The following is a 67,977-nucleotide window of genomic DNA, read 5'->3' on the forward strand; positions in this document are numbered from 1 at the left end:
GAGTGGATTGTGTTACTTATCAACTTAAACTGCAGACTGGAGAAGCTAGTTCTGGATGTGACACAACTTCACAGAAGCTAACAGGCCATTTTAAGGATGTTAAGCTTATTCTTATCAGAGAATATTACACTTCAGATGAAAAAGAGGATTGACAATGCAGACCTGGAAGAAATATTTACTCCAGTTGAAAGATCAGTGCATAGAAAAGGGGCCTGCAGTATATATCATACCGTACCATACCATTCTACAGGGGGCCTCTGCCACCACGCCTGTAATAAACATGGGATAATTTACAAAGGGTGGCAAATGGAGGAAATGCTGTAACACGGTTCAAGACAGAACAAGAACGGTTTCTTGAGGAAGAAAATGGATAGCTTATGAATTTCAACCTGTGTAACATAACATGATGGTTGTTGCCCCCTAGTGGCAATCCTTTCTACTTTCCAACATGCTGTTTAATAATAATCTTCCCCTTCTATAATAGGTAATTTATATGCAGATCAAAGATTCCGGTCTTTTTAAGAAACAGAACAATGGAAAGCAGCAGTGCCAATGTAGTATTGTTTGATTGTATGATTCACAAAAATGCGAATATAAATAACAAATGCTGACAATACAAAATCTGTGTTATGAATCAATAGTTAAAGCCATTAAAAATTGTTGTTTTGAAACTTTCACACTGTTCTGTGTATAAATTACATGCATACAAATAATAATAATAATAATAATAATAATAATAATAATAATAATAATAATAATAATAATTATTATTATTATTATTATTATTATTATTATTATTATTATTATTATTATTATTATTATAAAACATATTTTCTGGCTGCAGTGAGACCACCGTGCTGATACACTACGTCAAGTAGACTAGATAGTGCTTATCCTCCTTCATGTATATTGCAGAATAAAATGTATTTCCATTCTACTTGAATCTTCTAACCTCCCAGCTCTAAAAAGGTAGCCTAATGGATCCGTGTTTTTTTTTTTTTTTTTTTTAACAAAAGGCAACAAAGCAGTGTTCTAGATTTTTAATTATTATCTACTGCAATACATGGCAAGACTTTCATCTTTACTCTCGCTGGAATTATAGTAAGTTACATTCTGCAATATTCTTGGAATTATCGTAAGGTTACATTCTGCAATATTCTATTGTGTCCAAATTACAGAATATATTCATGGGATTTAGAACAGTAAAAAGAACACCCGTATATTAGGCAAGCATAACACTTGGACACTGTATTCCAGTATTCGCCAATGCCGTTGATTATGAGGCAAGTTCCTTCTGTCCTGGTCACGTAAAAAGCCATACTGTGTTTATTTACAAAAAGTATACAGTCAGTAACTGAACTGAAAACAAACAGGTACAAGAAAAGTATTTTTGGGAATACTAACTTTGTGGAAATGTTTTTGTAGTGCTGTCTATAATACCATGTCATTGTCGTTTATACTGATAAAAACAATAGCAGGCAACTTGTGTGGCGTTTTAAGACAAAGCAGTCATACTGAAACGGATGGTTAATCTTTATCTCTGGAAAATAGAAACGTATTTCTTAGGTTTATCATTCAATCATGGACGGATGGAAAAGGTAATCCAGCCATCAGCATCCAGTTATTGTTTTCTGTACATAAAGAACATAAAGACTGCGGTGGCAGAATAGTGAAAATACACAAAAATTAGTGAAGGGTACACGTAATCACCCTTACACAGGAAACTTCTTATAGTACTGGAGATTAATGTTACACATTCTGCAATATGGATCTTTCCGAAGTGAAGGTTAAGAATAATGAAAATGAAAGAGCAGGGGTCTAGAGGCCAACAGCTTGATTGAATAGCGCTTGTGTTTCTCAACACAAAATCGTTTTACCTTTCCACTAAGGATAGCGAGGTCAGTAGCGACAGAGCATAATTTAATTGTGAGCCTACAATAAACAAACGTTTCCCAAATGAAACCAGATTTGAGATGAGACTTTTGACAGTACAGAGGATTAATCATGTTTAGAGATAGACTCATCTGCTAGAAATGTGAATCTTTTGAGGTTAACAGAAAAAAAAGGCTTCGTTGATCTGAATATGAAACATACCATCTTTTTTTAAAACGCATTGTTCACGCCGTGGGAGTAAAATCTAATCTTGACACCATTTGCATCTCGTATAGAAACCGAGCCACTGTCAAAGGAAGAGAAAGACAATTTTACTCGAGATGTACAGTATATGTATTTATTCTTTTATTTGACTTAATATATTAATCCCATGTCTATCAAAAAGAACCTCGGAGATACGGTGCTTTTTCTTTATTTTAGTTTTTAAGTAATTTGTACAAAATGGCTGTAATCACAAAATTAGAACTATCATTAACATGAAAAGGTACATCACCATGGCCTTGCTTACACTGAAGGCATGTTTAAAAATATAAGTATGGCATACAGACAATATGCACTTCAGTATATACATATTTAAATACAGAAATACGTACAGAAGCACTGACAGACAGGATAGACTCTTGTACCTATTGTACTGGCTTAAAGTTGCACAGACATTCATACACTTAGAGAGTATTCTTATTCCAAAACTTTCTTCAGTTTAATATTCCTGTTTTACTGGGGAGCCTGTTCCTCTTTAAATGAATGGGAACACCATCGGAGTTGTCAGGTTAACCCAATGACTGGGATCATGTGATGTTACAGACATAGCAACCTAGTGTTACAGATGTAACTAATCTTAATTAGAAAAGAAAACGTATCATATACACAATGCTCTTCAAACGCGTGAGCATATTTTTGGAGGAAAGTCATTTTGCCTTTTAGATTACTGTATGTTTCACATGGACTTTACCATCATGCTTGAAGCCCTAAATCAGAGTAATAATTCCTTGTTATGAGATCACAGTGTGGGAGTGCCAGGTGTTGAGAACACGCTGCAGCGGTGACAGCTGCATCAGCAGATTTGAATTTCCCAGCCAAGCTGGCAACAGGACTGTGTGCCAAGCGGAATTAAGGATTTCTCGACCATCAAACTTCATATCCTTGCAATAATATTTTATTTCCAATGACCTGCCTGTGCATTAAACTTTCTGCAGTTTGTTTGCAGATGGAGAAATAGGCATACAAATCACAGTCTCTCAAGGTCAGTCAGGCAGTAATCATTCTCTGTAGTACTTGTGGAGAACAGGAATGCGAATGCCTGTTATTGCTACCAGTTCAATACCTTTAACGTTGGGCTTTAGTTCTAGACCTGCTAGGCAATGGTTTTTAGTTTTTTTTAATCACCATGTTGTCAGTAATGGGACCTCTAATGGTTGTTTTAAGAGAGTGACTGAACTGTAATTGTAACTTGGCGTCCTCATAAACCCCTGGTTCCTCTTTGGGAGTACTTGTCGTTTTTTTAAGTAGAGGATTACCAATGGTATATGTTGGATCTGTGACGTTGTTCAGTATTATTTTATCACTGATGAAACGTTGTTTATGCCCTTTAAAACATTACACCAAAAATACCAACACATAATGGTTTTAGATCATCAAACTTCACTGGCAACTTTCCTGACACAAAATGACAAATACATTATGATACTGTACTGTTTTTCTTTTCTTTTTACTGAGAGTTAGGATTTTTATGAAAACGTATAATCTTGGGTTGGATTCCCTGATTACTCCCTATGGCAACGTGTCTGACAGATCTCTTTGCTAATTAGTGCCAGGTCTGATCAGTAGTGAACTTAAAGCAGACAGATTTGTGAGACAAACGTGAAGTTATTCCAAAAGAGTAGACATGCAATGTCCTTGGTGGTGGCATTGAACTGACAAATTTTGTTGGTAAATATGTATTATAACATATTTAGGTAGCACCACACTTCAATATTAGCTTGTAGGCAAACTCATATGCTGTTTTGAACTCCATAAAATTCAGTTATATTTCTATGTATATTTTATTTAACAAAGGTAGACTCCAAATTTTCCTTTTTTTTTTTTAAGGAGATCAGTTAGACGGAGGTAGGCCATGCCTGGATTACAAGTTTCTTGGTCAATCAGATGTAAATAAAATAATGTATATATCGGTAAGAAACATATTTTGTTATACATGTTCTTGATCCATAGGTTCAGGGTTTATAAAGCCATCCTAAACAGACATGCAGTCACGACCATGTTTGCTGTTTTTTTTTTAACTTTTACTTTTCATTAGAGCTGGACACAATGGACACAAGCTATTTAAGATCATTAGACCTACAAATTGCATTAAATCCTTCTGGATCTAAAAAAAAGTGATTAGTATCTTGAGTTCACTGTCACTACTGTCTGAAAGATTCACTACTTCATTAAGATTTTTGTAATTGCACGCACAATATGTGGTGTTGCAATGCGAAATTTATAATATAATTAAACCCAGCATCTAGTCCTTGGCTTATAGTTTGGGACAAGGTTAAGCACCAGTCTTTGGCTTTCAGAAGAAAAAAAAAAGTGGAGTTATTAATTATTTTATTTTGTATTTTCATGACAGGGAAATAATTAAATTACAGTACTTGTGTAACTTTCCTCACAGCTCATTTCCTCCTCCTTAATTGACATGCCTTTAGCTATATAGAATGTTGCCATATTAAAGGGGTCTATTACTATGAAAATGTCCAAAATTAATTCAGAAAATGGAGAAAGGTGGTGCATTGACAGTGACTTAACTTTTGAGCAGGTATAATATCAATATCAAAATGTGTGTATATATATTGTTGTCTATTGTGTATTGTATTTACAAATCTGTCCATTACATTGCGTTCTAATAAATATTTGAGGCATTTGTCTTGATCTTCTGAATCTGCTTATGAGATATGGTTCGAGATTTTGTTTTACTGCTTGGCTGCAGAAAAAAAAAAAAACTTTAAGGACAGTTGCAAAATAAACCCTACTTTATGCAACATCTCCATTGATAGGATGGGTAAGATTGATTTCAAGCCTGGCATGAATGCACCTCAATTTATCTGTGTGGCTTATCAAATCAGCTTTCAGACTCCTAGAGCTTATTGTCAAAGGCATGCTAGATTGATCTCCCTTGTAAGCATGGAGTCAGTCAGGCCGGTAATAATATTGAATTAGTCTTTTCATTTTCCAGGTTTCTGCCTGTAAACCAGGTGTAGTGTTAGAGTCTGTTAACAGCTGTGAAGTCTTATTAGTGACTGAGAGTGCATTGAAACCAAACCAGGACTAGATCTCATTTGAAGACAATAGCACCATAGACAATAGACAATAGTGAAGATCTGATCAAAATGATGACATGGATGACAAAACCAACAGAATAAAATTTGTACAATCTTTTATTCTCCTTTGACTCTCTAGTCCTTGAATTGACATTTGTAACTCATTGGAATGCTATTCATTATATATTAAGTTAAACAATTTTATTTATTTTCTTTCTTTAATAGAGTGCTAAATTGGCACTGGAAATTTAGTGATATGAGTCCCAAAATTGTCTGCTTATTAATAGAAGGTCAATTTGCTGTGAGAATACCCTGGGAACCTTTCTTTTTAAAAAAAAAAAAACCCTACCCCTTCCCCCTAAACACACAAATATATACACATTTATTAATCCTTCATTTAAAGCGTCACAAGCACACCATTCTGGTTTGTTTCGTTTCATTATTTTTGGTGTCCTTTGTGGTGTCAATAATTGATCCGGATGATTTTAGATGCCTCTTTTCTCTTTCATTTCTCAATGTCAATGTCGTGTGTGCTTGCTTGGCAGTCATTAAAGTCATTTCATTAATTCCTACCTATCATGTAGATCAGTCAGTATTTCCAGCCCAGTATAAAAACATTTAATCTAAATCAATATGACAGCATACTGCTTCAGAAATAACAAGAGCTACCATATAATAATATTACCAGGTGTAGTATCTTTACACACTGGACCTTATGTAAGCCTACTTGTGTAATACTATGGTCTTTATTTTAAAATCATTTGCCCATCCATTTTTGGATTTGAGAGCCATCTTTTAAACAGCGTAATATTTTATCTTATTTCATAATGCTAAACAACATACTGTAGACTGAAGTTCTTTAATGATGGTGCTCACATTAAAGAAGGCAAAACTGTACAAGTAATGTGGCAGTATACAGTATGCTATAGTGGTTTATTTTAAGGTTAAATAAATTCCATTGTAAATATTTCATTTTTGGCTGTCAGTTGTTGGCAAAATCTTCATCTTATAGACCCTTGTCCATTATATTAGTCGTAGAGCAGCCAGTGGAAGTGGATCTCGTATCCCAGCCCTGTCAGTGCAGTTTAAATAATCTAATGATGCAAAAAGCTTCCTGCTTTCCCTCACACCAGGCAGGAGGCCACCAACCCAGCGATGAGCTGGGGGAATCGACACCAATCTGCCACCAACCACATGGCTTTCTGTTGATCGGAGCTGGGGAGCTGGCAGCGACTCCATCCAGCCTCTGTTAGTTTAAGCTGATATGAAATGAGAAATAACTGTTCATTTTAATAAAGTTCTATGTGTTTGTCTCATTGCACACTAGAAGAAGTGCCCTAAATTCCAATGAAAAACATGGATCAAATTCAAGCTTCGTAAACCTTACAAAAATAGTTTTTGTCTCATTATGCAAACAGACTTTACAATCTGTTCATTCTGGATTGACAAGGTCTACTGTATGTACTTGGCCAATTTGGGTGTATAGTTTACAAGCGTGTGGTTGAGAATACAGATTTTTGCCACTGTAGCAAACTAAGGCATTTAAGTATTCTACCACCAAATCTTCTAAAGTTTATCTTTCCACACGTTGTATTAAAATAAAACATGTAATTTGTTTCTGAGCAATAGATGGCAGTATTGCACTTCCTATTACAATTCCTATTCAATTGCTATTCTTGCTGTATAAAGGTTTTAGCTAGTGGTGGGTATTGCATCATACAATCGGTGGCTCTCAGTATCCAGAGGTAAAGTGACCAGAAGATCTTACCAGTGATCATATAGATATGTTAAAGATATAGAAATAAACACACAAGCAGAAATGAAAATTGAGTCTTATATAGAAAAGATAAAACTATGCTTTCCTGACTATACCTGCTACAGTAGATGAAACATTATACTTCTCTATTATCTAATAAAAAGGTAACTGCATGTAGGCAATTCAAATCTAATGTGACAGTACTCATACAATGCTATACCATACTGCTCATGCTAGGTTAAATACAAACATGATGTAGTGCAGGGTTTCTCAATCCTGTTCCTGATACCGACTGTGTCTGCTGGGTTTTCATTCCAACCCAGTTCCCAGTTACTTAATGAAACCCTCAATTGAACTGATAATGTTCTTAGTTAGACATTTTTATTTGTTTTCAGCTCTTAACAGTTGCAGATTTCAAGTCTGCTATAACATTGTATCAGCAACTTGAACTCTGCAACTGTTTAAGAGCAGAAAACAATTAAAAAGGTCTAATTAAGCAAATTCAGTTCAATTAACGGTCTAGTTAAGTAACAGAGCTCAGTTGGAATGAAAACCAGCAGACACAGGGGGTCTCCAAGACCAGGATTGGGGAACCATGATGTAGTGTAATCACTGCACCATACAAACAACACAATAAGTTAAGACTGAAATAAAGTACAAATGCGTTATAACTAAAACACTGTAGGAAATGGTATCAGACCAGAAATTTATTAAAAAAAAAAACTATCAAGCACAATTTTTAATAGATCGTCAGCCAACACTGTGACAAATGTACATCTCTTTAATATATTGCCTTAGCAGCTTAAATCTAACATGAATCAATAGTGAAAAGCTAAATTCACTCTAGTCAGCAATTCATTTCCTGACTGCAAATTATGGCAAGGCCGCATCTTTTAATCTCATGAATAAGACTTGTTTGTGAAGAGACTTCAATATTCATTGACTTTTAAATTAGCTGTTGGTGCTTCAGTTCTATTCAGATCCCCTTGGCCACTTTGGAAATTTGAAGTGTTGTGGTAGACTAAAGCAATACAATGGTAATAACTGAATTTATTTTATATTTGTAACACCACCTGTTTTCATACGCTGTGATGTTACACAGCAAACGAAATCACTGGAGTGTATTCAAATTGACAAACTGACATTGATTATAACACCATTGAATGGGGCAATAGATGACCTAGATAGTAATGAACTGTGTGTATGTGGGTATGTACTGGGGGCCAACAAGACAACAGCTGGTCACCTAGACACACACTGACCACCAGTGGAACCAGCTGGAGAAGAAACCATGTCTTCGTGGCTGGATTTATTTAAAAGATAGCTCTGCAGAGAACACAGACTTCCTAAAATCAGTATCCTAAATATAAGCCTCAGAAAAGTGTGTCACTTGTTTAAATGTAAGTGTGGAGTAGCTTGCTTAGTACCCTACAACTTTCCACACACTCTAGCTAGTTGTATTGAATTGTGTCTTGTACAAGAGATCCTCCAATCTGCAGAGGGAAGCCATAGTTCAGAGATCACAATTAATATGTGTTCTGCCTTCTAATGAGAATATAAGTGCAGGTAATGGTGTTATGGGGATAATTGGAGTCACACTGCCTAACAACCCACTCTGCTCTACAAAGGGGCACATTTATTTATTTTTAACCAAGAAAAATAACTGTTTTATTCATTTTTAAAGGGGGTCCTGACAAGTTGGCAGCAGAAGTACATTCCTTCAGGCCAGAGAGCTAAAACAATCAACTCATATAGAATTACAACAAACAGTAACAGACAGTAAAGCGATCAGTTTCCATTAACATTTAATAACAAAATTCAGCTAGCAGACAAAGTAATGCCAAGACTCAAAAAAACAAAAAAAAAATCAAAAACACAGTCTGTGAAGTACCCTAAGACCTAAATGCGCGTATTGTCTCCTCCAAGCATGTTATAAAAAAAGAAAATCTGTCCTTTAAAAGGGACACTAGGCAGGGGTAGCTGAAAAAAAAAATGATAACAACATCCCTGCTGGATAAGAACCAGAAATCAGCATGGAAGCACTGCAAGACATGAAGGGTTATTGATCCAGCTGCAGAGAGGTGCTCTGCAAGAAACAACCTGTAAGCGCTTTGAGATGCAAAAATACAGCGTGCTGAGTGACATATTGATACAGAAATGGATGAGCGGCTGAAGGTACATCCTTTCCAGCTGGAGGACTTTTACCCGTTTAGAGAACTATTGGTACATTTTCTTTATATTTTCTCTGCAGCAAAACATGCTGTGTGTCTTAAGACCTACAGCTGTGAAATGTTCATGTAAGTAGAGAATTAATGTCAATATATTATATATGTTTTATATTATAGAACTGTAACCCTATTCACTATTTCACCATTGCAGACCTATACTTGAGAAAAATGAAATAAATCTCAAAAATACAGCCTAGAATAAATACACCACAGTAGGCAAGACCGAACCCTACTTATTAACATATAAGCATAAATGATTGATTATAGGAGGTTGTCTTATTGCAAAGAAAAAGTTACAAATTATACCGTTTATGCAAGTGTTTTTTTTTTTAAAGGAATAACAAACATATTATACTTTGATTAAAAAATATAATCTAATAAAATAATTTTTCAGTCTTGATTTCTTATAGAAATAGCTTCATAAACTGTCTTTGACCATGAAAAACTGAGCATTTTGCAAACTTCTGAAGCCATGTAATTACAAAAAACATTGACTCCAACATATGGATAAAACCTTTTTGTTCACTGAGAGAAAACGCTTTCGACTCCAAGTGCATACAATAAATATGATTAACTAAAAACATTTTTTTTAAACAACTTGATTTCACATCAAATTTTCATAGGAAACCCCATGTGCAAAACTCATTCCTTTGATTTATTGTGGCGATTTCTTCATCCACCAATGATAATTACTACATCAGAAATTAAATGAACCTCATTTACTATACTCTCATACCTCCCTGGAGAGTTGTGAAAAAGAATTAGAGCTGCACATTTGCCAATATGCCTAATCACTGTAATTGTTGCTTATAATTTAAACTTGACTGTTATGCGTTGAACATCAAATTTTAATTCACAGTTATTGTCGGCGCCAAGGTTTCGTTTCATAGTACAATGATTCAACAACAACACTAAAACAGAACAGCAAATAAAGGAAAATAAAGAAAAATATCAAGTGCATTCAAAGTTTATTTGCATATTGTATGTTTGTGTATGTTTTTTAATTAAGTTTGAACTAAAAATTAATCATTCTGAATAACTAGTGCTCATTGAAACACAAGTGTGCCAGGATTAACATATTCCTTTATATGTGCAATATCTCCTCAAACACGTGAGAAATAACTAGAAGGTATAATTTTACACGTCATTGATTATTTAAACATGAATTCATATGTTTTAGCTCCATAAATGTAGTGTAAGACTAGAATTATGGTTATGTATCAGTTCATATTTGGAGGTCTGCACTTCTTTTTGAACTATTGTGTTTGCCATAGATAGACCAAATGTGATAAAGAGGAAGGAAAGAAAGATGAGAGATACTCTTGACCTATCCTTTTGTATTGTGTAAACTACATTGTGTTCTGGTTAAGAAAATAAATAAAACCTTCATTATTGGACCTGTTGCATAGCCCGGAGTCATTACAAACACTACATTACAGTAGTAAGAATTCACAGAACAGACAAAAATATAAGTCCTTGAGGAATCTGAACACTTGTGCCAAGCAAAGAGCTGAAGGAAGATTTCTTGAACTAGTCGTTTTTTTTTCCAATTTCAAGCCTTTACTGAGATTAGCATTAGCATTAAGATGGTGTCTCTGCTGCACAAGGTTACTCTCAGGTCATCCTTGAAATGATTCCCTGCCTTTTAACGTTCTTTTTCAACATTTTAACCACTCAGGTTCCCAAACAAAACTGCCCATTTGGGAGTCATTTATTTACACATGTATGAACAAGTATGAACAATGACTTTTCTCTTGCGAAAGAAGTGTTTCATAACCAATATTATTACATTTCATATGAGCCAGTCAGAGTACCCCAATGGTAGAAGCCAATTAGCTTCAAACTGTTAAATGTTATATAAGCAAATACGCGGCTTATACTAAAAAGTACACTGCAAACAACCTTATCACATCGTATAACTTTAATTAAACAGAGTCACAATTATTCACTACAATAAAATTGAAAGTTTGTTTAGATCTTATTTGGAAATCCAGACAACAAAGTATTCAGATTGGTCAACGTTCGGCGTACCCTTGAAATCACGAATTTTGTAACCAGGTAATTTATACCTCTCTAGATTTATACAGCAAATAAGTTATAGCACATTCAACAGAGAAAAAGAGATGATTTCTAAATGTCATATAAAGTAGTTAATAGTTACTATTTCACAATCCTAAACCAACATAGTCAAACCAATCAGTGTGCATTTGTGCATATGATTGATTTGATGTTTCTCTTATTGTCAGTATTTCTCTTCACTCTGGGTCTAATGTTATTAGTGATCCGACTGCAAAATGTACCGGGATATATTTATCACAGAAAGGATATCTCTATAAGGAATTATTCACCCAACACAGGGTAAACCAGTGTGACCAGAGTCATGCAGTGCATGGCTACTGTGAATTAATTAAAACTGCAGCTTCGAGCATTATAGCCCCGTCGGTAACAATAGCCTTCCCTCAGGTCAATAATTTTCCAGTATAACCCTCCTCTCCAGTCCATATTTACTATATATATCTGTGCCGGTATGTCGAATAGATAAGCCAAGGCATGTATGGATAAACACCTGAAAAGTCTGTTAATAAGAAAAGGATGGGGTAAGGCTTTTACACACAACAAGGGCTCTCAGCACGATTGAAACATGCAATAGGAAATGTACAATATGGTTCACATAGAAATTGTCTTTGGCTACCATTTGAACGCCTGAAATGGAAATAGTATGTATGACCATTATGTTTCTAGATACATCTTTTCCATGTATACTATTTGTTCAACAGGTGTTAGGAGAAACTGACAGTAAAACTGTCAGACAACAGGCTTAGCCAATCACTGTCTACAGGATCATTCAAGTACCAGAGTAGTATTCCTGATATGTGGAGCATGTGCAACATTGACAGGGGATCAATAACAACTGGTGTTGAAGAGTTGTGATAAGATGTCAACTGCTAACCAGATGGATACTTTCTATTAAATAAATACTACTCTATTTATAGCATGGAAGTAAAATTACTGAAATACTGAAATAAAGTGATTTAAAATAAGGCTTTTAAATCTGTAACTAATTCCAAAATGCAAGCTATTGTACAACTAATATTTGGCTTTATTAGCTGTGAGCTCAAGTATGATGTGACAAGACACTTCAAAGCTTTAAACACAAAGCAATACCAGTGAAAAAGACTTTGCTGCACTAATGGTAACATACATGTTATAGTTGTTTCCATGTATTAAAATGTGTCACAGTGGAATGCATTTCCTTATTGTACTGACCATTGCATTATACAACCTCCAAAATAACCTTGATTTTAGCAGCATCTAGAAAAATAACGATTTCTTTCTTCAAAATTTCCTTAAGGATCCTTTCTTATTCTATTTTTGCTTAAGGATATCTCTGTCCTTGAACTGCATTATTGGCCAGCGCCGTCTCTTTCACACACTAGTGCACTGTGGACACAGGGGAGTTTTTTAATCCTATTCTGCTATTAGGATGCAGACCATCCAGTTGGGTTTCTCTGCTTCAGTCACATTAAATGAGATGAACTATCCCTATGACTTGCACAGCAAAATAACTTCCACTGTTAGCAAGTACAATTTTGCTAAAGGATTTGATTAAATAAAAATGGGAATTAAAGCCTGCTCAGAACAACTGACATCACCATTTATTTATTTTTTAAAGAACTGTTTGGTTTGCTTCATAAATCATGACTTGACCTACAAATTAGTGGTCAAAATCTGACGTTTTAGATCACCCACACACAGTAAACAAGAGCTCCTGCAGTACATGAATCTGATCTTTGCAGATGTATTGCAACATGTGTCATAAACAGATGGGGAAGAAGGGAATCTGCTGTACTGGTGCAGCATAAATGGGCATTCCCAGAGTGAAAGTGAAAATCATAGATGCTAAATATCTTCAATAATACTATTATACTTCAATAATAATAACATAATTAGTAATAGTTAACGAATAATGGTGCATTACTGAAATACAAACACTGCTTTCCAAGACCTCTACAGTATGTAATGAATTAATTGTGTCTAACAATGCAGTCATAAAATGTTATCGCTCATAACTATGTGGGATTAGGCATTGATCCGCTAGATGCAGCTCAGCTGCTCACCAAATATTTTGTAGGCTTACAACAGAGAAGTAAACATATTCTTCAGACTGATAATGTGTGGGACTAAAGAAGAGGTGGTTAGGAAATGCAAATGAAAGGTATTTAATAGATACTGGGAGATTAACTGTATTTTTGATTCTGTCATAGATCTGGGGTAACACATTAGTTTAAATGAAATGCAGGCTGTTTTTTTTTCTGTGTCAGACACACAGACATTGCGAAATATGTAATACCAACTTGACAAACCTAGAGTCGCTCGCTTTGAGTACAGTTTTGTTTTTTGCATGCTGACAAAACCACCCTCTCCCCCGGATTCTCCTGTCTGCTGTCCTTACACAGTGGGTCCGCACTCATTCAGCAGGGAGCAGTAATCAGAACAAATTCAACATCGCTGCCCTATTAATTCCCTCCTGCTGGTGGTATAGTTCCCTCTAGTGCAGTGCATGTGGTTCTCAGTGTGAATTAATCAATTCATTTTCATGGCATCTTGCCTTATGATCTTCCGTATGTCAATGCCTGCCATCATCAATCTCGCACTTGGCATTGGTCTTGGGACAGCTTCAGACAGGCAAAAGGAGCACATGTGGTTTATAACAAATTTGCACTATAATGATTAAGGTAGCCTTGTCTATATCTGACAGCCCAATGTGTCTGCTTACAGTCTTTTAATAAACTCTGTTTTTTTTTTTTTTTAAATCAACAAGCTATACTTTCTGTTTATGATTAAAGGAAGACCAGTGTTGTATATTAGTGATATGTCCATCAAGGAGTACCATACCTCAGTTGTAGTCAATTTCTGATCTATGTAAGCTAAAGCAAAATAATAGCCCATTTTTCCCCACAATAAACTTCACTTTTACATAATGGTTTGAAGCTAAATTAGGTGTGAAATTACTTGAGACAAAATAAAATCACCAGAGCAACATGATTGGAATCACTCTGAAGGCTCCAAATTTCAAATGGTATGAATAACCCTTTGTTTGCATGGGGTCCCACTGAGATACCATTAGAATCCCAGCAAAACCCTCGCAGAACCACCATTAGGCCACATCATAACCAGCAATGTCAACACAATCTATTTGGAAGAAGCACAGTATACAGCCCAAGCACGCTGGCACTGCGATTGATTACCAGTGGTTCATAACACAGTATTGTGATACCATTAGTGCTTCAAAAATGTAGCAGTATAGCGCTCTACTACCATTCGATCATACTCCCAGACCAATTCATAAACATTATTTCTGTTATTTTTAAAATGTTTAATAATAACTTGAACATTCAGACAGGAATACAGGTTCATATTTATACTTGCCTCCCATTGTGTATACCTATTCATGTCATCACAGGTGGGTTGCAATTAAAAGTGCTTTTTCTAACCCTCTGAAACAAAGGTCTCAAGTACCCCTGTAGGCATGTAATAACCTTTTACTCCTACCCTTTAAAAAATAAAAAAATACATCTGAATCACACCCAGCTGCTTGCTTTCCCATGGCATCCCACTTTCATGCTTTCTGTTCTTCAATCCAGTCATTACAGTCTCAGCTGTTTTAATTTATACCACACACGCGGGGGCACTGGAGGTAGATATGATGAAACACAGCAATGGTAGACGATTCTTTTTTTTTTATTTGTGCTACTCTAGTGAGATATTCTTTAACTATGGCAATTTTGCAAATATTTCCAAAAGATTAGGTGACACAGAGGGTTAATACAGTCTTTCACTACTGGAGATCTGGGTTTGAGTCTCACTTAGCTCACAGGTACTTTTCAGTTTTAGTGGTCTGCATAGTCGGTGTCATAATGGCACATGTCAGTAAATCAAGATTCTGAAGCTAAGTGGACAATAAAATATACAACAAAGTATCCTGTATGTTGTATAAATAAAACAACGACGTGTGTTTTTTTGTTTTGTTTTTTTTTTTTTTTTTAAATCCAGAGTTTTGTTTAAACAGGTTCCTATTGCACACAGAAGCTACTAAATCTGAGATGTGTTATTACTGTAGGTTTACATACAACACAAGTGGCATAACTTATTTTATTTGATGCACTATGTAGAAAATAACTAATGATAATTACAATCACATAAATAAATAAATAAAAACAGTGGACCCCAGTTTATTTAACACATTTGTACAGATAAATGCTGGTATTTGTAAACAGGTGATTCTTGATTCAACCCTGGAGATTGCAGAACTAGTTAACAGGGTTCTGCATTGTCCTTTGGGTCAGCCATCTCTCCCAGTTCATTTTAGCCTGTTTCTTGCAACTATTGAATAAGCTCTGTCCATGACAGGCTTGATTCCTAACAAAGTTAAGAAGCGGGCTAGCCAGCCTAGATCTGCTGCAGCTTACATTACATTAAACGCTGAGACTCCTCGATGGACCTAATGGGAAAAAAGAAAAAAAAAAGAAAATTACAAGATTAGATCATTTGTAGAAGCCAAGTGCAGTCTTTAGAACTTAGTAAATCATTCTAGTTCTATTTAGTATCTACTAATGCTATATATATATTAAGTTAATCCACAGCTTCTGAAGCTGGTGAATAAATTAAGTCCTATAAAAACCAAATTTTGAATGCACACATTTAAAAAATATTATACATTCAGCCACAACTTCACAACACTTAAAAATATAAGGCTAAGCTTACTGTACAAGAAAGCTTTACCAACAATGCAATCAGACAGTAAAAGGCTTCAATAATAATAATAAGGCTTAGTTGTGGATTAGATTCAGATCCAGTAATCTCTCAAGGCAATAGGATTTTTTCTTGGAAATTTTCTCAGCCAAACAACAATCCCAGTCAAACATTAACTACTGCACACTTACAAAGATAAAACGTAACAGCTGTTTGTGTGTAGCACGTAAAAGTAAAAACCCACTTGTATTATGTGGACTTTTATGTAGCATATTAACCTCATACAGAGAAATCTACAGGTCATATTTATAGGTTTATGTATCATCTACTAACCTGGCAGTAGTAGAAACTTCACATCGTTACATTATTCATATTTAAGATAAAGAGAAAAAGAAAAATGTATTTATGAGAAATGTTATAGTTTAGTACAGGAATAGATTTTAAATAATGTAAAATAATGTGATTATATCTGATAAGAAAAAGAGCTGTTTAATATAACATTCAACATTGTCACCAACTCTCATATTCGAGGCTGCATACAGAAATAGCTTATTCTGTAAAAAAGAGCTCTTTCTAACATTGAATGGTATGCACCATTATAAAACTGCTTCCATTTTTATATTTCTAGGACCATAAAATATGCTTTCTCTGCAAAATAACTGACGCTTATCAGAAGAACCCACACAGTCAGAGAGCAAATAAATATAGGATTAAATAGCAACTACATCCTTCGAAAGGGGAGTCAGACTATTATTTCATCACACACGTCACCCACAGAAAAGCTATCAGCACTCAAAGTCCTAACCTACCCACCACAGATCCTACCTGGGCTTTTCTCACCTTGAATCAATCAATCACATGCATTTCCTCCATTGCAGTCTCCATACTACATTCCATCATAGACCTGCTGGGAGGTATCTGCAAACTCTATTTTACTCTGCCGACACTGCTTCAGACATTGGAGAACACTGATTTCTTTCACAAAGATGGGGCATTCTCCGTCATACAAGACCTGGTAAAAAATGCAGAACAAAATGGTTATGGTACCAGAAAAACAGAAACTGCTGACCTATTGCTCTACTCACCTCAAGCATCCTCCCACTAACCCAGGGCAACCCCCCCCCCAAAAAAAACAATAACTAGAACACTGTCTTCCAGTTGGTATTCAGAGTACCTATGCCTTGATGTTGTGCCAATACTCACACTGCAGAGTAGTATACTGTAGACTCTCTGTAGAGTCTACGCTATCATGGTATTCCTATAATATTCTGCTTGAATTAATATGAATTTCCATTTCTTGCCCTTAACTGTTACGTATTATCTAATAAGGCATTCAGTCTAAACATATTCCATTAATACAATGTGTTTCACATTGGTGGAAAAAAAAAAGATTTTAGTGCACTTGTATCACAAGAATACTTAGATGAACTATAGATTGCCAGAAAACCGATTGAATTTTTTAAAAATAAAAATATTAACAAGGACTTGTGACAAATGATTTAAAGGGGAAAGACCTATGTTATTTTTTAACGACTATGGTCATAAAAAGGTCTCTTTTTTGTTGGCTGTTAGACTACTCTTCCTTGGCCCGGTTGTAATCTGGGGTCATTTTCAGCTTCCTATAGTTTCTATTATAACTATGATTTGAAAATAACAGATTTGTGTACTTGTATCAAGCGATGTTGGTTTATTTTAAATTAACAATGGATTTTTATTGGTAAACTAACATTTAAAAACTTAATTTCTGTAAGTTAAACAAACTGTATTTCCCTAATGCAAGGAACTCCTATATTACTGTGACTATCAGCGTGATAGAGCTTGTGAGTTATAGTATACTTGAATTGTTCTCTCTAAACTAAACTAATTTGCCACTCAGAGAATGAAAAAATAATAATTCAGCTTTCTCATAAAATAACATTGTTTCTGTCATTACAATATTGGATGATGGTGAAGGAATTTATGAATGGAAATTATACTAAAGCCAACAGGCAATATTAGACTGGATTCACGGAGAAAACTTTAATTTTTTCTTAATTATTTTTTACAATGTTGTTTCAAATGTTTTGGCAGACATTAGAAATTTAGTACTAATTAACATGCATGGTGTATACTGGATTACAGATTTGCTTAAATTAAGATTTACATTCACTTAAAAAGGTAATTAATTTCATTATGCAATTGGTGTATACATTCTAATTAGGAGCAACGGAGATGAAATCATGTGGAGGTTATAATTTATGGAAATTGTGAAGTAATTGCATAGTTCACAGCAATAATTACTATGTACTTAAAAGGAGGGCCGTGGAATTTAAAAAAGGATCTCATGGAGAAAAGTGTTCAGTCCATCATTAGTGAGTCCATGATCATTGTTTTAATGCTTTAAAGCTCTTCTAAAAGGGGGTGCAAACAGTATAAAAATGTTCACAATGCTTGTTCTGCACAGATTAACCGCTTCATCTATTTCTTGTAATCTTAGTCTCATTTTGGGTTAATAAAGTGGTGTGATTGCAGCACTGGAGTGAGTTTGAACTTTGAAATATCTGCTGCAGCTACCAGATGACAGTATAAAAACCAAGCCAAAAAGCACAAGATCAGAGCAGGAAGGGATGATGTTATTACTGCTAATAGAAGTTAGGATTAAAAAGTAATCTATTTAAGATTACTGTTTGACTAAATCACTTTACACTTTACTTTCCTGAAACATTTTTTAATAATGCCACAATTTTATCTAAAATGCAACTTAATTAAACATGAAAATATTGACTGCATATTATAAGATTTAGATTGTGAGTGATCTCACTGCAATAACACATTACAATAAAAAAGTGTATGCCATACATAATGAATTACAAATCTACAAGTTTCATTAAATAAAGTAATTAGAAAATGAATTCTGGAAATGTTGTACCTACCAATTGCCCATTTAAAAGATATATGTATTGTGCTGCAAAAACCTTTCTAAATAATTAATACAAATTATTTCAACATATTTCAGACAGAAAGTCCCCACCATTTTCTGGAAGTTTCAAATGGCTGAATACATTAAGTAAAAACTAGAACAAAAACATCATTATGTTCAAATTTAAAAAAAAGGGAAAGCATGTAAAACAGTTTGAGTAGGATCAAGCTCACAGCAGACAATGACTAACAGAAAGGTATCAGCTAGGCAAAGTCAGAGCTTTAAAGTTATACAATACCACAAGTATGCCATTTCTAATATGTCTTTAGTTAACCCCTATACATTAAAACAAGCTTTAAATGTTAAATATTTACTTTATATTAGATTATCCACCCACTGTCTGTTGCTTGTGCCTGTATCTCAGAATTAGGAGTTGTACTTTCAGGTTAAAATATACAGTGACATTTTGGAAGATGATTATGAGTCCAAGCTGAGCAATGAAACATTGATGAGTTTACTTCCCCCAGGGGCTGTATTAGGAAGATTAGCTCGTCCTTATGATATAAGGTTTCTGGGCTTTAATTAAAGCAGCAATGAGTTGGATCAACTTGGGTAATTATCAATGATGTCAGCAGACAATAAAATAAATAAATAAATAAATAAAAAGGCAAGGGACAAAAATATTACCTAAAAATATGCGTCATGGCAGATCAGATTATCATAAACATGGGCAGAGCTGACATTAATCCATTCTTAACCTTTCCTTAGCAGAAGATGGATGCAGCGTGCCTGGTCTGAACTTGTAACATCTATTTCATGGATTCAATTATAACATTAAAGGGCTATTAAAATAAACATTTAACAAAACTGATGTTAAAATAAAATAGAGTTGTTTTTGTTTAGAAAAATTAATGACGGTTATGCACAGTATACTTTAACACCTCTAGTGCTGCTTCTGTGCTTTCAGATAGAGCAGGGTTTCTTGTCATGAGCTTATTTTCTACTTGTGAGGTATTAATTCCTCTTGGAACCTTTGCATATATAGCAAATAGCATTTGTAAAAATATATATTTCTATTTTTATGGGTCCAATAAAAAAAAGTGCAAGTGTCTGCACCATAGAGTCTACACTGTTCAGTGTTTCATTCTCTGTTCAGATCTGATGCCCAGCTGCAAAATGCATTCAGTGATTGTTTTATACAACAGCTGAAGAGACAAGACTACAAGTCCCAGTGTGCTTTTGGGTGTTTAAGTGCAGCTGTTTTGTTTACCCGGATCTTGGTAAATGTAGTCCACTTCTGAAGGGAAAAAAAACTACACGTATCTCTAGCACTAAAATATCGTAATACAGAACAATACTATTGGCGGACGATTCAGCTCTGGGAACTGTGATTGGTGGAAGTTTAGTTTCCGGGAGTTAAATGTGAGTCAGTGACATTTCCGTTCCGCAGCGAGACGGAGGCGAGAGAATGGCTGCTGGAGGAGGTTAGCATTTCTGGTTGTTTGGTTTAGTTATTTTAAATGACATTAACGCAATCAAGCGTTCTCCCATTTTCATATCCAGTAAAGATTTTAGCATCTGTTGTGCGAAATCAAAATGTATGTCGAAAGGAGTTCGACCTAGTCTTTAAACCTAAAACGCGTTAAGTTGCTAGTTACTTTTTAGTAAACAAAGGTATATTTTGGACACTCAGTAATGTTTAGAACGGTATTGTAATTATTTAAACTAATCCTGTTTGTTGCTAGACTGTCGGAGAATACGTTGTGTCTGTTGACACGACCTGGCAGTAAAACTGGGTTCACACGTTGGTGTTCTGGCTGCAGTAGTACCAATTCATGTGCTATTTAAATGGTTGAGCTTTTCATTCATTTACATTATAGAAAACGGCAGACATCTTAAGTATCGGTGAGTATTTGGAACTGTCCAAAATACTGAACAAGGACGCATTCTCTTAAATGCTGTATTATATGCAGCTACAATTCTAAACTGCTGCTGTGGTCTAGCAGTGTTAGACCTTTGTTTGTTTTGCTGACTCCACAGCTTCTGGAGTTCCAGCTGTTTCTTTGTATGATCACGTTGCGTTGGTCTGGGCAGCTTAGTTTCTGGCATTCTTGACTCAACAAATGGTGACACGTTTTACAGTTGTCCGGCAGTGTATGTGTTGCATATCCACGTTTTGAGATATCATATTGTATCTCCCAGCGGAACAGCTTATTGTATATAATTAGCCAAGACTGTCAAAAACAAACAAACGAAAAAAAAGTGTATGTATATCTAGTCACAAGATACTTATGTTTACCAGCTTTAACCACAGGATTGTATTAATGGTTTTAATCGACCAGTAAACAGTATGAGGCCTCTACTCTCTAGCAGTACTGTTCTCGGATTACTTTTTTTTTTTCTGTTTGTATAGCACCCTTGAATGTAATCGTCTCTCAAAAGGTATGCATCTTTGAACCTGGTCTCTACTTTGATCGGTGAAAATATGGTGCTGCAAGAAGTACTATCTGTCTTGGCCAGATTTTGTTGGTGAGCTGGGATGATGAGATATTACCCTACATACATTTCACTCTACTGTCATTAATAATCCTATATCACACTTTCAAAGAATAGAAGGGATGTTATAAAGCTGTGAAATGCCTGTATTTATGGTAAGGTGGCCTGCATATAGCAGGTCACACTAATTTTAAAGACTGGCAAGAGGGTATGCACTTGCACTTTTAACTGTATTTCATGTTGCACGTTTAATTTTGCAGATATAGGTAAGCTTTTACAAGTACAAAATGGGATTCCTGCAAACACAAACTACAATGGGATGGACCCACTTCATGCTTGTAACATTCTCCAGCAGCTTAAATCAATGTATGAAGAGGAGCAGCTCACAGATATTGTGGTAGAAGTGGATCATGGAAAAACATTCTCTTGTCACAGAAATGTTCTTGCTGCAATTAGTCCTTATTTCAGGTATGGAATAATTATCAGTTAATACTAGGAAATGTGCTACACGGAACAGGAATCTCTTTGACTGGTTTCACAGAACTTGGGTTACCTTAAGTAAGGTTCTGCAAGATTGGTGCAAAGCGGGGTCTGTGAAACAGGCAGTAAAGTCTAAATTTAAGTAGAATATTAAACATGTAAGAATAATCATCCTTATACTTCCTGCTTAATTCCTGTTTTTGCACAACATGCAAGTTTGGAATTCCCCAGGAGACTGGTTGAATTAATTCTCTTGTAAATCTCACACTTTCAAATAATTCTTAATGATTGCTGGTTATTGAGTTTTAAACTGCTCTGCTTGCTTGTTCGTCTCTTTCTGTAACATACTTGAATAGCTCTAAGGTTTAAAGCACAGCCAAAGCTGTGGTTATGTTAGTGAGTAAATGTATGTGCTTATCTTTAGCCTTGGAAATGTAATATAAAGGGATGGCTGTAACTGTCATTACATAAATATTCCAGTTTAAGATCTATGTAAATGAAAACTGTAAACATCTCAAATTGCCTATACAGATAAGATCTCCAGTGGAGATATCAAGTTGTCGTACTGCTGCGGATCAGTTCAAAGCTCCTTGTCAAGCCATTCCATCAAATGTTTCCTGCAATTATTTTTTTCTAGGTCTATGTTCACTAGTGGCCTTACTGAAAGCACCCAGAAAGAAGTCAGGATTGTTGGAGTTGAGGCAGAATCGATGCATCTTGTTCTAGACTATGCATATACCTCCAAGGTCACACTGTCAGAGACAAATGTCCAGGCTCTGTTTACTGCAGCTAGCATCTTCCAAATACCACCCCTGCAGGATCAATGTGCCCAGTTCATGGTTAGTCGTTTGGATCCCCAGAATTGCACTGGGGTCTTTATGTTTGCGGATGCGTATGGTCATCAGGAACTCAAAGACAAGTCACGAGATTACATCCGAAAAAAATTCCTATGTGTTGTGAAAGAACAAGAGTTCCTTCACTTGACTAAAGAGCAGCTAGTCAGCATACTTAACAGTGATGACCTTAATGTTGAGAAGGAGGAACATGTATATGATAGCATTATCCACTGGCTTGAGAATGACCGAGAGAAAAGGGAGATGCACCTTTCAGAGGTGTTTGCCAAATGTATTCGCCTACCTCTATTGGAAGAGGCATTTCTAAAGAAAATTCCTCCCAGCTTTGCACAGGCTTTGTCAATGGACTGGATGGACAAAGGGAAGTCTAGAGGTACCAACGGCTGTACACAGAGGCTGGGGATGACTGCTTCTGAAATGGTAGTGTGTTTTGATGCAGCACATAAACACTCAGGAAAGAAACAAACAGTGCCTTGTTTAGATACCGTCACGGGGAAAGTGTTCAAGCTATGCAAACCACCGAATGACTTGAGAGAAGTTGGGATTTTGGTATCCTCTGAAAACGACATTTATATTGCAGGGGGTTACAGGCCAAGCAATAGCGAGGTCTCTATAGACCACAGAGCAGAGAGTGACTTCTGGATGTATGAACACTCGGGTAATCGGTGGTTGCATAAGAGTCCCCTGCTGCGAGCGCGAATTGGGTGCAAACTGATTCATTGCTGTGCTAAGCTTTATGCTCTCGGGGGACGTGTTTATGAAGGAGATGGTCGCAATGCACTCAAATCTGTGGAGTGCTATGATACTCGAGACAACTGTTGGACAGCTGTTAGCCCAATGCCGGTTGCAATGGAGTTTCACAGTGCTGTTGAATACAAGGATCATATCTATGTTTTACAAGGTAAGAGGTTCTTGAAAGTGTTTCTGTTTTTGTAATTTTATTTTTTTAATTTGTCAGTGTTGAAATTACGTGGTTGCATTGTGAAGTACCATGCAATAACCATACAAGGAGATATCATGGTATTAAAAATAAAATGTAAATCCTGTAAATTGTAAATCCTAGCATGTTGACATTTGTCAGTGTGGTATAATATTTTACAAAGTTTCAAATTTCTTCCTCAGTTTCTTATCTTGCTCTTTGTACAGGATATTATTGTATTACTGTTTTTTTTTTTTTTTCAAAAAGAACTGCATTGTTAACATTGGTTTCTGTAATGACTATTTACTGACAATATATGTATCAATATTTTATTTTGGAAAATCTGAAATGTCTTTCTTTTCTAATTTGTAGGGGAATACTTCTTTTGTTATGACCCACATAAAGACTACTGGGGTCACCTGCCTCCCATGACTGTGCCTCGAACCCAGGGACTTGCTGCTCTGTACAAGAATTCCATCTACTACATAGCAGGAATCTGTAGAAATCATCAGCGCACTTTCACAGTGGAAACGTATGACATTGAGCAGAACGTCTGGACTCGAAAGAAAGACCTGCCATTTGACCAGGCTGCTAGCCCTTATATTAAACTGATCATTCTTCATGACCAATTGCATTTGTTTGTGAGGGCTACCCAGGTCACTGTGGAGGAGCATGTTTTTCGAACCAGTCGAAAGAACTCCCTCTATCAGTACGATGAAGACTCGGATCAGTGGAGAAAAGTGTATGAAACTCCCGACAGGCTTTGGGATCTTGGCCGCCATTTTGAATGCATTGTTGCCAAACTCTATCCACAGTGTCTTCAGAAAGTTATTTGAAAAAGAGCTGTCAGTCAGGGTGTCTGGTGCTACAATTTGCTTGTCTCTGGTACTATCAGCATTTGCAGTATGGGAGAATGATTGTCTTAAACATTAAGGTGTTTATATGATGGGTGGTTTTTAAAGCTTGCACTACTAATTACTTTTGTTGATACTTAACATTTGTAAAACGATTCATAAGTGCAATTATTGTCTGTCTTCTGCATATTTTGAGCCATTTTATTAAGTAGCATTTTAGATGGTTGGTAGGTTAGAATTTTAAAATTAAATGAAACGAAATCTAATCTATTTAAATTATTCATACGGGTATGCACAGCATTTTGTTGACAGGTAGTTCTTTGACATTTTCTGAAGGTCAAAATGTGGTTTAAAAGCATCCAGAATATATTCAAATTGGTGGGCCTACACTTCATAGGATTATTTGTTGTACTGTTGTAGAGATTCTCCATTTTAATCGAGAGAATGTAATTTGTAAGGAAGGGTAGTTCAGTATAAATATTATTTTGATTTCATTACTTGTGTTATGGGGGATTTGATTAAAACATTACATGTAGAATGTAGAACTGCTGCAACGTTGGCTCAATTTGTTATTTATGTTTCGCCTGTAAATGTATCGCTACTCTTTGAATTTAAAGTGACATTGGGCAATTTTTTAGCTTTTTCTGTTCTACCACAATACACGTGTGTCATTAAAAAACATATATATAAACAGCTGGTGCTGAGCGCTATGTCGTTGAAAGAAATGTATTGATATAAAAGACTGAATTGCTTTGGCTGGATTTGTCTGGCGTTTTTAGTTTCATTCATTGATTGCTGAAAGGAGGGACCAAGCCCGATATTCCATCTTTCACATGTAAATACAACTCCAGAGCAGTTTCAACTGGACTCAACAGCGTGAATAACTTGAAAAAACAGACTCTTGAAAACGTTTGAACAGTAGAGAATGTAGAGGTGCCCTATGTCATTCTAAATTCCTGAAGAAACAAATGAGTTGGAGTAGCAATAATGCTGAATCATAAAATTGTTAATAGTACAAACTATTGCTGCAGCTTTTTTTTTTCAAGTGTGTTTTCTATAATTTAACAGTATTATCATTTTTTTCATTATTTATAGTCGGTTTGCTTAGACTGTATTCTGAACAACGTGTATTGTTTAGATTTTGTGGAGTTTAACATTTGTGGTTCATTTTATGCAAACATGTCACAAAGTCATCAGAGTGCCTACTGAGCCATAAACCAAGATTGAGACATACAATATACCTGGAGGTTCATTTGTTCAACCTGTAGCCCTCTAGAATACTGCTGGATATTTTAGAGCATTTACAGTACCAGAGAATGCCCCCTGCTGCATTAAACACTTATTTTTTGGGGTAATCCCAGGATCACTAAATATGTGTGTGTGTGTGTCTCTCTCTCTCTCTCTATAAAAAAAATATCAAGCTCCAGTTTATCAAGGCATTGTATAGCCTAGGTTGTTCAAATCAACCCCTTAGCCTTTTAATATGCACCTTCAACATCTTAATTGTTTCTGAAAACTAAGTCCTAGTCATTGTTAAGCTTCGTAGCTGCAAACTTTGAAGCACCACTCTGAATATATATATATTTTTAATGTATGTGTTCTAGAATAAGTTTAACGTATTTGCGTTTGTTTAAAATGTGTTATATTTTGGTGCTGCTTTTTTGACAATCTTCTATTTACAGAGACGAGACAAAGTGTATGTTTAGTGGTGTGTAGCTAGTTAATACTCATGTAGAATAGAGTTAGCTAATAAGTAATCTAGTAAATTATCATATGAAAGTACCTGCTGTGGTTACTTTTACAACCGTTTTGTTCAATATCTGTGTAATTTTACATTTGCACTACACATTCGTCATTTCAGAAAGTAAAATGAAGCTTTCCTCCCCCAAAAAAGAATGATACAACCATCTAGAAATACAATTAAGTCAGCTATTGGTCTGTATTGTACATAAGAACACAATAGCATTACTGTGACAGCTGTAGCATGCAGGTCTAACTTCTTACAAAAAGATGAAATCCCCCAACAAGGATAGTTTTTGTGTGTATGAAATGAACATCTAAAGCAGCTAATAATATTACATGTAAATACTAAGATATGAAAATAAAGTGAAGCAGAACTGCTTTCAGTTGTGGATTCTGCCATAGTTAACATGGCCAGCACTGTTTTAGCTGGGAGCTTTGTAGTCTGTTAAGCAGTGACTTGAAATGTGTGATTCTCAGGATTATAGCAATACACGGTACTGTATTTGTATAAATCTGTCTGATATACTGGAAAATGTTTGCTGTGCTTGCACATGGTTTGGGGTATCTACCAGTTTTACTTCTGCTTGAAGCATAGATGTGCTTTACTTGGCTTAAATGATTAAAAGAAGTGGAGCTTTGCTCTGTTAACATACTAAATATGATTGGCCATAAGGACAAAAATGTGTAGTCCAAATAAAATGTTAATTTTTTTTTTTTTCTTTACAATACTTTCAAGATCGATTTAATAGAGAATAATGAATAAAAGAATAAGTTTCTGTCAATTTTATTGGGTTTTCTGTAACATTTAAATCTCAGACTCTGAATATGATCACTAAGTTGAATTTCTTATAATACCGTGTGTTTGCATCCATTATCAGGTGTAGTGGCAGGGATTTATTTGGTTAAATGAAGTATTTTCTGTTTTCAAATGCTGTTAATGGCATCGCAAAGGAAATTACTATTCTGTGTAAGAAGTGTTCTTAGCAAATACTTATAAATAGATTTTGCTTTAAATTTGCATGTATCTTCAGAATGAATAAATAAATACAATTACAAACAGACACTGATTTTCTCAAACATTTGTGGGAATCCCCTTTTTAATTTCCATTGTGTGTGGAAAAGGCTAGTCATTTTCATAAAATTAAAGGTTAACAGAAATTCAGTCGAAAAGGGGACGCATGTATTTTCTTTCCCTCCTGTCTGCTGCTGTTGTCAGTCAATAAAATTAATTTTCTCAAGTTCTGTTCCATTGCCAAGTTTAACTTGTGTCTGAATGTATACCACAACTGCTTATTGTCATATGGGGTGAACCTCAACAGTATGTTGTCTAATTAATGTTTTAAATCTACATGTTTAATTTGGAACTTCCACTTCAGTTAATAGTGTATACTGACCTCCAATCCGACATGCCTGAACAAGTTCCCAGTGAAAATTGGTATCTAATAACATTTTAAAACACAGTAAAACTGTTTATGCAATTATAGCCTACACCAAAGTGGAGTCTGACTACCAGTTGGTGAATAGTCACTGTAGGGTCACTGTTATATTTTGGAGAAACTGATAAGCTAAGCATTATCTCCAAGTCAATTATCTACCATGCCACGTGGACTGTTAAAGGTCACTGAGAAGAATGTTGATGACCATGTTCTTTGCATAGATTTGATTATTTTGCTTTTCCAGAGTAAGATATTAGAATGCTTGAAATTTCAATATACTGCCTTACCATATAAAAAAGAAAGAAAGAAAGAAAAAAACATTGAAACATTCTCTTTTTTTCCCATAGAATTTCTGCACCTGACCAGAAGTAGTGGCAAAAGCCCGGTATAAACTATCCCCCAGCCAGGAGCGCACCCAGCAACGGCAGTGCTTTTAGGTGAGCCACAGGAGACATGACGCTATTTGTATGATACAATATGAAATACGTTATCTGTTTTAAATATGACACATTTAATTTATATACTCTTAATTATACTTGTTTTTATTCTACTCACTATAACAAAAAAACTCTGTTAACTGCGAATTCAATTGCGTTTCAGGCAGCAGGGTTATCCAGTTTCCTAACCTCTTATTAGCACTATAGTACTGTACTAGCAATATTACCACTATTATAGTTAGCTTATTTGGGCCATTGTATTTTAAATATTTGCATATCCTGAATTATTTGATCTTTCTCTGTCATTCACCGTCGTTGGAATTCTTACTGTTACCCTGCAACAACAGGGCATGATAGCTTGTGGGAAAAAAAAACCAAAAAAAAACCACGACATTCTCAACACAAGTAATGTTAATAAGAATTAGAATAAATTGCTTTTGGTTAAGGCAGTGATATCTACAGTTTATATCTACATTGTCGTTAATAAAAAAAGGGAGGGGCATTTGAAGGGAATGGGGAAACTGAGACCACGTGATCAAAAGTTAATAAACTGCGCGTTTGTCTATTTTCGGATGAATGGTGCTTACTCTCACAACAAAGTAACACGGACATTGAGCAACCTTTTCAGCGCAAGGAGGTAAGACTTTTATCCATCCAGTCATAGATCTTTATTATGGTTATCAACCAGTTTGCATTTTTAGTAAATAAGTTTCCACGTTTGTGTATTGGAATTTCAGGCTCCACGTGTCCTTTTCTTTGTAAAACGGGTTTAAGTCGCTACTTGGTCTGTTAAAAATGTATTTTATTTAAAAAAAAAAATAATGGGGGAATCCCATGCGAACTAAAAACAAAATAAAGCGTTTGTATTGCTGATTTGGTTAGTCTTAAATGTGATATTAGGACATTACGTGACAGGATACTTTTCTGTAACCGAGGTGCTTCTTCCACACCGAAACACCGTGAGTAATGTCACTTTGCAACGTCATTGTTGCAGGTAATTGTACTGGCAACTAGGGGACATTTAGAATGAGATACGCCGGCCCTATGTATATATTATATATATATATATATATATATATATATATATATATATATATATATATATATATATATATATATATAACACATACAAATGGGCTTGTCTTTGGTCAGAATGTCAGTACTTTATTTTGTATGCAGTTGCTTACGTAGACCATTAGCAGAATTGCTTTTTTTTATATCCAACACTATTACCACAAGTACTTTTACTATTTAACAATATTACATTGTTTGCTGAAATGCTTTAATTGGACTAATGTAAATTTATAAGGCCACAACCTGACTGCATGCATCTGAAAGCCCTTCAGGTTTAACTTTTAATAAACTGAATTAGATCAAAATTGAATTTGGAACTTTTTTTCTTCATTGAGGCATAAAGATTAATTTTAAATAAATAAATAATATCTCCTGTTAATTACGGGAAATCTTGAATACTTACACCCATATAGCTCACACTTAATCGTAAGCGTTTCCTTTCAATGCTAGTTTATTACTACTTATATTTTTCTATTACACTGTATTGTATAAATGTGATGTCAAACATAGCGTGTTAAAGAACGGTAGCTGTATGTATGGTAAATTCTTATGTGTTCTACTGACTCTCCAGGAATTTGAACACAGGTACCATGCCACCTCAACCAGCTACAAACCTGGGATATACCCCTCCTGATGGCGGATGGGGATGGGCAGTTGTTTTCGGTGCTTTCATTTCCATAGGATTCTCCTATGCTTTCCCTAAAGCTTTAACTATCTACTTCAAAGAAATCCAGGAGTACTTTTCCATTTCCTACAGTGAAATAGCCTGGCTATCTTCTATAATGTTGGCAGCAATGTATAGTGGAGGTAAGTTCAAAGGAGACAAAGAACAGTGTGAGACCACAGTAAACAGCTTTTCATATATATATATATATATATATATAATATATATATATATATATATATATATATATATATATAAACTTGAACACAGTGTGTTGAAGGTCGTTGGATTTAAAAAAAAAAAAAAAAAAAAAAAATCAGATATAAATACTGTCATTGGTAACATTGTGTGTTATTAATTGTTTCTCAAATTGGTGGCTATAGAATATGGGAACTTCTTTCTTGTAAAAAAACACCCAATTTAATTTACTTGCAGGCAATATGTATTAAACTTGTAATCTCACTGTGGAACAATTTCATTAATAGTTAGTGATTTGCAATTTGTGAACCAATCAGTTTACTGTCACAATCTACAACAACTAGACCTGTGTTACACTCCACACCTGTGTTAAATGCATGTTGAAAAGTTAGATTTAGTGAAGTTTTCTCTTGCAGGTTTGTGTGTTTCAATGCCTGACTGAATGAATGAGTTGAGTTAATGTGTCTGCAACCCAGTAAACATGTTTATCTATGGGCTGCACAAAATGGATCGCTGCCAAAAGCATGTGATAATGATTATTAAGTAAATATATTTAACTGCTGATTTCATGCAATCCGTCTTCCTTAATTCTAAGATCTGGTACCCCTGGTTTTATTTTGTGTTTTTTGGTGTGTTAATCGTGTAGGTGAGCTAGGCTGCCATATTGTGTTGCATGACCTGTTTAAGGTTTTTTGGATCTAGAGAAGGCACACTGAGTCATTGGCTATGTTAGCATAAAATCCATTACCAAAAGAAAAAAACAATGGACCATCCTGCTGACTTCACCCATACGGAAAGGAGCCCGGGGTTGTGGTTGCTGTACAGTAGTGCTTGTTTCACATTCCTCTCACCTTATTTGGCATCTTTTTGCTGGTTTTATGACTATATGTAATTAATATGTTTTATTTTATGGGTTGCTACTAGCCACAGTTCCTTGCAAGACAGCTCTGCATTACGCTTACGTGGAGCACAATCTAGGTAATGCGAGCATGCTGGGAAGATTTTGGGTCATATGCTTGCCTTTTATGTAAATATACACATTTCCATTGGCTTGCATTAAGTAACGAAGTTTCCAAAATTCCATGTTTAGGACTTTTGAATAACTGCTACATTTATGCAAATTCAGCCTTTCCACTCCTCTTGTTGGGCTTGTTTTTTGTTTAAGCACTTAGTATTTTTAACCTTTTAATGGAAACACAGCTACTTAGTAGTTGGTGCACAACTGATGTTTCTTAATACAGCTTAAAACCTTTCAGTGGTAGACTAATTTGCTCAAATGAACTCCTTATTACTGCCATAATAAAATACCCACAACAATGTAGAAGAAAATCTGTTTCAAGACCTGGGAATGGGTTAGGTAGGTCTGTGAAAATGTGAAGTCAAGATTTGCAAGGCAACTATAATCAGACATGTTTCAGGTTGCGCACTGTGACAGTGCAGTATTGAAAATACTGCTCCTCTGTTCTATACAAACTGGAGTTATGGTGTGTAGATAAGGAAATGTGGTTACAGAGATAAAGAACACATAAAACTAAGCACAACATATTATTGGTAACATTCAGTGTGCTAATCTTGTCTGATGTTTACATAACTTGATCAGCCTCAAGGTATAAGATATGCTTTGTCCAAGATGTATACAATATAGATTCTGTACTTTTTTTTTTTTTAAGGAGTCAATTTGTAATCTTTAAGTTTGCATGTTAGGTGTACGTTAGACTCCCACCTTTCATTGATGTGAATAGATAAAGGCAACTAAGGTAATCAGAAGCCCTAATTTAAGACCATCTGGTATGAATGTTCCATTGGTCAGCTACCACGACAAGATAAGTACAATATAGTGTATAATAAATTGCAGGGCATTATTACATGAACATACAAAGTTAACTAGTAATGCCAGATAGTCAGTCAGTTGTGATTGTAAATGTTAAAATATTACCTTTTGCATTTGTGAACTGTGGAAAAGTGGTTAACAGTGTGCAGGTGCAGATGATCAATAAGTAGACAACAATAATCCAGGTGCAATGGTGTTTAATTATTTGTAATAAACAATGTTGACAGGAAATACAGTGTTGCTCTGTTTTTAAATCCACGGTTGGTTCCCAAATAAAAAGTCCCGTTCTTGTTCACCCACACGTAACACACACCCACACAAGTCCACAGTGTGTGCTCTAGTGCTTGTGGTTAATATACAGTCCTTAGTGAAACAAAGTGCAGTGATGTTGATCAGGGTTTAGTGCTGGCCTTTGGCTACACCCCCGGATCGTGTTAGCGGTCTAATTAACAAAAAACAGTATTTAATAATGGCAAAACAAACACTCACTATTATCACAGCATAGTTTTCCTTTTAGTTAACAGTTTAACCATTCACAAATGAACAGATCACCTCACTACGTCCCCTTTTTATACCGTCAACCATGACCCCTTGGTTAACGAGCGCACCCCCTCCTCCAATCCACGGAGGCCACAACGTTAATCTTCTGGGTCAATGATTTAGTGTACCGTAACTCAGCCCCCTTTCTAGATGGCAAACTTCCGCCTAACCCTGGGAATGAACTGTCGGGCCATCTAGTCCACAGTACTGTGTTTCCTTTACTCAGCACCCTTACAGATCGGGAAGGAGATCTAACACCAAAAATCATTCGATTTCCATCACAGAACCTTTAACAACCTTTATCACATGAGTCTAGCCTGCCCTTTCTCACACCTGCATTTGCCACGTAACTCCTTCGCTTTGTGTAACAGGGATGGCTGGGCTTGAAACCCTAATCGAAATGCTCCAGCAGTGAAAGGAAGATTCATAATAAATGAGCAATATTGCTGCAGGCAATGAAAAAAATTTAAAAAAGGATGCATATTACTAGCCGTAGATATGAATTTTATTGCATTTGGATTAAGGTAATCTATAAAATGCTGGATATCCTGTGACTGTATTGGAGCAGTGATCTTTGTCTTGCATCACGCTGACATTAAGTGAAGACTGGTAGCCTTTAATAACTGGTTCATCGTGCTTACTCTCCGGGTAATTAAAGTGTTGGTGTGTTATAAACCAATTTCCTTCAGGCTTTTTTTGTATGTGGCCAATTACTTTAACTTGAACTATAAACTTTGCTATTTTAAATTCTACTTTTAGTATCTGACTTGCCTACAAAGATTGTATTCAACTTTTTTCATTTGAGAAAACCGAATAATAGTCATGTGATTTGGGTTTAAAGAACAGGATGAGTGTTACATTTCAGCCCTGCAGTATTGTATTCATTTGTCGTCCCTTGTTGTCATAAGATCCGAATTGTAGGTTTGAGCAGAATGCATTTAGAAGTGGCAGAATGAGGTGCATTTATAGAAAATTGCTTTCAGTTTCTGCTACTATTGATGGTGAAATCTTACACGCTGTGTACTTAAGTATTTGTAGCTTTGCATTTATTTATTTATTTTAGTTTTTTTTTACCTTCTCTGTATTGTGCTTTTCAAATGATTTGATGTGTACCTACTTCAAACCCACACAGTCCTAACATACTGTGTATGACACATCTTTTATATGATAATTCAATGCAGGAAAGCTAAAGGATTTATGCATCATACCACGTTAGTTGCTATAAATACATATTTAAGTATCATTCATACTTTTATCTAGCATATGTTATGTAACATCCATTTATTTTACTGTTTCGTTGTTCAGATCTGTAACTAAATTGGCTATTTAACTAGCTTGAAATATCATTGGATGAGAAGATTAAGAATTTGGAGAAATCTGTCAAACTGCTTCAAGGTCACAGTTTCATGAGTCTTTGCTGAAGTTGCCTTTTCAGTTAGCAGCAATAATGGAAGGAGGAATCTCTGTGAAATATTCTTGTGTACTTGCTTTGAGTCACAAAGCTTTATCATTTTGTTCTTGGCTCCATTTAGCAAAGTCACCTGACATTTAAAAGGATGGGAATAAAGCATCTGCAACTGATTCGAAACAAAAGAATTAGTACCGTAATGTTAAGGAAAGAAATAACTTGGGATTCATACCATTTTATTTTCCTATTCTCAAATATCTGTTATTTGGCCATGACTCAGGGAAATGGAATTTGAAATAAAGTATAAAAGCTGTTTTAAGATTGTTTATATACATATAGTAGCAAAGATCCACATTTGTAAGGGGTATGTTTTTAGTGGGTAGTGCAGAGATCAAATCTGTATTGGCACTTCTCTACTGACTTGTGTGAGGTTATCCACTTTGTTGATGTCGCAAAGCTTTGTGATTGACAAGGCCTCTGTAGAACAAGAAATCCCTGTTGACCACATGCGGCTTGAGACTTTTTTTTTTTTTTTACATAAAGGTTAATTTGCTAAAAATGTTAGTCACATAAATGTTGAGGCTGAAAAATGTGTCAGTCCAAGAAAAGGTTTGAACTACAAGCTTAAACTGAATAATGTTGTAGTGCTTTAATTCCTTAGTACTGTTCAATATTAAATAGGACTGTGACAAACAGTATTCAATCATTGTAATAACCTTACTGTAGATATATTTATGTTCTGGTCTTTTAAAGAAACGTAGTTATATTTGCAAACTCTCCAAGCATTGAGATTCAAATGTTAATATTGTATGATTTGGGTGCATTGTCTACAGTATGTTATGTGCTGTAGTAGCCCCAGTTTTGTAATTGTTTTATAATCTATCAGAAGACCTTGGAGGTCAGTGATACCCCGTGCATTAAAACCTACTTTATTAATAGTTTCATTTTTATAGGTTGAGCTGCACCACCACATCCTATAATTTCAAATCTTAAGGTATGAAAATATACATGCTGCAATGACAAGTGATTTTGCTGTTTTTACCTTAAAGAGCAAATCCGGGTTTGAAATAGATGAGGAGCGATTTTTTTTTTTTTTTTTTTTTTAATTCAGTTCATGATCACAGGTTTTGCCTGGTTCTTAGAACACAGTAGGCAGTGAGCAACCCTTGTTAAAGTCCCTTATTAAAATCAGTTTTTCTATTGTGAAGCTACTAAACAAGGCTTAGCATGCAGATTCAAACAGCTGCTTGATAACACCAGACAAACAGTTGTAAACGTAAGCCTTGCTATGCAGTTTTAAATAGATTTAATTTTAATCTGAATTTCAACAACCTCATATCAAGTGTGACTCCAGCTTTAAATGCCGCTTATAAAGATCAATCAATCACCTATTTCCGCATCGTTACTGAGCAACTACTGTACTGTGTGCTGAGAAACTGACACTGACAGCACCAGACGGGATGACAGGAACAAATTCTCACACGTACGCATGCGGTCTTCACTAAAGTCCCAATTTAAAGACAGTACGTTTCGCTGTAGCCCCCGAGATTAAATTGTTAGCTAGGTGGCTTTTTTTTTTTTTTTTTTTTTAAATTAGCATTGGGAGAAAACAGCTTCAGCACAGTACATTACAGTAGAATCTGCCAGAACTGATGGGCGCTGTATCTACTATAGATACTAATGAGAGCATAACAAACACAAAAGAAAAACAAGGGAAACACCGATCTTTTCAAGAAAGCTGTATACATGGATTTAATATTTTTAAACGCTGCAATAACAGTTCTGATTGTGAAGCATCCACACTATAATTTGACAGAACAGGTGATTTATTTGCACTATGTGGGACCCCCAAGTGTTTGAGCCCCGGAGCACTCACGGAATCTCCGCCAGTGCTCCTGTTATCAACAAACTGATTATCGCTCACCAGTACTGTATTGGTATAAGAAGTGTGTTTTTCAAAAAGTAATTTCAGCTACCAGTAACTTAAAGTATGCTGACGATAACACTGTGTAACAAATTATTATTATTATTTTGTTCTTGGGTAGTAAGTGTTATTTCCTAATTGCTTATGCCTCAAAAGTATAGAAAATGGCTATTATTCCCCACAAACTTTGCTTTTGTGACCAGGACAGGTAAATTTCAAAATATCACTATTTCCAATGAGAAAACGGGCGCTTTTGTGTCTTTTCGTTCACATAAAGTCAGAAAAAAACAACACATGAATCCAAATTAACATGTATTTATATTAAAGTAATACAAAAATGACTCAAAAGATTTAGAAGGGAGTAGTTTTTCGAGATTTACGATTATGCTGTAAATTTGTTGGTTTTTTTTACGTGAATGAAGACAAAAAAAACCAGTTTTCTCATTGGAAATAGTGATATTTTGAAATTTACCTGTGCTGGTCACAAAAGCAAAGTTTGTGGGGAATAATAGCCATTTTCTATACTTTTGAGGCAAGCAATTAGGAAATAACACTTACTACCCAGGAACAAAAATTGTGTTACATAGTGTAATGTAAACAACACCAAGCTACAGACAGCGAGTCCCAAACTTTAAATTTGTTGCTGTTTTATAGATAATAACTTTATTATGAATATATTGTGTTTTTGTTTTAAGCGTCATACTATCATAATGTTCATTATGGCAATTGTTTGTTTATTAGTTTTAAAATGTTAAAACTACCTTTGCTAATGACTTCTTCAGTCAGGGTCGTAACCTCGTGTAAATCTCCACATTTCTGTAAAATGACTTTACGCTTACTTAAAAATGCAACTTGTTTTAGTAAATTCAAACGATAAACTTTGCATTCCACACAGAGGGACAACACAAACATAAAACGTCATTAAGTTTTCTAAGCATTATTTGTGAATGCTTATTCACCACTGCTACACCCCTTAGAAAATTGACTTCCCTGCATTTTTAACGCAAGACTGAACATGAGAGTGTGTGTACATTTAAGTACTCGCCCAGAGGACTACTGAGTTACAGACATCAACTAGTCCTCATCAGATATAATTCACCGTAGGTGAGCATGAGTTTCTACCCCTGCATATTGCTCCTGGAATCGATTATAGTGATTCCATGTTGATGTCAGCAAGTTCTATCTTATGTAAGCTTCATATACTTCATTACAGAATTGCTTTTAACCTCCAGTATTGCAACATTATGTTCTTGTTCCAGTGACCCTTGTTATTGCATGAAGCTAGAGTGCAATTCATTTGAAGGCTGTCTCTTTCTAAGCAGTAAGGGCCTTGCTCAACTCCTCTGGTTTATCTTGCAGAACATCAAAAGCAGCAGCAGAGTTGTGATCAGCAGTTCAGTGACCTCTGTCTAGGTCAACATTTTTCTGATTTGGAATAGTCACTGCATTTTGAAAATAATCTCCTTAATGTAATATAATGGTTTAATATCTTTGAAACTCGCACTAGCCCTGCACGCAGTCCTTGGCTTTAGAACTACTTTCATTTAAGTATAATGTGTAAATAATCTTGAGCCAGGAATTGATGTTGGTATTCCTCCCTATAGCTCAATGAACAACTCATTTTAGTACAAACAATAGCAACAAAAAAAAGAAACTTTACAGTATAACCTAATTATATTAAAAAGAGTCAATTTTCTGATGGGATTCATAATGCAGAACAGAAAGCAATGTAATCCTAGGATAATCTTCTCCTGTTCAGCTTTTGTGCACTTGATGGTGACTCGCTGAAAGCAATCTCGAGACGGTCCCAAGAGTTTTTCAGTGTTTATGATCATCGCTGTGGAAAGCTCAGGCTCTTGCTTGATGAAAATATTGAACATAATAAAAGGTCTTGTGGTTATAGTATATACAGTTTGTCTTTTTACTGTGTGGTACTCCTTTCAAGGAAAAAAAAAAGTTGGCTGTTTACCAAAATGATGCTTAGTTATGATTTATTACTTGGATTTGATTGAATTTCATTTTAATAATGTATATCGTTATAAATGTGGGTGCCGTAGAGTTGATTGCTTAGATGGTAGGCAGTTCAGATATAAGTAATGACGTGTAAGTGCATAAAAGGTAACTTTTTTATTTTTTATTTTTTTGCAACACCCTTGGATTAAACTTCAGTGAGACTGTGAGCATCACTAGCTTTGCCTTTCTAACGTTCAAGAAGCCCAACGTTGTGAAATGGTTAAGAATCACTTTCCCCAAAAAACCTGGGGGAAATTTGGCAAATTTACAACCTTGCCATTATAAATATCAAATACACCTAGTGTGAACTTCTCAAAGTCAATAATTAACATGCAGCTTGCTATCCACCTATTAGGAAACTTAAATTTCCTAATATGTGGACTCTGACTTCATGCTGACATTTCGGCTGCTGTGGGAGCTTTTTAAAGCTGTTCATCTGAGTTGCACCTTTTAGAAAAATTGAGTAGTGTGTAGTATACAAAGTGTTGTGTTCCACAGATAACCACTCTGTCAAGCCCTGATTGCTCAAGCAGAGCCGTGTACTATAAACAATTAGAAATGATTTGGCTCATTAGTAAAACATGATTAATTCAAGAGAGTAATCCCTGACCCACTCAGCTTCTAAATTTACAATAATGAATGCATGTATTTGGTATGCTTACTGCCCTTGCACATGTGTAATTAATTGCTGTTACAGAACATGAATCCTAATTCTCAGGGGTAGATTAGGTAAGTATTCAGTCAGTTTTATCATATTATATATATACCTATATATATATAATATATATATATATATATATATATATATATAGATAGATAGATAGATAGATAGATAGATAGATAGATAGATACAACAAAGTGGGTTGGGTTGGTTTGGTGTGGGTGCTTTGGGTTGTGGTTTTTGGGGGGTGTACACAAAACCACCCAAACCCCCCCCCCCACCCCCCCCCCCCCACCCGATAGATAGATAGATAGATATATAATATAGATAGATAGATATAGATAGATATAGAATATTCACCCTTCACCCTTTTAATGGCCCAAAACAGCTGTTTATTTTTCATGTTGTGTAGCATTTTTTAGTTTTTTGTGCAATGTCCTTTTTCTCACTTTTTTTTTTTTATTACTTAGGCCCTGTTAGCAGTATACTTGTAAACCGCTATGGCAGCAGGCCTGTGGTCATCGCTGGCGGAATCATGTGTGCAGTTGCAATGGTATCTGCCTCTTTTGGCACAAACGTCATTCACTTGTATATCTGCACTGGACTCATTGGAGGTATGTATTCCTTGTCAATAGTACATGTTTTATGTATTGAATTTTTACATCTCGGTTTGAGCTGGTCTAAAATGACAATAAACCCAAAAATCTGAAGCATGAGCACTTTTTAAGAAGGTGGATTTGTGCTGCAAATCCTTTTCAGATTACTGGTCTATTAAACAAAATGGAATTCATTTCTAAACTGCCCACTGGAAACTTTTAATAAGTCAATATTGAAAGCTGTAGCATTTGGCACCGAATGCATTTTAATTAGAAATACTTTGATTTAATAGTCTTTGGATGCCCTTCTGCCTAAAGCACAGCCTATGTCCAACGTTCCAGGAATTTGTGGTGGGACTTGTTGAAATGACTGCACCTCAATTGACACTTTGACTTGAAATGTTGAAACTGACCTCTTGTTTATCTTCTTGCTGCTTATCTGGGGAAACAAGCAGCACCAAAACCCAGAAATCCCATTGATCAGCTCTGATAGTTCTGATTTCAGTTTGGGAAAAGGGTTAACTAAACTGGGTAGATGCCATGCAACTATGACTTCTATTTTGCCACCCCCCCCCCCCGGCCCGTACTGTAAACTTAGGCCCATGTCCCCTTTTGCATCAGGGAGGGCACACTTTAGTCCAACTTGAGTCCTCATGGGGAAAGGTAACAAACTGTAGAATCAGTTCTTTTGCAGTACAAACTGGCGCTGGACTCTAGGGAGGAGTTAAATTGCAAAATAACAACAAATAATTGGAACTTCTACCAGTCACCTCCTTATGGGAGTTGCTTGCCTTGTCTCCCAGCTCGGTGCTTCTCTGGTTGCAGGGGTCATGTTGTAGTGCACACTTACCTCAAGTAACCATGTCAGAGCTGGGTTATGCAGATTTTGAAAAGTTCCAAGGCTGATCTCCTCTGTTTGCAGTTGTTTTGGAGCAGGTTACTTTTTTCATTCTGTCTTGATCTACAATGGCAATCCTGCCAGTAGTATTTTAAAAGCAATGCTCCTTTGTTGCTATGAGTGAGGATTGTGTGTAATTGACCTACGGGGTTTTCATCAGGTTGCAGCTTAAGGTGTGGCATGACAAGGTTCCACTCTTTGTAGGGAGCCCAGAGCAACTTGCAAGACTAATTACCCAGTAAGGAGAATGTGTGAGGAATTAATTGGCACAGAATGCTAGCTGACATTTTGCCCAGATCTCGTTAAAGAGCCTTTATTTGAAAGTTAACTAAAGTTCATTTTATACTATGCTAGTTTAATGGGCTTACACCAAGGACAGGAGAAAAGTACTAGATAAAATCATGTTGCGTCAGTCATAACTACACCTTTTATCTGGCATGTTGTGCACCATCATCACTTACATTGTGAAGGTTTTATAAATCACAAAGTGCGTCCTGCAAACGATATCCTGTTTATTATTATTTAATAATATGCTTGGTGCATACATGATATATATACCCTTGCACTGACAGAAATGTTGCTCTAATTCAGGCGCTTACAATAATTAGATTTACAATCACATATCACTTTTGAAACCGATATACTTTAGTGTTATGCAACATATCATTAGAATATGTTTCCAAAGGTTTAAAATGACTTCATTTTCACTGTCTACCCATCTAGCGAAGTTATTTATGTGAAAGCTAAAAGATTAAACAAACAAACAAGATTATATTAGACTGGATTTGTGCCAGAGAAATTAAATGGTCAGATAACTAGGAGTCCTACATGATTGCTGTATTGGTTAAAATGAGAAACTTTTTTTAATCTAGTTTCTGGGTTCATAATTAAATTCCTCTGAAAGCTGAAAGGATTCAGAGCTGCTATTTTTAATGTCTATATGGAAGTGAAATGCATTTGATTGAACTTTTCTGTGTATTGAGTTTATTTCTGTACAAATCATACAAAGACATGTCTACAGCGTACTGCCAAGTAGATTTAAACACTGTTTTTGTTTTCTTATTTTAAAGGATTTGGCCTTGCCTTCAATCTCCAACCATCTCTGACCATTATTGGGAGATACTTTTTGAAAAGAAGACCAATAGCTAATGGCCTCGCCATGGCAGGAAGTCCAGTCTTCCTTTGTGCCCTGGCCCCCCTAAATCAATTCTTGTTTGACACTTTTGGCTGGAGAGGCAGCTTCTTCATTCTGGGTGCCATGTTGTTAAACTGTTGCGTGGCTGGTGCTCTCTTTAGGCCTATTGGAGCACCACCTAACCAAATCCAGAAAGAGACAGATAAAGAGCTTAACATGCCCTGCAAAGAGGACATTACCAAAGCAGGCACAACCGAAAAAGTTAATTCCCAAGTTGTAAGCTTGCTGACTGGGAAGGAGCAGCAAGAAAAGCAGGACTGCTGTCAGAAGATCAGTAAGTTTATAGATCTTTCACTTTTCAAACACAGGGGCTTCCTCATCTACCTTGTAGGAAACATCATCATGTTCTTTGGTTTCTTCGCACCCATTGTTTTCTTGGCACCATATGCCAAGCACCTTGGAATCGATGAATACTCAGCTGCATTCCTGCTCTCCATTCTCGCCATTGTTGACATGATTGCCAGACCTGGCACTGGCCTGATTGCTAACACTAAGTGGATAAGGCCAAGGATTCAGTATTTTTTCAGTTTTTCAGTTGCATTTAATGGTGTCTGTCACCTTCTTTGCCCTTTGGCAACAGGATATTCAGGACTGGTTGTATATGCAGTAATCTTTGGTTTGGCATTTGGCATGGTCTGTGCCTTGCTATTTGAGACTCTTATGGACCTTGTGGGAGCACAGCGCTTCTCCAGTGCTGTTGGTCTTGTAACCATCATTGAATGCTGCCCTGTTCTTCTAGGACCTCCACTTGGAGGTGAGTATCTAACATTTCAGCTCACGTCTTCATAAGATAAAAGCTTCTTATATGTTTACAATTGCTTAATAGACTGCCTTTGCATGAGATATATGGTTCACTGTATCGTTGACACTCACAAACAGCTAAACTGTATTGTTCAGTATTTGTTCAATGGTAGCTGTGCATTGAAAAGATAATTTAGTTGCTATGAACCCTGAACCTGTTTGGGGGGTGGGCTAGACTATAATTTCAATGGTGTTAGTGGTCATAGCAGAGTTAAAACACCTACCTTCAAAGCTGTAGATTATAGAGCGTTCTGCTAAAATTGGATTATCGTCGGTGAATGAGTTTACTCACAGAACGTGCCAGGAGAGAACCTGTAATTGGTCACGCTTATTTACTGTTCTGCCATGAGCGGTGAGCTCCTTGTTCTATTGAACAATCGCTGGAGAATTCTTCTGCTTTACAAATTTATGGAACATTTATAAGTGCTAACAACTCCTAAATGATGCCAAGGTCTCAAAACTACTTTGCTTTTTGCATGAGTTCAGTTGCACAGTGCTTGCAAATAGAGATACAGCCACATCTGGTCTCCTATTTCAAGAAAAATGTCTGTACCTGTTGTATTTTGCTAGAATTTTGTGTTGTATTGCATTAGTAGTTTGCTAGAATTGTGCGTTGTACTATATTAATCTGTGTGTGCAGACTTTTTTTTTATTTTAAAGGAAGTTCATACGAAACACGGATGGAACATGAAGAAAAAAAAGATTCAATGGTTTTGTAAAAACAATGCAGTATATTCATTCTGTATGTTTTATGGCTGTGAAAACAGGCTTTTGATTGATTTAGTAAAAATGAGGAAATGTTCAGAATTCAGGCAGGTGGTAATATCCAGGCTTTAAACACACCTCCTTTGGTATAAAATTCTCTAGCTAGGTCAGAAAACAGGTCATCTGATTGGTCGGCTATGGCCGTTTTAAGGTTCTGTATTCAGTGGGCATTTGTTGAAAAGGCTATTCTGTGTACTGTGAATGCTAGATGGTTACTGTCTTGAAAAACACTTGTTGAGTTTTGATGAAACTGATTATATACAATAGAGGCTTGGTGATGTACGCAATGTAGCGATTTACCTTTTACAGATAGTGTGCTGATGCACCCCTCCGCCTTGCTTTTAGTTTTAGTCTTAAGGGATTCCAACTTAGTAAAATGTTGTTCAATTAGAGCTTGGCCTGTAAGTTGTAGCTGTCTTTGCCTAACTTGTTGTCACATTATGGACAGTTGGACCATGTTACGAAGATAATAGCTTATTTCATGTTTTTCCTCTGGAAGATTTTCCCCACCATAAAAAATCAAATATGAAAAGTTTATCTTGTTCCTCCTTTTTTTTAATGAGGCAAAAGTGTATTGGCTGTCTGGCATTCTCTGTGACCTGCTGCAGAGTTCCCCATTTAATGAAGTAAATAAATGGTTCCCTACATGTTTGATTATTGTACCTTATTCTCGGGGGAGGGGGGGGGGCAGAAGCATTGCATTTACTTTTACAAGCCTACTCATTATAAGCTTCAAAGTGGTCTGACTGGTAAACCTTTAGGTCACCCTAATTAGTGGGGGAGATAGAATTGCTGTAGTTAGCCTTTGCTGGGTGTTTTTAATGAATTTCGTTCAGAGACTTCACTCATTAAAGATTCTTACCTGGATGATTATAAAGTTGTCGGAACATTAAAAGGCAGTGGTGATGCCAGATGGGCATAATTACAGGCCCAATCATGGACTATTTTTAATGGCAATTATATTCTCTAGTTAACACAAACGACAAATAGGATTAATCAAACCTTGGCCTTTGAGTCAGGGTGTTTTGAAACGTGATAATCTTTAACTCCCGTACCTTCCTTATTGGTAAGTACACCTCATTAAGCTTCACTTTTAATTAGTTTACCTAGCCCGTAACCTACGCTTGTTTTTGACTTTTACATAGAGTAGGAGAATAATTATGATTTGGAAGAAATTTACGGCTGGAATCTTCATTTTCACAGTATAATATGATGCACTGTTTACTTTATAATACGTACATAAATGTCAAGCTGTGATGTTTAACAAGGGGACTATTTTTTTTCAGCAAAAGTCCAAACAGATGGATTGGGTTGCTCTCTTTTTGAGAACCAAGAAAAAAATTAAATAGTAGACAGTAGATTTGAAAGACATGTAAGCTGCAGTCAGATCCTTTTTGGCTTGTAACTTTTTCAGTGATGTGTAACTGTGCCCTGGAAACAAGAAGACATCATCACTGTTCTAGTTCACACCAGAAAGACTAAATATGTATTCTCATTATTCAGCCAATTTGCAGTAAGGTTGTTTATAAAATCGGATGTACTGGTTTCTGACAGAACTGCAAGCTGTAGGTTAACATTATGTAATGATTTGAACAGTAAGGAGGACCAATTTCTTGTCATGATTGGTGAGAGGGCTTCCTTATCTGACATCTGCCTAATTTGTTACACATTGATCAGTGATCACAGATCAGTGTGATAGTAAATACAAGTAATCCCCTTGTTTATAGGCAGTGGTGCTAGTTTCTTTTACAGTTGACAAAGTACAAGATGTGTCTAAACTAAAGCCTTGTACTATCTGTATGTAATGCATTGTAATGAAGATGCAGATACACACTGAATGTATGTAACACATTGTAATGAAAATGCAGATCCATATTGAATGCAAGTCTATTGTCATATAACTGAGGGTCTATTTTGTTTTATTTTTCCAGGTGCACTTGTGGATGCTTTTGATGACTACAAGTACATGTACTATGTGTGTGGAGCTGTTATGCTGTTTGCTGGCCTTTTTCTTTTTATTATGAATTTTTATAACTACAGGATGTTGGAAAAGGAGGAGAAGCAAAGGCAAGACAAAGTGGTGGAGATGAAGAATGCAAAAGACTTGCCGAAAGCTGAAGGCGACAATATTCAGCACAAAGATGATGAGGAAAATGGAAGACCTTCCATTGAGGAGGGAGATATCGAGAAACATGAAACAAAACTGAGCCAAGCCTAAAATAAGAGGGACATGCCTAAGTATTGAAAGCAATACATCACTGCCTGAAACCAAATGTTCTGGGCAACCGTCTGCTGTCGAAGTGTCTTCTTACAATGAGACCAATATGGTAAACCACCTTTCAGGGGCCTTAATGGGACAGCAAGCTCCTGTTTATTTGTAGTGCATCCTAGAGATACGTCTGTGCAAAAGTATGAATTTGGGCAAGACAAATACAGTTTGTATCCGGTACACACAAATACCTTAGGGGCAATAAATTATAAATTTTTTATTAAATAAAAAAAAAAAAAAATTAATGCAGGCATGTTAACACTTTTTTAGTAAACAGTAAAAATGCCTGTTTAGCCCGTTTCACTCTGGCACTCCTACTTGGGTCTAGGTCGGCCAGGGTGTCCTCAGCTCACCGCGCACCAGCGACCCCTGAAGTCTGGCCGGGAGCCTGCGGGCTTGCCTGTTAGCTGCCCGGGAGCTGCGTTGTCCTCCCACGCTGTAGCTCCTGGGTGGTTGCATGGTGAATCCGCAGCGTGTAAAGAAGCGGTCGGCTGATGGCACACGTTTTGGAGGACAGCGTGTGCTCGTCTTCGCCGCTCCCGTGTCAGCGCAGGGGTGGTAGCAGTGAGCTGAGCCTAAAAATAATAATTGGCCATTTCAAATTGGGAGAAAAAAAAATAAAATAATTGGCAACGACTACATTTTTAGAAAATAAAAAATTGTGGGGCAATGGTTCAGACCAGAGAAGGATGGAAGAATGGAAGTGTCTGTAACAAGGTGCTGGGGCATTGATACACGCATTGTGTACTTGTGTCTGTCACCCAGCTGTACTCTGCTTTATCAAAAGCAGTGTGAAATCGCGTAGGTTCTGACCCGGGTAGAGCATGCCAGTGTGAAAGGGGCTTAAGGTTTTACCAAGTGGATTCATCAGAATGGTCCCAATAGAAAGTGGCTTTTATGGCAAAATCATGTAACCTAGGTGTCCAAAAGAATTACTTCAAAGATTACTTCTCTTGAAATTTTAAGATTGAAAGGATTTTAGATTTTTATTTAAGATTTCAAATTTTTTGGTATTTTTTAGGTATTGTTGAGGGTATATTCTTGTAACTTTGCAAATACAAAACAAGTACAAGTTTGTCAGATTTCACAACCATTTATTTTATTAAACTGGTGTGACTCAATAGTTAACTTTTAACTTTTTTGTCTGTCTAACTAAACCAATAATGTTAATAGGAGGCAGTACAGTCCAGTTCAAATTAGAGATTGCATTGACGGACCTTATTACTACAAGCCCTGTTTCCTGGCAGGTTCCAACCTGAGACCCAGCTGAACTTCATAGCAATGGGATAAAAGGAGTAACATTCATACTTGAAACAAACAATGATCCAAATAGCAGGTGTGTCTCCTAATGAGTTTCTGCAGAAGTACTTTGGTGATACATGAATTCCACCTGCTGTTAGTGCAGACCTGCTAGGTATCAAATATCAATGTGTTAGGGGAGTGGTCACTGGTAAAGATTTCATCAACATTCTATATTGAAAAGTTGTTGCAGTTAAGAGAACCCTCCTTCCTGTACTAATATTATGGAGAAGGATTTTTCCTTTGTTTAGATATTAATGCATGCATTTAGCATGTGCTCAGATTTTTAGAATAAAAAAGGCCAATTTTTATTAGGACTTATTGTTGAATAGCATCCTGTGTATCCAAAAAAATTAGTTTGCAACAAATGTACCAAACTCCTTATTTCAGATATGTTAAATACAGCTGAAATGGGTCTGACTGCGCAGGTTCACATGTTTTGGACATGCTACTGTTTGTATCATTGTTAGACAACTGAATGCTGTCCAAGTGTGCTTAACATTTGTATACTGGTTGTCTGGTTTTGAGTTGCTGTGAATGCATGGTATTTTGATGATGCCTTCAGCACACCACTTGTTCTGGTTGCAGGAATGTAGTGGGGTCATTTTGATTAAGTCCCATTGTCTGACTGGCACAGGTAAAGTAGTCAAGTACAGCAGTGAAGAATTAGTGAAGTGTCAACTGAGAGAAACGTGTATTAGTTAATCATTGCATATAGTTAAAAAAAACCAAAAAAAACGTTAACAAACAAAGCAATAGCAAGTAGCCTTGGGTTGAATGACATGTTGAAATTAAACTGGATCCAGACTGATTTACTTTCACCATATCATAACACAGACATTGTGTTCTCTTTAATAAAGCCAGGAGACTTTGAATAAAAATTAAAGTTTCTTTATTATTATTTAGGCTATTGTAAATACCCACGATATGATGTCACCCAATGCTGGTAATTTTAAAGATTATTACAGCACAAGACCCCAAGATAAAAAATATAAATACTGAGGAACTGTATGGCAGCTGGATCTTATTTGCCAATAAACAAATAAAGCAATGAGCTACCTTGTTTGACTCGTCCAAGTGAAATTAGTATTACCCTGACACGAATGTTTTAATTGCATGGAAATGGCCTGTAATCTAGTGCTGTCGGAAAATCTGGTATGGCACAGATGTGGAAAGGTTTTCACCGTCTGTATATTTATTGAAAGTATTCAATCTGATATTTGGTTTACAAGTACAAAAGGTCTGTCTTATTTCTAATGTCTTTATTTTAAATCTGCATTTGAAATTAATGAAAATGTAATCGCCAAAAATGGTATTACCTAATAAACCATGGCAGAGGCCTCTGAGAAGTTCTGGGGCCAGTGCTCGCAGCCCAGTATCTCCTTGGAGATTCTGCAAATTACCAACCAATAAATTCAATCACTTTATTCAAGGCAGCTGGGTCTGCCACAGGCTACCACATAGTAACGATTCCACTGCAATGCATATATCTAAGCAGGAAGCAGTTAATGGATGATTTTATCTTCATGTGTACAGTTTTGCTTTTTCAGATGATGCCTTGAGAGAGAATTACGAGAACAAGGTCTAGACACATTTGCATCTACTGGCTTCTGTTGTGATTAATTTTATTAATCTAATTTTGCAGAAAGATATAATAATTTTATTGCAACAACAACTTCAAAGCAGAGTTAATATTCCTGTTTTCCAACTCTGTATTGGAAATTACTACAATGATTTGTTGTAATTTGGCTTGATAAAGAGAGACACAGTTACTGTGTTGTTTAACTGTGAGATGAACATGTTTAGCCTGCCTCTGGATGATTACTGTTACATAGAGAGGATTGTCTGTATAGGTTTGGTTTAATTACAGTCAGTGAAGCACCAGTTGAGTTAGGGAAGTATAGTATTAGGAATATGATCTGAATTTCATGAAACTTTGCATGTAGACTAGTTAGAAGTTAATTAACATACTATAAATGTCATTTGTTATACTTCCATAAGCTCAATGTTATCGTGATTTTTGACTTGAGCCATTGTGCTTGAACCTGAGACAGTTTTTAGTTATTGAACTTGTATCTGACGTGTGTTCAGGGTCACTAATTGTCTCATTTGCATCTTTCTCAGGGATTTGTATACAATTTACATTTTTTGGTCAGTATAGAGTTTATTGCACTCTGGGTGGTTTCTTTACATACTTATGACACTGTGCTTTTTTCCTATTTTACCTGAGCCTTCTGGCAGCTGTTGGGTTGTGATTTACTTGAACTCGTTTCATTTCTGACCTTGTTCAGCCTCCCGGATCGACGGATACTGGGTCCCTTTGGCGTATACACACACCTTCTTGTCTTTCTAACATGTAATCTATTACTGCATACTTTTGTTTATGTATTCTCTGTTCACACAAACACTTGACATTGCTTTTTCAGCATTAAACCTCTGCTGTGTAAAAAAAAAAATAAGGTGCCAACTTCACTCTATTCAGCAGTCAAATATGCTGCCAGCTCAGTTTAAAACAAAAAAAAGCACTGCTAGGGGGATATATTAAAATACTATTTCATCAGTCATCCAGATTCCAGTTCCATCCCAGAACCAGGGGAGGTAATGAAAGTAATTTAACATACATCCATAATTAATTCACTACTCTTTCTATGCTGCTGGCAATTGGCCTACCTAGAAACATTCACAAAGCTGGTAGAGCACATTTATTATAAAGGAGCTGTTCTTTGGTGCAAAGCATAGTGTCGCAGTGATCTGAAAACCATGTTTACATATCTGGGTGGTGGCCTGAGCTTCAGTCTCTATCGGAAAAGAAAACTTAATGAGGGATCACCAATGGAGAAGGGGATGCAGGTGTTGGAGTAGAGCTGAATCTGGGGTCACTGGAGTGCAAACTCAGAGCTGAGGTTCTGGAGCAGCTCTGTTATTTCCTGCTTTTAATATTTAAAAAAAAAAAAAAAAATCCTCTCGAATCATGTACTGTGGTGTCTGCAGCCATAATTGCATAGTAAGAGGACAGTGAATGTAAGATTATTCACATGCACTCCAAAACATACTTAGGAGGCTAGAATTTAACAATAAAATAAGTTTGGTACAAGATTAAGGCAATTATGTTCTAAGAACTGTGTAAAACAATGAACACATTTTCAATCTCTTTAAATATATATGTTTAATATAGCAGTAATAATAAGAGTAACAAGCCCTAAAAGGATATATGTACATACACAATAACATGAAATTATTGCAGGTACAATTTTTTTTATTTATTTTTTATGTTAAACTACTACTTTAAGCCACAAGTTTAAACTACTTTAAGCCTTTTCATGGGCCTCCACATGCCCTTGATCATAATAGCTGTCCTTCCTCTAAAGGGGTAGCTTCCATGATAATCTTACTTTTCCCCTTTCTCAAGACACTTCTGCAACAATAAAAGGAAAGAGTTAATAGAGCTCACCTCACTCATGCAAAGTCAATAAATCAAGGTTATTTTCCTGCTTTGGTCACCAACGCCCAGGTGGTTTTTAGTAATGCTAAGGCATGTTGACAACTAAAGAGAAGTGCTAACTTTGCCTAGTTAGGAACAATTATCACTCATGCTGTTTCGTCACTAATAATGAATTCAAATTGGAGCTAGTACAGGGGTGTGAAAGTTTACTTCATAATGGAATGTCGAGAGAAACATTCATCTTTTACTGTTTCAGCACGAAGAAACTTTGCAACGAAAGGCAACCCTGCAAGAAGTGGAATTATTTCTGCTGCGTAGTTTCAGATGCCACAGCTCGTAGGGAAATAAAGTATTTTCTGTTGTGCTGAGCTATGGGTCATGAAGTTCATGCACTTTGGGTCTGACCGAAATGGCCTAACTATAAAGATTGCTGAAACCAGTTAAGATAAAAATAATGAAAGTGGAACCGTGATAGAATGGTCAAAATGAGTGCATAGCAGCAGCTGGCTTACCCAATTATAAGAGAACATGGTTTGAGCCTAGGTTAGACAGTCAATTTGGAACACATACATTGGAATTATGTCTTTGAGTTGCCATAACTGTCTATTATCTATGATCATGCAATGATGAAATGAGTCTGGTATTTACCTCATAGACATACTGTGTAATAGGTTTGGGTTTGATAATTATCCCTCCTCACTTCAGTGATATGAAACTCCAGAAGTGTAATCTCTGAAAAGGGAAGTTCATCTCCTATACAAAGTTAGACTACTTGACTGTTATAAGGAGCCAGGTGGCACATTGGGCTAATTTGCTAGAATGCTGTGCTATTCTCATTGGAGGACTGAGATCCTTTTTTATTTTTTCTCATAAATGTTCATTTACCTTAAATCCAATGAAAAAGCAACCCCCTGCCCCCTTCCGTTGTAGTGAGATGGTGCGTGTGCTAATTCCCTGGCATGCTGTGCTGTTCTCCTTTGGGGACTGGGTTCAAATCTTGCTGATTCCTGCCTTTATTTTCAATTCTTTATTAATTTCCCTTATGACACTGAAAAAGCACACACCTCTACAGGAAGGAGATGGTGCAGTGGGTTAATTCCCTGGCATGCTGTGCTGTTGTCCTTGGGTGACTGGGTTCAAATCTATCTGTTTCCTTCCTTTATTTTTCAAAGAATTGGTTCATTCACCTTATCACCAGTATGAAGGTGGTGTTTCCTGTGGGAGCTGGTGGCTTGGTGGGTTAATCCCATGGCTAGCTGTCCCTGAAGATGCTGGTTCAAATCCAGCCACTGGAGATGAGTTCCTAAGGTAAGTAATGATTGTTGGCTGTGTTTCAGCAGGTGGAGTGAGGGAGGAGTAAGAAGATGTAGGAGAGGATAGAAAGGGGGGGGTGCTGGCCCCCCCAGGACAGAGGAGAGTGGAAGGTAGGTGTGTTGCTGCCTGAGAGATGAGGAAGGTGGCATGTTGGTCTTTTTTTACTCATGAAAGTAAAACAGAAGAGTCTTCTCTAAAGTAAGAATTATTTCATTAAAAAAAAAGCATGCCACCTTCCTCATCTCTCAGGCATCAACACACCTGCCTTCCAGGCTCCTCTGTCCTGGGGGGCCAGCACCCCCCCCTTTCTATTCTCTCCTACATCTTCTTACTCCTCCCTCACTCCACCTGCAGAAACACAACCAACATTATTAGTTACAGCCAACAATCATTACTTATCTCAGAAACTCACCTCCAGGGGCTGGATTTGAACCAGTGTCTTCAGAGACAGATAGCCATGGGATTAACCCACCAAGCCACCAGCTCCCACAGGAAACATCACTTTCATACTGGTGATAAGGTGAATGAACCAATTCTTTGAAAAATAAAGGAAGGAAACAGATAGATTTGAACCCAGTCACTCAACAGCACAGCATAGCATGCCAGGAAATTAGCCCACCACACCATCTCACTTCTACAGAGGTGTGTGCTTTTTAAGTGTCTATAAGGCAAATGAATAATGCATTTGAAAATAAAGGCAGGAATCAGCAAGATTTGAACCCAGTCCACAAAGGAGAACAGCACAGCATACCAGGGAATTAGTCCATTGAGCCACCTAGCTCCTTGTGCCAGTCAAATAGCCTAACTTTGTATATGAGATTAATTTACCTTTTCACTGCGCACACACTTGAAAATGATGGCTCAGTGCACAATTGCAGAGTTTCATGTCACTGAAGAGAGGAGGGATTATCAAACCCAAACCTATTACACAGTAGGTCTATGAGGTAAATTCTACTAATTTTTCTTTCTCAAATAATTGTGTTGTTTCAGTATAATACACACTGTGATGTTCACAACTGTGTGATTGTGTTTTTATACTTGTATTGCAGTTCACTTGACTACAATGCAGGTAAAAAAAATAAATAAACAGCTTCACTATCTCCTGTTCATTTCTTGTCATATAGTTTGTATTTTCTAAATGAAAACTGACTGAATTGCCTGACCTCCAGGAGTCCTCCTTGAATAACAAACACCTGACCTCTTCCCAGACGCCCGTATTGAATGTCACTGAGCTAACGGTCAATACAGCTAATTTTTACAGATGAGATTATTTCATGTAATTGTGCCTTCTGTGGTAATGACCTTGCAACTTCTTTAAATTGGAGAAGGAAAATCTAGTTCGACACAGGCCCAGAAGATGTATTGCAATTCCATGGCAACTGCCTGCCGCAATAAGGTCGTAGCGGTGGTGCTTAATTAGTCTTGCATCGCTGTCCCATTGGAGTGGATTTTTATTACCTCAATATGTCATATCCACGCATCATGAACAGCCCTGGTGGAAAAAAAAAGTCCGCTGAGCTAAATCTTTTGGTGGTATCCGAGGGGTAGGGAGAAACAAAAGCATATTAATGAAAATGATCACCATAGCAGTGTAAAAATGGCATTTGCTTTTCTCTTAACACAACGATTAAATGCAGTGCCATGGCAAATAGAGTTAGCTACTCAGTTCTAGTTTAGTACGAGACTTACATATATGCAATACACTCTAATAATTCCAAATAACTGTATGGTGTAAAAGAATGATCTCTTAGAGAAAAAGTTATATACAAAATGAAAACTCCTTTTCAATTAGTATATATATATATATATATTATCTATATATATATTTATATATCTATATATATATATATATAGATATATAAAAGGAAATGTTCTTAATCTACTGAAACTTGATATCTCTAGATGACATTTTGTTGTTGTTGTTGCTTGATTTGGGACTGACAGCTATGTTAAAATTGGTTAAGGTAAAGGAAGGAAACCCTTATGTCTGGCTTGCTTGACAGACCCTGCTTAGCACTAGTTTTGGACGACCTTTCCTAAGGCAACATTAGCTACTAATCAGGGTCTGTAAAATCAGTCATCTCAATTGAATTGCAACAAAAGAGAGCTTGTCTAAAACGGCTAGATAGGAGCACAACGCAGAGTTTAAATCTGTTCATACAAATATGATCTGAAACTACACCTAGCGGCTGCCCAGACAACTCTGCTCCTCTTCTTATGTCACTTTAGTGTGAAAGGCTTCACAGACTATACCTTTAGCATGCTAATTGTGTCCAGCCTGGTAAAGCAAACCTGTGGGATCTCACAGCACGTTGCAACCTGCTGCTTCTTGTTCCAGCACCCTGCCCTATAAAATGATTTCAGAAAACTCAGAGCCAGTGTTTTATTTTTCCAAATTTCCTTTCATTGTTTTGCAACGTCCTTCTTTCACCATGCCACCTGGATGACCTCTACCTTAAACAATAATTCTGTTACTAAAGCCCCTTTGCAATGATTATTGTTTTGAATTGTACAGGTAGCTTATGTAAAAATACAGATGTTCTGTTGATTCGTCATTTCGGTTAGGCAAAATGTTTTAATACATGACACCAGACAAAGTATACCACACAATGTAAACAGAACAAGAAAAAGAAGACTTCTACGTTTTTTGTAAATATAAGTGTTATATCCCTGTATGAATTCTACAGTATGTGATGATTTAAAAGCAAATTAAGAACCCCCCCCCCCCCCCCCCCCCCCCCCCATTGAGTTGCCATTGTAATGTGCTAATTTTGCCACTAGAGATCAGTGTTGCTCTGTATTTGAGACAGTGGAAACAGCCTAACACGCTCAGGATCCCAATGGTCTAAATCTCACTGACCTCTTTGTTTAAATGTCTGATGAAATCATCCATGTTCAGTTTACTTAAGGTAATGGAAATGACTTTATTATAAGTAAAGTAAGATTGAGATTTGGGATATAGAACACAATGAACATATTATTAAAATTATAAATACAAATAATGCATAGTTTTATGTGCATATACAGTACTAGTATTCTGTCCATAGTGGAAACCATTCACAATTAACAAGCCTCATGAACATGTTGTCATTACAATTACCACCGGGTGGCACATGGACATGTCCTGTACTTTCCTCTAAATGGTAGATCCATTAAGTTACCATACTCAGAAGGCAGGTTTTAATTAGCATGTGCTGTGTCATCTGGAAAGTAAAGACCTAGGAAACTTAAAGACAAAAGCAGACAATAAACAAAAAGAAATATATTATTTAGCTTAACTTCGAAACAATTTTGGAGAGATTAAATACTTTTAAAAATGATTACTGATCAAGTTCATTGTAATTAGTTTGCAATATAAAGTAGATTTTAAACTATACAGGGACAGTTATTGTTTTCACTGCTATATCCTGCAGGAGACATGTAAAAAAAGTCTGTGCAAATTCTTGTTATCTTTGATTATGCTGGCTAATTAAATGGAAGGCAAATAATCTACTTGTCGTGTATACAACTACTAAACTGCATGGAGCCGTATTAACTGGACCTAGTCAGACAAAGAACCTGTTAATTTCAGTAACAGAATGATTAAAAACTAGGACTTATGAAGTACTTGTACTGACAGTTTCAGATCAATTCACTGCAGTTTCCTAATCCAATCTGGATTGAACCCTAGTATCTTGTCAGAGCCGGGGATGGTCCCATAAGAGCTGAATTGCAGTAGCAGATATGGAATTCACATTTTGAACTGCACTAGTGCTGACAAATGTGAAAATGGCTAGCGTGCCAAGATCTTGTTAAATGTTGAAAAGCCTTGTTCATTCTGGACATCCAGTTTGAGTATTTGCATGGCAGTGTTTAAAGAAGGGCCAGTCCAGCATTTTCCAAAGTATTGCTTGCCATTTTCTGTACTTTTTTTTTTACTATATAAAGGGATGTTATATTATCAAAGCCACATTGAAACATTGAAAAAGGCATTAAAAAAACAAAACAAAGCAAACAAATATATACTATATACAGCTAATTATTGATCAAGTTACAGTTTAGTTGTTTATAATAAGATATGTAATCAAATGTAATGTATTTTGTATATATGGATTGTTATTTAAAGTTGAATATTAATGTTAATAGTGATTCTGATTAAAGCCCAAAGTACTTTTTGTTCAATTTTCTGTCATTTTCAGGCCACATCCCCCAAGTGGCTGGTATTGCTGTGAGTGTGACGTGCATGCCACATAGCTGTGGTAAGGAGGCTTATTTTAGCTTGTCCTCACTGGCTTTAAAGGCATTTTAACTTGATGTAAATGATATCAATAAATATGTTTCTAAGTAGTTCTGTGGGACTTATTTTCCAGTGACAGCACTGAAACATAACTGTCACACATTTAACACAGTGGGCAAATATTCTGAAAAGTTTTACAAATAAACCAGTTTGACTTCAACAAGACTTTATAACAGTTCCATAAAGAGTTAATTATGTGCACAGGGTCCAGTTGGTCATCCTTCATGTTTTTAGAAATAATGTAAATGGGTCATCATCACATAAGGATGTGGATGTGTGTGGCTAAATACTGTTTTGCTCATATTTCTGACTGGCTTAACCTAGTAATATTGTGTGATCTTGCCATAGAGAATCCAATGAAGCCAATAAACAGGATGTGCTATATAAAGTGTTGCCAGCAGTTGTTGTATGGGAAATCCACTATATACATGTTATATGAAAAGGAAAACATATCATTGCCTTCCATAAGGAAGCAGCAACAACATTATTGAGATGTCTTACAGCAAGATAATGAATCCTACAGTAAAATGTATGATGGAATTAGATGAACATTATTTAGCCCCAACTATTACACCTTTAATGGAGCTGTGCAATATTCATAAATCATGCATGAAGCATGATTTTAAGCTTTTACTATCTTTCCATTAGCAGCACAGCATGCTAGGAGTAGAAGGACTGCTGATTAAGTTTTTAAAATCTTAATGTATATTTTAAAAAAAAAATGAAATAAATCAGGAACATCATTCTTTCTGCCTTTTTAAAATGCAGTAATCTGTAAGTAATGCGTTAATTGTAGAATGCCAGTTGTAGCCAGGACGCATGAGACATGACTTTCCAGAGGGTGCCAAGAGGCAGTAATAAAAGAATAAGGGCACTTCCGAATGAAGGTGTGCAGTTAGCAGGTGACTGCTTTAGAGAAACATTATTTCTTAAACCTGTTTCTCTTATTTTAGGGAACAGAGCTTAGAAGGGCTGTTCTTCTGTAATTGGCTATGATGCTGATTTTATTTTACTGAAATAGCAGCTGCTGACCAAATTATTACTATTGCAATCTGTGCAGACCATTGTACCCTCAAACTAGCAGAGATGTGATCAATATTGGCACCAAAATGTCTACTCACCACAACATGTACTCCTCTATTGTTGACAGTTGAACAGTTGGAAGATCAGTTTTGATGGTTTCTGTGACGTGTCCGACAAGGATCCAATCAACTTGTTGATAGGGGAAGCTGTGGTGTTTTTCTGGAAAACATTTCCATCCAATTTATTTAAAATATAACGAAAAGGTGAACTACATACAATTGCTGGCAGTAAGACAGTTACTACTTATAAAAGGTTATATTCAAGGTGCATTATACTTGGAATAATGCTATATCTTTTATGGCATTTTTGATGGGATAGCATACTAGGTGTGCACATTATATAAGGTGTGCATTTTATTCAAATAATAGAAACTAAGGCAGTTCACTCATATGCCTTATACACAGTGTAAGTAAGTAGGGTAATTTCACTATTTCTCTTTAATGGAAGGGAATATGCACATCTAGAATTTATCCTGACATACTAAAATAGCAATTACAACCACTAAGAGACAGTTCAGGAAAAAGGCTTAGCCTAATAATTATTTTAAAAAAAAAAAAGTCACTGTAACTGCTTTGATTATTATTTGATGGAATTATTTGATATCTTACAGTAACAAAATCTAAGCGAGTGCAAATCAGAATTCTATGGATTCTAAAGCAATAGAACAGCATAATCTCTAAGCGGCCCCTGTGCAAGAAACATAATGGCTTCTGTCTTTATCATTGTGATTACTGACCCAACATGACCCAGGACAAATTCAAGTCCATCACAATCTCACAGTCATTTGCAACTAATGCAGGCAGCATCGTTCATAGCTCTCAGATAACATGTTAGTGACCCACATTGTAAATGTTTGCTATGGCTTAATTAGTGGATTGCCCCAGCCTGACCTTTTCTGGATGTATCATTTGATTTAAACTTTACTTTCTTAAACTTGTCTTAAAAAGTTGTTGAAACCACCCATTAACATGCAAGTCCTGCTTAGGTTATCACAGCAAGTTCTGCAAATGTGTAATTACAATGAAGCGTGACTTCTTGTAGAAAAAAAGACCCTTGTAGGAAGTGTGCATGTGAACAGAACAATTTGAAAATAGCCATTGTGTAGAATGTGCTGTTTCACAAATTGTTTAGCTTAATGATCCTTTAAAACCAAAATGTCAAACTGTCTGAAGCCGAGACAAGGCAACTCAATGCAACTGGATTGACGGCTGGATTAAGACAAATGACTAGATGGAGGCAAACCCTTGACCTTTAGTGAAAAAATTAAAAACCTGGTCTGAAGGGTGATGGACAGTACATAATAATGCAGGTGGAAGAATTGATGGAACACGCCTTTCACAGCAGTATAGTGCATTAAACCTCTACCAAGGGGAAGAGTCCATCGCTACTGATAACGTGTCTCTTGGAGTTTACGTTTAAATGGATGTACAAGAAAAAATACAATTCTACCATGAAAATGTTCTTAATCTAGAGATGCTAACAGAAGCTAATAAAAACTAATCAAGGGCAAAGCTTTCTAAGCTTTTGCACCCCGGCTTGCGTCATCTATCTCTAAAAGGGAAAAATTGCTGTCACGATGCTAATGTAGTAACTTAGATGCAAATATGAACTCTGAAATAATTTGTGCTGCTTCCTTAAAACCACAATAAAAATGCATTCTACTGAGGAACAAACAAACAATGTCTGTACACACTGTAAAAGTCTCACATCAAATATCAAAGTTAATATATAGTACTGAACAAACTACTGGAAAGGAACGTGCTTCTGGGAGGCCGGGGGGTGAAGGGTTATTTGTCTGATGCTTGCTGGTTAGAAAGTCCTTGCTCGCTCTGCAGTGGCAGAGTGTGCAGCAGAGGTCCACAGAGACTAGCCTGGAAGAGTGAGGGAGCTTGTACTTAATCATCAGATCAAAATCTGCCTTGGGGGCTATTGACAGGGGCCATCCAATTTCCGACTCAGCAGGAAAGCCTAGAGAAAGCCGTTTGGCTAAACCACAAGGCGCAGTGCAGAGAAGAATATAAAACAAGAAAAAGCTGTAGGATTTATTGTGGTTCCTGAGAGCTACACATGAACGATATCCATTAGTTAAAGGTATGAATTTGTCCTGCAGTTCTTCACATAAAAAAAACACACGACCTGGGAGATGAAAATGTTTCTAAAAGGATATAGTCAATGTTATTACAGAGAATACATTCAATCACTAAACCCCCCAGCTTGCAATGCACATTCTTACACTGAATCAATGGCGCTAAACTTCTTAACTTTTTTCTAGCCCTTTCTTTGCAGAGTATGTATTACACTGAAGCTTCATCTGGCATACAGGCAGCGGAATAAGACATATGCAAGTTAATCAGGGTTCTGCTCATAATGCTGTGCTATTGAGATCAAAGATTACAGACCTGTAGCGCCATACAAACCAAGAATTAATTACTATGGTTTTAATGTTGTACTGTAAGTGCCTTGCTGCAGACTGGCCCAGAAGTATTTTTTAATGCATAATGCTCTAATTCATGTTGAATTTACTACTTAGGAAATCTGAACTTTTACAGAATTTTCTATATATGAACATCAGTATTTTTCAATTTCAGCCTGAAGAATGCCAATATTAACACTAATAACTTGTCACAGAGTGATCCTAAAACCCATCTTCCCTTGTACAAGGTGCTATCACCTTTTTTGAGTGAAAGGTGTATGAGGCAGAGATGGATGTCTCTTTGATAGAAACAATTTAATTTATTTGAAGCTTTCCCACTGATTGGAATGAGAATCTAGAAATGGGAGCCCAGTTAACAAGATTTACATTTTTGCAGCTATCAGGGTTTTAAAAACTGTCACCCACACCTGTGATGGTTTTGACAGACTCACTGAGAGCAGAAACTGACCCAAGACTGGAAGCAGGCTGATCTTTGGGATACAAATTGAACATTTGTGAAACAGCAACAAATATTATATTATGTTTAACATGTTCATTATAGTCTATATTTAAATGAAAATAACTAGACGGGCCACTGTATGCTTAATGGTTTTATAAAAAGGCTTATGATAAACCCTTACAGTCTTTGTCCAATATTTTGTTAACACACATTTGTTTATGAAGTTAAACTGGCCCATTGACAACACACTGAAAAGGTAACATAATATGCTGCTAAGAGGGACATATATTTTTAACCCAATTAATATAATCAAATAGAGCTGATGTTACATGTTAAAAACATCCGAGTCGCCGGTATTTTTTAGCTATATTGTTCTCTTAAAGATAATATCTGTCAAAAAAGAGCAAATAATTTGATTTAATTGGGTCTTCTGATGTATTAAATAGAGAAAAAACTATAAAAGCAGAGGTAAAATCCTAGTTAAGTGTCACTCAGCTTGATCTTACAAGTTGCGTGGTCCATGCTCTGAAGACCTCTGAACAATTTTGAATTTACATCTCATTTATATTGATGCATTGCTATAAGGTATAAGATTTACATTTTAGCTTTGGAGAGTGATATATTGGATGTTTGAGGATTTAGCGGGGGGTGCTTTAGCGGCTTGCATATCTAGCCTAAGGGCTGAGTATGTGATAACCATACCTGCATTACTGTGTTGAAGTATTAATGCTGTTAAACCTGTAAAGGCACTAGAATCGCCCAGACTGCCTATTGCTTGGGATTTGCTGTGGTCTGCAACCACCCAATCCATTTGTAAGCATTTAATAAACAGAAGGAGCACTATTACTTCTCTGATTCATTAAAACCAAATTAAATGAGTCTGTGTGCTTTTCTTGATTGTTACGTACGAAGTACATACGAAATCTGACAAACTGTTGTGTGAAACATGTGGATTTGAATAAAGTGAAATATGATGGCAAAAAAGTAAGTTAAATAATATGTTACTTTTGAAACAAAACATTTTTTTTAATTTATTGCTGAACTGTAATGTTTAGAACTTTAAAATCTTAATTGTAAGGTGAAAAGATGAGTGATATCTTTACTGTTTTACGTACATATTTCGCTTCATAATTTAAAATTTATACAATAGTTCTTTATGTAGTTGAAAACTACTAGTGTTGAGAAGATTTTTTTTTTCGTTTATAGAACATAGACATTCACATGTAACAGCGGCAATGTTAGTATATGTATTTTTTATTTTATTTTTTAGCTTAGGCATTATAATATGACAGCCATAATTAGCCCACTCTGCAGCAGATGATTGCAAATGTTGCTGTAAGAATTACACAACCTTTACTAATTACAAACCTCATTACTAATTGTTTCAACTTCTTTAAATTGTATAGGTTGAAATCTGTGGTGGCATCAACTGCTAAAACACATTTCATTAACCAAAAGTGCCACATTTGCATGTGTTAACTGGAGTTTAGTATTGAGTTTTGAAGATACATTTAGCAAAAGGTTGCCTGTGAAAGTCAGGATTTTTGACGTTCCCTTGAGGACCTAAGATGATAACAAACAGAACATGACAAATAAAAAATTAACAGTATATACAGAATAATGTAATTATTAGTAGACAGAGCACTGTGATTTTTCTTTACCACTTTGTTCCCAGTTGGTGGCATTGTGTAGTTGTGCATGTTTTGAAAAACCCAACTGCCATGACTAGAAAAATATGTTCCCAATTAAGCCGAGGTAGATTTTCTATAATATGTTGGACACTGTATCTCAGGAAAGGTAGTAAATACAATGTATGCAGCAACAATACTTGATATCCATATGTTCTGGATATGATTCAACCTTTTTGCCATTTTGCACAAATGCTATGATCACCTTTCACGCTATTCACAATCACCACTTGAGTGCTATTTTTACAGTTCAAATGCAAAAGGATAAGTCTGCTATGGAAACAACACAAACCCTTACCATTGACACTAATGGAGATTTTCAATTTGAGCAAGGCTTAACTTAACAATATTGAACTCTTCTTTTGTTTTCTATTGAGGCTGGAGCTCTTCCTCTTCTCTCTAGGAATGGAAACCAATATCAGGATATAGATGAAGACATCCGGCATACAGTAGTATTGAATTGTATTGAAAGTGCTTTTCATACGTTTTGTTGCCACAAACCTCCATTTGCGCTAGGCTTAACCACTTTATACACAAATATAGAGCTGTCTGGAGGTCATTTCAACCCTCATTTTCATCCAAAACCTTTGTATATGTAGTCATGCAAGATTGCTCATTTGCCAATATTGGCACTACAGTTTTCAACAGCTGCCTGAACCATTAATGTAATTTATTTATTTGTTTTTTATTTCAGGAAATTCAGATGTGGTTTTGTGGTCTCATCTAACTGTTTTGATTTGCATATTGATGTAATAAGTGCCTTAGCAATTGTAGTTGAATGGAATATAACATACCTCCTGTATTGAAGAAGATGTAGCAATCATAATTATAACATGAGTGAGGAGCCTTGTGTCAAATCCCTTGTACAACTCTCTAGTACACTAACATTACAAAAATACCATAGCATTCTATATTGAATACTATAACCATGTACTGTACATTTATATTATATATAATGTACAACCTGTCTGGAACATGAATTATAATAAAAAATACTGTAGTTGCATGTAATTATATTACTATTTGGATAAACGTATATTATAATTCCAATGTTCAGGATTAAAACACATATTACTTTTCTTGCAGATGGTAACCCTGTGTCCATAGCTATTGAATGAGTGCAACAGCAAAAAATAATAATACATACATCTGTACATCTCAGAATTAACAGAAAAAATAAATACACTGACGGTTTAATATTTAGTGTAATTTATTTATTTATGAGTTACTGAATTTGCTTTTTTGGTTTTCACTTTATTTGTAAAAGTAATCTAAAAATAACCAGTAATCAATTCTATAAGAAATGTGTAAAATGGAACAGATGGTTTCAGAATAAGTGATGAGAAACAATAATTATATAATAATTAAAAACAACTCTGATAATTATTGGATTCATTTGTGTGATGTTCAGAGTTAGAATCAAGAAACAGCTTGACTTTCTATATGATTGCAATCACACACACACCCCTCCCCTCTCCTTCTCACTCCTGAAGGCAATTCACCTCTTCCACCATCAGTTTCATAAGGTGATTATTTCCACAGAACTGGTTCCGTCCCAAGATAGTTAGTCATGCATTTCACATAGACCATTTGATTCTTCTGGTTGTTGCGTACGGGCTTTTTTAATTTTAATCCCTTGCTCTTCCAAGCATGATATCAAAGTCTTTTTACACATGCAATGGGAATCTTTGTGTTTTAGTTGGGCATTGATATCATACTTTATTTTCAGTGAAGTCGTACCACTAAAATGACTTTTTTTTTTTTTTTTTTCTTATAAATATTGGTAGGCTAAAAACCTCACCTAGTTTCCCTGTCATATTTTTGTATTATAAGTTAATGTTAATAAGTGGGTCAACAATGACACCTGGGGGGAAAAATACATCAGCGAGATTAATATTGACATTATTCAGTTGCTGGTAAGATTATTAAAACTGTTTAAAGGTTTTAAGATGCATGACACTATTTTCCTGAAAATGAGGTGGTTACCCTGGATTTCTAAATGTAGCAAATCTTGTTTTTCATCTTACATTTATACATATCCTCTTTTTGAGCTTCATTTGAGACAGAAAATCATTTGTCTTCACTTGGATTTCAAATCTTCTCATGTGGTCGTCTCCTGCAAGAGTGAACCACCTTCATTGATCTCGCAGTGAGATAATGTTAATATGATCAATAACATCCCTGATGAGTATGTATCAAGGAAGTGGAATTCGTCACATGTCTTCAGTCAAGTGCAGCAGAAAGTGTAGACGTGATGAGGTACTATCTTTAGCTTATCATTAGACTCCTCAAAAAGGTATCTGGTTCTCTGAAAACATCCTAACATATTTATACTATTTTGGCAGGTACAGATGCCCACATTTGTCTTATGTTTGAAAAGGTTAATATACTGTATCAAATATTTTGTTATTATTTTAACAAGAAAGAAATGTATACTGTAGTGTAATTAATTAACAAATTGCAAGAAACCTAGCTAGTATAAATTAAACGTGTAGCTAAATTAAATGTTGTAGAATCTTGGTTGTAAATCTTCCAACCGACCTGTGAGAGCGTTAAGTGGCGAGGACTTTTGACGAGTTCTTTTGACGAGACTCTGTTGCGAGAACGTATTGACCAGGAAATGAAACTATGTAGCTGCCGCGGAATGCAAAGGCGGCTGCACTCATTTACCAAGGGGTCATGCGTGACAGCATATAAGGGGGGCGGAGAATTGTAATCTGTTCCTTCGCTTTGGTTACAAAATATAATCCGGAAGGACCCATGCAGTAAATTGTGAAATATCGTGTTTGTTTGTCTTGTCTATAATTGTTACTTGTGTTTTCATAGACGGCTAACACGTTCTGGAGCTGTCGCTAAGGGCCAGCATAAAACCCGGAACAGCATTACACTATTGTCACGCTTTAAACTGTATCACCCACCACGAACACTACAGCGTGACCCAGGACTGGTGACCGTGTTTGTACATTGTGGGAGAGATGCCTGGGTTTATTGTTTGGGACCGTTGTAATTAACCTTGTGCATTACACATTGCTCTGTATTGCCGGGGATCCTTGTTTGGTCACCAGGCCTGGATTATAAAGAAATAAAGATACCCTTTCCATACCAGATTACAAATCTCTGTCTGTTTTATTCCTGCACTGCATCACTTCTGCACCTGTACACAATCAACCAGTTTGCCACCTTAAAAAAGTGTTTCTAGTGATTGATGAGTATCCTGTTTGATCCCAGTTCTCTTTGTATACAGTGCTGTTTTTGAATGATCTCTTGCTTATTTATTTTGCTTGACGTATAAAAGGTAGGGGTAGATAAAACCAAGAAAGGACAAAGAGGATGGGTCAGGGAAGGGCAGATATGGTGTGGTAATAATTTAAAACAACATGCAGTATAGTTGTGGGTGCCTGATAGATCACAGCATTCTTATCCGTAAAGAGACAGCTTGCGTGCCAAGAATGTTTTGGGATGCTGACAAAGTTCCTTTGGGAAAAGCACAATCAAAGAGAAAGAGCTCACGGGGTCAAACTGGAGTGCGGTCTTCTTTATAGAAAAGTGTTTCTTCCACTTTATAAAGGTACTTCTCGTTACAGACCATGCATGCCTGGTTAAAAAAAAAAATAAAAAAAAAAATGATTTGTTTTAATTTTTTTTTTTTTTAAAACATCACTTTGTAAAAGTAGTCATATAAAATTATTCGATTGTCATACTGAACACCTAGATTGCTTCCCCCATTTCTAATATAATTATGTAAGTACAAAAATTCTCTTCCTACCAACAAACAGAATTTAAATACCATTTATTTTGTACTGATGTGTACATAAAACAATATGAAAGTACATATTCACTTTTATGTTGCTTATATTTATAACAGTATGGAATGACACAATTGTATCTAATATGTTTATGCATAACATAAATATGTATGTAGTGATGTATGAATGAATGAATGAATGAATCTGTAACAGAAAGTGCTTTTGCAAATTCTGACCCCTGCTGTAGAGGAATCTACAGCTGCTTGTGCAAACTAACCTGGCTGTTTTGAGAAATGTTTAAGATGCTTGCACAATATACTTTGCCCCTTATAATGTAAACATATATTACATTTGTTATTTGAAAAATAATTGAAAAGTACTCCAAGTGTCCCTTTTCTGAAACTGAAGTTGATTCTATCACCACCTGAAGGCTCAACCTACCATACCTCAGTCAGCGAATAGAAATGGACAATGGTGATGATGATGATGATGTCCTGCTCACTGAGGATGGGCCCTGGCTGTGTGATGAAGCAGCAGCTCTGACAGATGGAGGAAGAACTCTGACAGCTGCCCGGAGTGCTTGAGCACTCCCAGAAGAAGGTGTGGGCTGAAAATACATGAAATACAGAAGCAAATATCCAACAGGAGTGTCAGGTTCAGGCAGACCAAGTAAAATATGACTGTTGTCACTATGGGAAGTCCCTGCTGAACTGCCTTTCAAGAACAGAAGCAGATACAGTATGAACCAGGATTAGATTTGTCCCATTATTTCAGGATTATAATTCCTCTGTGAAGCATCAGTGCAGTATGTGTTAAGTCATATCCAGTAGAACTTGTTATTCCACTGTATAAGAACAAAGTCGTATTGGTTCTAGTTTTGATTAATTAAGATAGTGACGGGGGGATCCAAAGCCCAAGACCATGTATAGATTCAGATCTGTAGAAATATATATCCCTTGGGAAGCATCAGTGTGACACAATGCAATGATTCTTGGTTGTAAATCTCCCTCCCGACCTGTGAGGCCACCAAGCAGTGAGAACAACGTTCTTTGGACAGGCTGGTCTGACAGTTTTTTTCCAGGGTTCAAAGGGAAGTCAGCCAGTCTGGAAGATGGCGAGACTCCATTGCAAGAACGCATTGACCCGGAAGGGAAAAGACGTGGCAGATGCAGATTGGAGAGGCGGTCGCACTCATTTACCAAGGGATCACGTGTGACAGCATAAAAGAGGACAGAGAATCGTAATCTGTTCCTTCTCTTTGGTTTATGCCTATGAACTGAGATGGAGAGTGAGAGACCCTCTTGTACGAGAAAGCTGTATCGTACATGTTTTTTGTTTGTTTGTCTGTGGGTAATCGTCTTGTTTGTTACACCACATAGGTGGCTAACACGATTCCGGAGCTGTCGCTGAGGGCCAGCACTAAAGCCGGAATAGCATCACTACTGTCACAGCTTTAACTGGTATCACCCACCACTAGCACTACTGCACTCTCCCGGGACTGGTGACCGTGTGTGTGTATTCTTGTGGTGTGGATACATTGTTGGGTTATTATTATTGTTTGGGCCTGCAAACTCACTGTTGTTTATTATTGTTGTTATCGGTCAAACAAAAACCAAAATAATAAAAACCTTCTTTTCCAAACCATACTAAACCTCTCCGTTTCATTACCACACTGCATCACCCCTGCACCTGCATCCACTCAGCCACTTTGTCACAATCAGAAACAGACTTAAACCAACTTGACTGGGTATGTCCAGCATTAAAAATGACACAGTTGGCATTACTCTAGCTTGAACTTGATGTGGTTATTATGTAAAAAAGAGATATACAATATCCAATTTCTGAGAAGCTTGGTTTATAGCCTGGTCTTCGTTCTTTGTTTGAAAATAGCTTTCAATTGTTATAAATTCGGGCACAGCAAACTGGACTAATGTTCCCTTTGGTCTTACCTGGTTGGAAACTGCACTTAACAAAACATAAGACTATTAACAGGAAGACATTAGGGCTGCATGAAAGGCCAGAAGTGACCTTGTTATATTTTTGAACAAGGCTAGGAAATGCAGCTCTGACCAACAGGAGCGTGGCCTTTCTAACTAGAGAAAGTGCTGTAAGACTGGGCCCCTACTGAGATTTAAAAGGCTCATTGGTGCTGCAGTGAGCAAATGAAGCATTGTGAGAGAGCCTGTGCCAGTGAATCAGAGAGACTGGAAGTGGGCTGACTATACATTCTGCTATCTTAAACCCTCACCCAAGATCTGTAGCTCTCCAGTGGCTGCTTGCTAGCTAAAAGGCTTTCACTTGAGTGGCTCAGATCATGTAAGTTTGTTTAAGATGCATAATTCATGAAGGGACCATAACACCACCCTTGAATAGCTTTTCACTCACAGCCTGCTTGATGGGAGGAGAAGTGACAGCAGAGTGCGACCTTGGAAACCTGACATTATCGCATCGCGTGTCCCGCGGAAAGGACACTGGCTCACAATTACATTGATCTTCCAACCCTCTGATTTTATTGATCTTTTATGTTCTCACAAAAGTGACAAAGGCCAAATTCCTTTTCTTAAGTACACCATTTCAAGAGTACATACCGTATGCATACTGTTACCACATACACCAAAAACACTATAGCATTCTATTCAAATGTAAATGTTTAGGTAAACTTGTAAGAAACTAATTCAAGTAAAGAAAAGTTTTGGCAAGTGCTCTCTTCAGTGTGGAGTGCTAGTTTGAGCCCTGTGTGCTCAATGAGTCTGCACTGATGACGTTTTACTAACCAGCTCACTACAGAGCCTGGGGTGACCTCACTTTAACCAACTCACTACAGAGGCTGGGGTGACCTCACTTTAACCAACTCGCTACAGAGGCTGGGGTGACCTCATTTTAACCAACTCACTACAGAGGCTGGGGTGACCTCACTTGAAGGGGGCTGGGTGGGTGGAGAGTACTCTTAAGAATAATTACTCATTGGGAGTGATTTTCAAAACCGTATTCTAGATTGTCATAATACAGTTATATAACACTTTGCATTTGTATGCCAAGTTGGTGTGCTGGTATGTAGACTTTTTGTAAACAGTTGCCAACCTAATACTTTCAGGAAATGCGTTGTTATGCAATTCTGATTTAGAAAGAAAACCGGCCGTACCAATGCAGATTACTCAATTCATAGTCATTTAGGGGAGGGGATATTTAAATGTCACCACAGTTATATAAAATATAATTAATACAAGTTTTACTACTTAGAATTTATGTTTGTATGTGTGTGTGTGTTTGTGGAACATCTAAAAGTTACATTTCATTAACACTAGAACCACCTTTTACAATACATGTTTTTATTTTGAATATAACCTACAATATTCAATTTTTTATATATAT

The 67,977-nt window shown here is 36.3% G+C and overlaps 2 protein-coding genes across 6 annotated transcripts; both read left to right on the forward strand.

Moving 5' to 3' along the window:
• The first annotated feature begins 20,278 nt into the window (after window positions 1-20,278).
• Window positions 20,279-27,362, forward strand: LOC121298034 (kelch repeat and BTB domain-containing protein 8). Its single transcript, XM_041224764.1, has 4 exons — window positions 20,279-20,312; window positions 21,585-21,792; window positions 22,442-23,559; window positions 23,950-27,362. Exons 1-4 carry the CDS (start codon window positions 20,297-20,299, stop codon window positions 24,411-24,413), a joined length of 1,806 nt encoding a protein of 601 aa, XP_041080698.1. The 5' UTR covers window positions 20,279-20,296; the 3' UTR covers window positions 24,414-27,362.
• On the forward strand, window positions 20,280-45,279 carry LOC121298035 (monocarboxylate transporter 2-like). 5 transcript variants are annotated; one of them, XM_041224768.1, is made up of 6 exons: window positions 20,280-20,312; window positions 27,958-28,047; window positions 29,693-29,928; window positions 38,831-38,974; window positions 40,925-41,803; window positions 44,547-45,279. In XM_041224768.1, exons 3-6 carry the CDS (start codon window positions 29,712-29,714, stop codon window positions 44,831-44,833), a joined length of 1,527 nt encoding a protein of 508 aa, XP_041080702.1. In that variant the 5' UTR covers window positions 20,280-20,312; window positions 27,958-28,047; window positions 29,693-29,711; the 3' UTR covers window positions 44,834-45,279. The 5 variants fall into 5 exon arrangements, with proteins under 5 accessions (XP_041080702.1, XP_041080700.1, XP_041080701.1 ...); XM_041224766.1 differs by lacking the exon at window positions 20,280-20,312 and adding an exon at window positions 21,707-21,792; XM_041224767.1 differs by lacking the exon at window positions 20,280-20,312 and adding an exon at window positions 27,781-27,855.
• Window positions 45,280-67,977: the final 22,698 nt, after the last annotated feature.

The sequence above is a fragment of the Polyodon spathula genome, chromosome 23 (assembly GCF_017654505.1).
Source record: "Polyodon spathula isolate WHYD16114869_AA chromosome 23, ASM1765450v1, whole genome shotgun sequence".
Lineage (NCBI taxonomy): Eukaryota > Metazoa > Chordata > Actinopteri > Acipenseriformes > Polyodontidae > Polyodon > Polyodon spathula.

What these genes read in the sequence shown, in the direction of transcription:
- LOC121298034 (XM_041224764.1), top strand. An exon ending in GCAATTAGTCCTTATTTCAG is followed by an intron (nt 21,793 to 22,441) that starts GTATGGAATAAT and finishes ATTTTTTTCTAG; the next exon opens with GTCTATGTTCACTAGTGGCC. An exon ending in TCATATCTATGTTTTACAAG is followed by an intron (nt 23,560 to 23,949) that starts GTAAGAGGTTCT and finishes TCTAATTTGTAG; the next exon opens with GGGAATACTTCTTTTGTTAT.
- LOC121298035 (XM_041224765.1), top strand. Translation starts at nt 28,560, where the DNA reads ATGGGGAAACTGAGACCACGTGATCAAAAGTTAATAAACTGCGCGTTT. An exon ending in AACCTTTTCAGCGCAAGGAG is followed by an intron (nt 28,685 to 29,692) that starts GTAAGACTTTTA and finishes CTGACTCTCCAG; the next exon opens with GAATTTGAACACAGGTACCA. An exon ending in CTGCACTGGACTCATTGGAG is followed by an intron (nt 38,975 to 40,924) that starts GTATGTATTCCT and finishes CTTATTTTAAAG; the next exon opens with GATTTGGCCTTGCCTTCAAT.